The following is a 60,948-nucleotide window of genomic DNA, read 5'->3' as shown; positions in this document are numbered from 1 at the left end:
TTACAGTGAACGTCTGGGAAATGATGAGAAGATGTCCTTAAAGGAAAAGTTCTACATTTTGGGAATTTGGCTTGATTTGATGTCTTGTGTAGAGAGTGATGAAAAGATAGTTTACCACTCTCCTGCTGCGACTAACAATTATTTTCATTATCAATAATTTGTCTGTTGTTTTGTTGATGAATTCATTCATTCTTTGATCTATGAAATGTCAGAAAATGTTAAAAAATGTCAATCATTAATTCCCAAAGCTGAATCATAATAATTGAAGAGCAATGTCTTCAAATGTCTTTTGTCCCAACCAACCAAATATTCATTTTATGATCGTAAAAACATAAAATATTAAGATTTCAGAAGCTGGAACCAGATCATTTTGACATTTTTCTTGAAAATTGACCCAAATTATTCATTTTGTAGCAATTGGCCAATCTACTGTGTATACAACCAAGCAACAGTCAAACAGTTAAACGTTACACAACTCACACAAATGCTTGAATCAGGGGGAAAGAAGAACTAATGTTAGCCTGGCTCCATCTAAGGTACAGAATCTAATAAAAATGACAACTAAACCACATTATTTCTAGAGCTTTAGAGGTGCTGGTATTTTGTTATCTTTGGACAGAGCCATGCAAGCTGTTTGCTTCTGCTTCCAATCTTTGTGCTAAGCTAGTTAGCCAGTAGTGGGTTGTCACTTAGTACAGTAAAACATGAAGAGTTTTCCACCATTAATCGATTTATTGATCAATAGAAAATAAATAGTCAATTTAAGATGAGATAAGATAAGATAGGATATTCCTTTATTAGTCCCACAATGGGGAAATTTGCAGTATTTTTAAGAAAATATAGCTTCTCAAATCTTTATGTAATGTACTTTTGTTTGTGACAACAAAAGACGAACTAAGCTAAACTAAATGGCTGCTTGCAGTATTTTCATATTTACAAGACACACATTACAGTGATATCTATCTGTTTTCAGATTTTTGACTTTTTCTCTAATCTATCTGGTGGAGCTGTTAACAACTCACAGACATCTGCAATGTGACCCTGACTACACACTGATTGTTGTAAGACCTTTAAAGCCCAAAAGGTTGTAAACCACTGGTATAATCTTTGACAATGGGTTGTATATTAAAATTGTGTTATATTATCCATTGTGTCAAATCTTCATCTGAAAAGTAACTAGAGCTGTCAAATAAATGTAGTAGAGAAGAAAGTACAATATTTCCCTCTGAAATGTATTAGAAGTATAAAGTAGCATCAAATGTAAATACTCAAATAAATACCTACAAATTTGTACTTAAGTACAGTAATTGAGTAAATATACTTAGTTACTTCCCACCACTGGTGTTGTCAAGAGTAAATAAGCACATGTACCAAAATGTTGGACTGTTACTTAAATCAGACAAACTAAAGAAAATAATTTTAACAAACAGCAGCCGACAGCAGCTGGTTTCTATCAGATCAGTAGAGTTAAGACTACGCCAGATGTAGCTGCCTGTCAGATTAAAGCTTTGTGAGGATTAAAACTGTCTGACTCTTTACTACCTGCTGCACCAAAACAACAGAGTACAACAACCAGCTGCAGACAGACTCTCTCAGGTATTTCTGTCTGCGTGTTGAGTAAACTCTCTGAATATTCAGGAGTTTGTTCAGTTTGCTCACTGACCTGCACGAAGCTCTGAAGCTGCCAAAACCCAAATGAATTCTGTGACGCAACTGTGTTATGCATCAGATTCCCAGTAATATGGTTGAATAACTGCAATACAGAGAGACAACAGGTGAAGACATGTCCTTGACTCTGGCATTAAGACTTTATCACACTGATGCTGGATCACTGACAGGTGGTTTCTATTTTAAGAGGATGAAACACTCACATTCATCCAGATGTGTTACATTTTTCAGTCCTTGAGGGAAAACTGCAAGATGGAAATTAAGAGGAAATCTCTCTAATATAAATGATTCCTCAGATATGAACTGACAGGTGAATTAATTTACATTCGCCTACAGGATAAAAGCAAAAGTAACAAAAGAGCACCACCTAGTGGCTTTACATGATTACTGTTTCACATATAATTTCCTTCACAAGGGTCTCAAATAACTACAACCTCTATAATTTACTGGAGACATTTCAACCAGATTAAATTAATAATACCTTTCTGTTTAAACAGTTTGTCTGGAAATAAAATACCTTTTTTCACAGATGACATGTAGGACAACCTATTTAAGGGTCTGGATATTGTCCATGTTAGCTCACTCATTGCTAGCATCATTAGTAATACCTGCGTTACCCCCCAAACATTTGCTGTGAAAAGAGCTTGATAATAAGCCAAAAAACAAGTGGTTGCATTGAATACTTTAAAGATCATCGTTAATATAAATTTCAATCAACTGGTGGCAAAATTACAGCATGCACTGTATGTGGCACTGTTTAACATGTACCATGTGAATATTTCATGTACACCAGTAACAGTGAGCAGTACATCCCTTGTTTTGTTTGGCTCATTTGTTTTTCTAGTAAATTAAATTTGATGAACGTCTCTTTATTATGTATTAAAAATTTGTAAAATAAATTTGACAGATTCAATATATAAATAAAATCTAAACACATATGTACTTGTTCCAGTACATTTAGCTGTACAAATATTGACACCACTGATTTCCTTTTAGACAAATTATGTCAAGTTATTAACTTTTAACATGAGTCTGTGAGTTTGCAGACATTTTTCTGCTGAGTTGTAACATTAAGGACAAAGGATTCATCTGAAATAAAGCCTTTAACAGCATGTCTGAACTAAAGCAGTCAGGAGCTGCAACTATTAGTCATGTAAGGTGCCCTTGAGTGCTTTGAACAGCGGTTTGCATCTTGGAATCATTTTCTGACTCATTATAGATCAAATAACTTAAATATTAGTAAATTCAATAGCTGAGATTCAGACTTTCACAGAAAGAAACACAAAAGCATTATGGAAACAACTTGTATCATTTATTTTGGGCTGAATCAATGAATACAAAAACAATTGGGGTTGACTGACAGTGCGACCACAGAAAGTATTTACAAATGCGTATCTACAAGAAGAAACTGGATACTTGAAACCTGCCTTCCCAAAAACGGGCAAAAATAGAGAGCGAGACTCAAAAAAGGTGGAGTGAACAAGTGCTGAAAACTACACTGGGGCTGTTTGGATGAGTCGGCTACTCTGAACACATCTTCAGTCAAAACACTGAAGCGTCGTCATTATTCATGCTCACAATTGACCGTTTATAAAAGTTGACACTGCGCCTCCTGCTGGTGGATATCTCATTTAGACAGGTGGAGATCAGAAACCTCAAAGACCATCGACTCCCCACAATGATATCCCTCCATCCCTTTTTGCACTCGAGACAAGTCCCAGTCACCTGCTTTTTCTCTATTTTCCCTGTTTGGTGTGTTATGAACAAATTAAGAAGCCTCCTCATCGATCTTTGGTGCCAAGTAGTATTTGACGTGTCCCATATCGGCAATCTTGTACTCAACCACTGTGGAAAAGACAAAAAATACAATTCAGGGCCACAACACAAAAGTGTAATAAAGTGTGTTAGAATTTAAAGGACGATGGTGTAGACTGGATGGATGCTCTTACCGAGGGGAATATCAGCAGACATGCTTAGGGTGACTGTCTTGGAAAGTGGTGTGGCCTTGGTGAAGAAGTTCAGGTAGTTTAGGGCAAAGATCAGCTGAACGGGCTCGTTCATCTCAATAGTAACCTGGAAATAAATTTAAAAAGGAACGAAAATGAAAAAATGTTTTTCTTGCCGTCTAAACCAGCATCAAGTATTATAAATAAATCATTTTTGGTTTGCTTGAGCCATTAAACATTTGGGATTTTTGCTTGAAAAATGACTCAATCAATATTCAACCATCATAATAAATGATAATAAAAGTTAATGTCTACAAACTGTAGAGGGAAACGTGCCAGCATTTCTGAAGCTATTACAAGCTGATATTTCCATTTAAAAATAAGTGACCTCAGTCTCTGTTGGGTTATGTTCTGTTTAATAGTAGTAGTGCTAAATTATCCTTGTTCCAACAATTATACTCACAGCCTCATCCTCTTTGTCTACGTTGCTGGTCTGGGACAGCTTGACGTTTCCAGTGCCGAGCTCTCCGGTGGCAGAGAACTTGACTCCATCCTTGGCGCAGGAGATCATGACAGCATCGCCGATCTGGGACAGGTCACGGCAGATACGGGCAAACTCCCCAGAGGGCATCTTCACTACACAGCTGTACTCCTGCTCCTGGAGGGACAGATGGACATCGGACAGTCAGGAACAGCGTTCATAAAAGACCACATCAGACACTGAGGACAAGGAAAGGGCACCAAGTACTCACTGGAATACCGAGCTGCTCCACATCCAGGTCCATCAGTTTCATCTCATAATCGGAGACCTTCTCCTGGTCTGTTGGAGTGAAGAGAAAAGTGGTAAATAGGACATTAATGCTGAAGAAACGATGGACAGCGTATGTCAAGCTGATTATCTTCCACTTTTAACGCCAACGGCAAACTTCAAAACTCACTGAGTGTCTCGAACACAAGGGCGAGTGTGTCTGCATTGTCTTCTGCTCTGAGGGTGATGATGTCTTCGTTTCCGGCACACTTCAGGATCTTTGACATACTGTATGGAAATAAAGAAAAAACAAATGTTAAAAGTGTGTTTTACACTGAGCAAAATATTCAGGCAGCAGAATTTACATCAAGTATTCAAATAAGAAATCACACCACTGTGATATACTTAAGTGATGAAATGATAAATTAATAAATAAAACTAGAAAGACTAAAAACTGAATTAGTGGAATCGGTTTTGAAATCAATTTTGTCAGTTTTCTATACATCAATTTATCAATTATCCACTAATTGTTTCAGCTGGAGTTCAATACCCCCAACGCACACAAATATTTTAATAGAGATGTAAAAAATGTATTCTCATTATCGTTCAGATTGTCTTCTTAAGTAATTAATTGGTCTATTAGAATTTCCCATCATAAAAACAAAGAAAACAAAGTTTTCAACTCTAGTTCAATGCCCCCAATGCACGTTTTTAAACTAGAATTTGTTAAAAAAAAAAAAATATCGTTACAACATCAAGTCGTATTGCTTAGTATTTTTTAAATAATAACACTTAGTTAATACATTCCAATCAAATCACGTTTTATTCAAACTGTGTTCTAACTAATAAACGTTAGTTAAACATCAAAAAGCCGGTCTAATGCGACAAAGAGGGCAAGTGACGCCTAACCGGAAGTGGAAGTTCCCGGGTTCGACACCAATTCCCGCCAAGCTTCCCGGCAGATATTTGGCGCTCAAACAACGTCATCAAAATGCAGCTGAGGTTCCTCAAACTGCGCCAAGTGTCACTTTCACACAATAACGATAAAGTTGAAAGTCAAATACAGCTCGTGTTTGATGGTAAAAAACCTAAAAACGTGATTGATTACAAGTTTAAAACGTGTTCAAACGTTTGTGTTTAGTCCTGAAAGTAAAGAGTTAACTGAGCAGAGACATGCCCGGGCAATGATGAGACTGGCCCATCATGGCGGGCCAGTCTCTTTGTAAGCTTATGATGTTAAAAAAGACAGACTATTAAACCTTTTACGAACAATAAACACACTAAAGCGACTGTTTTAATGCGCATAGCGGCTTCAAATCTACATAAAACCCGCCAACTCAAAACAAACCTACAGCTCCACCTGTCAAACTACCTGCATTAGTCAGCAAGTTTTACATTTCTGTGAGATCTAACGCGCTTAAAATAACCACGAGGGGTGTTCAAGTGAAGTTAAATGTGTTTCTGTGTGTCAGTTGTGAGTTTTTTGCTCCACCTGCTCAGGTTGACCCCCATGGCCAGGTTTCTGTCGCAGCGGTACGAGTCGAAGCCGTCGCTCCTCAGGGTGAGCTGCACCAGGGAGACGTGAGACGAGTCCATGCTCTGCAGTGAGATCCCAGACGAGCTAACATCCCAGCAAGCTTCTGTGATCAGGTCCTTCAGAGCTTCCAGCACCTTCTTCAGGATGGATCCCTGCACCAGGCGAGCCTCAAACATGGTGGCTGTGTTGTTGTTTTCTTACTTCCGAAGGGAAAAATGGAAATAATTCACGTCCTCGAAGCAGACGGTGAAGGTCTCAGTTGATCCGTAATAAAAGGACTCTTTGTGTGTTGTTATGTGCTGGCTGGAGAGCAGCAACACGGATGCAAGTCACTCTGCGGAGGAAGAAAAGGAGTGTGAGCTGAAAGCCCGCGCTATCGTTAGGTTTTAAAGACTCGGCTACTTACGTCACTTCCGTGTCATGTCGTCAGTTCCGCGCCAAAAAACAACTGGTACGAGCAGGCAACCATAGTGGAGAGGACACACAATGGGAATAGTTGTGTTAAAACATTTTTACTAAAAATCTATTTATAGTCTCTCCATTATTTAAATACTATCTGATTATAGTCTGGAAACCTTTAGACAATAAAGCATATGGACCCATTTACGCTGTTGGAGAAGACTATATTACTTGTTTTTAACAAGGAAAGGGAAAAACTTTAATATGCAGAAATTCCTGAGATTATATACATGTGTGCAATGTTCCTGGAAATAATGTAGTAAGGACAGCATTAGTTTTTAGTGGGAGTGGGAGGTAATGGGAGCTGTGCTGTTGTAGTCTGATGGCTGCCTCAGCTCAGCATAGAGAGGATGAGAGGGATTGTCCATGACAGCTTTTAAAGCATCCAATGACACATATATTTTTACTAAAATATATGTATAATCTTTCCATTATTTAAATATATATATGAAATATACATATTAAGCTTTATTACAGTTACTGCCACCTTATATTTCATCACTTTTAACCCTGAAGTCATGTGATATTGGTACTCGATCACAGAATAGGTTGTTGCTTTATACTCCATTAGTCAGAACCGAAATAGGAAAAATGTTATTCCCATTATTATGCACCTTACACTTGGAACAATCTGCTTTAAAAAAGGCCTTAAAATTAGATTCTTTATCACCACTACAGCTGTTTAACTTCACTGTATAATTATGTTTACTTTTATTTATTCATTGTTTTATTCTATTTATTTTTCCTAATATTTTCTTTTATTTCTTTTCTTTTACCTAACATTGTTTTGCATGTTGTTGTGTTGCTGTTTCAACACCATGGTAAATATCGATTCTTCCTCAATGGTCAATACTACAATACTACCTTGTTATAGTCTGAAAGCTTGTAGGGAATAAAACATATTGACCCATTTACACTGTTGGAGTAGACTATATTACTTATTTTTTAACAAGTGAGTGAATATTCAATTATAAATAATAAAATGTCAATAAAATATACTCAGTAACCATTTCCCGAGGGCAGTTGTGGAGGAAGTATTTAGATAATTTGATACTTTAAAAGAGAGCCATAAAACTTGTAAATAAAACTACTCACAGAGAACAAACAAACTCACTGTTTATTTAATTAAATACACAAAAATTTAAAGATTGGGTTGACTTTAGAAAGCTTCAAATTCTGCACAGAGCAAAATCAATTAAAATAAATTATATATAAAATCTATAATTAAAAAAATCAATATGTAAAAGTATCCAATGTGGCTTAAAATGAAAAAAGTTCTGGTATATTATATTATTGACACATTAACATCTAAGCAGGACTTGAATACTGGTTCATGTAGAGCTAATGTTAAGTACCCAAAATCTTTGCTTAAGTTATGCTTTTTGGGAATTTCCTGCAATATTTTCTGCAAGTCTTTAAACTTGTCACTAAATGAATGTGGCAAAAGTGTAAGTTTCATTTTTTACTACCTCTCAGGAAAAAAACCCCATCTGGCTCATCTCCTCTTTTGATCCTAAAATATATACAAACCCTTTGGAGAAGAAGTCATGAAAGGAACACGGTGACCTCTTAAATTTGTTTTATTGTTCAATGAATAATTCTTGGTTTGACTGGCCCACTGCTTCACCACCAATCACACAACTATGCCTCCAGATTATCACACACATACAGACACATAAAAAGGATGTTTTTTAAATTTTATTGTGCCATTTCACCCCTGAGTGTTAACATTGATTCAGGCCACTTAAAAAAACAGGGTCATTTGACACTTGGTGTAGATAGGACGAATCACAAGATCTTAGAAAAAGACAGCAATTCTTTCAGAAAAGCAGTATGAGGTATAAAGGAATGTTAGGCATCAGGACTTGCACATGTTGCACTATGTGTGGTGGCAGGTATTTCACTTGTGTTTGGACGGTTTAACAGTTTGTGTTGGTACAGAGTCTACGGACCATTTTATACTGAGAATATCTGCTTAGAGACTATCAGACATGATGTAGTTGCTTGCCATGGCAAGGATGGGGGCTCCTGTTGGCACACCTGGGAAAGGACCACTGGACCCAGCGATGTCGATGTGGGAGTACGGCAGAGGGGTTTTAGAATCCACGCCATGCTGCGTTAGAGATTCAAACAGAAAGTGAATAATATGTATTAATTACTCTAATTCTGCCATCATACTGTATATTTTTCCAACATCTAGATAAATAATTTTCTTTGTGCACCTTGTGGAGCCCTGAGGCCATGATGAGGAATGCTGCAGGGGCCTGATGTCCTCGAGGAGTAGCGGAGGACGGCAGGTTGTTGGACTGGAGAATATCCTCATACTCAGATTTACCCTTGTGGAAATCATAGTCCTCTCGCCTGATACTGGACACCTCGAACACGTCGCCCAAAACGTCTCCGGCTGTAAGACAGAAGACAAAGGATGTGTGTTAGGTAGTGATGCAGGAAACGCTTATTAAAAAGTTGTATGAAAGGATTAAATCCATAATGAAACAGTGGCTACGTTTACATGCACAAAATAGCGCAATTCTGGCATACTGCAGACATTAGTGTGATTATGCTGTTTACAAGATTACAAAGGAGACAACTCCCTCTAATAATTGTTTACATGTGTCATATAGTTAGCTTGATTATCTAGGAGTTGTCGAGTAGCTTTGTTTACTTCCTGTTATGTTCTATTACTTTTAGGTCAATAATAAACACATGAGAGCTCCAGTTAACCTGACTGACTTGTTTACTCTTAAATTCATGTCATCATGTATAACTATAAATGGATCAATGACAAATAAGGGTTGGCAAGATGAGAAATTCTAAAATATCTATTTAAAAAAATGTCTTAAAAGCAGCATCAGGTTTGTTAAAATGTACATTTTGTATTTTTGTTGGTTTTATGTCATGTGAAATGACATTTGCACCATTTTTTTTAACCAAAAGTAAGACTGGATGCTCCTGAAAATGTCAAATGGTGTAACCACAAAATAATGATAAATATTAAATATTTGATCACCTAAAGTGTATTTAAGTGTACTTATACAAATAATAATCACTTACTACATTTAAAAAAATTGAAATGGTTCCTGATTTAAATGATTCCCCAGATTGAATTTTATATTTAGAACAATTGTATTCCATTTCCTTTATTTAATATAAAAAAGTTATAATCTAAGATCATGCCAAAGTAGTTGATATGGTGTTTTTTTTTTAAAGAATTTAGCATTTTTTAAGCATGTTTAATTATTTGGTACAAAGTTTTTATGGTTACACCACTTAGACATTTTTGCCATAATCCTCTAATATATTCTATCAAAATGGATTAAAAGCAGAAATTTTATGCTGAGTACACAAAAAAAGAATGTGTGCAAGTTATTCATACGTTTATTTTCACATTTTAACCCCTTTAAATTTCACTAAATACATCACAAAATGTCATTTGTTCCATGTTTGGCTTTTCATCACCATGTTTGTCAACACTACACCACATGGCTCATTATTTCACCAGTCGCACATGTGCATCTGTATCAGTTTCAGTAATTTGACTCAAGTGTATAGATGCTCTGACTGTCCCCAAATAATGCGAGTAATCCACATCTCTTAATGCCATCCTGGTTACATGGATTATATTAATATGATTATGCTCATATTAGGTATATGGTGTTTATGAGTTCACATTATTGCTTTAATCCCATTATAATCAAATTAGCGTGCATGCAAATCAGTGGTAAGACTTTAGTGGTGTCACAGCAGTCAGTGTGGTTAAAATAGAAAAACCTTCAGAGCATGTCACATACTCAAAGGTCTGTTTGAGTGTGACACAAAGAAGCCTTGTTTGTGCTGGCCATGTGATTTTTGAAGCCAGGCATTGATACGTCATAAAAAAGTAGATACTGTATTGAGCTTTATATCACTAGTTCAGTTTCCAAATAAGTCTGTGGAGAATTAGGACTGCAATGAATATGTTTCCATTATCAGTTAATCATTTTTAATTAATCACTCAGCTAAAAAATTATGTTAAAAATGGTAATCACAAGGTGCTTAAAACAACATATTTATCTTTAAAAAATGTTCAGTTTATGATAAACACACTAAAAACATGCACATCTTTATATTCAGGAGATTTTACAAACACATTTTATATTTTAATTCAGTAAAAATACTAATCAGAGTAAACTTGCTGACAATCAACAAATTAATTTATTAATTGTTTGAACTGTAGTTTAAATTATTGCTTAACTCTTGAAAACAGGTGCATTCAATTCACACTTTGACACCTGTTTAGATATCTGATCATAACTGAGACAACTCTATTCACTGATGAAGGCAGATGTGATTGAAAACCAGTAAGTGGACCTTGAATTAAGGTTATTTTGTAAAGCTACTATTCCAAAATTCACCTTCCCACTCAGATTTTCCCATATTGTAATGTATTCTCACCTTTCTGCCACTGAGCAGCATTTCCAGAGCGATGGGCTGGTCCGTTATCCATGATGATCTAAAGAAAGATATTCAAAACTGAACCATTTGGATTTTTAATGTTTAAACTTCCAACATGTCTCGGTGAGTCTCATCAGTATTAAATATTTCATTAGTACTCACAGAATAGTTGGGTCCCATGGCTCTAATGGCGTGGCCAGTCAGGGTCGCAATAGTAAACAGCTGAGGTGAAGTCTCGCTTACTGCCTGCAGAGGTCAGATGATACAGTCACAATGAGAAGGGAGAAAGGTGTAAAAATTAATCAAGAGCTTATTAGAAAATATTCTGACCTTTTCTTTCATCTCACACAGCAAGTCAACCATCACCATACGTCCCTCGGCATCAGTGTTTCCCACTCTCACTCTACGACCCGCACGGGAAACCACCAGTTCATCGGCCACATAGCAGTCTGAGAAAACACACAGACACATGAGAGAGGTAGCAACGACACTGATGGTTTGATTCCTTGGAAACAGGAACATGAATGATGTAAAAATCTGAAAGACACTGACCTGCACCCACGCTGTTCCTCACCATGGCCAATGAGCCGTAAACCTTCAGATGTTTTGGCTTCAGCTTGGCTAAGACCTAGACAGTAAGAGGGAGGTTTTAGTAAGTGTTGTAAACAAGCCATTAAAGCTCAAATTTCAATCTCCGTGTGAACATCCCTGTCTCTAAGTGAGATTCATTAAGAACATAAACAAGCTTGCTTCTCAAAAAATATCGTTGCTGTTGGATTTTGTCTACTCATGACTCAGCAACATCCAGTTTGTGTTGAATCCAAGCAAAACGGGGAAAAAAAAACAAAAAAAAACCCACTTTCTTTATGTCCTTGCAGATTTATTATTCATCTGCAGACCTGACCTGGAAGAAGCCGGCGACAGCAGCAGCTCCACACTTGTCTCTGTGCATCCCGGCCATAAAACCACCAGCCTTGATGTCGGCTCCGCCAGTGTCGTAGGTGATGCCCTGGAAACACCACAGAAGGACCAATCTCAGTTTTTTTAAGGAGTCACACACAGATACAGAACAATCTCTGCAAATGTTTTAACCACAACAACCTCAATTTCACGCCTACATTTCTCCCTAAATAGCCTCAAAGTTAAAACGATCATGTGTGCTTTTTTATACGTTTAATTGGGTCAATATGTAATCCAATCTGACACAGTTTTACGGCTACAGCATTACAATCATTATATAATTCTACTGTAGATTTTGTGAATCATTTTACATCACTTAGAAAACGTTGGTACTTGACTGAAATTTTGACCAGTGAGTCTACAGATTAACAATGAACTGACAGTTCAGTCATTAACTCAAACTCCATTCACATTTGCAATTCAACTACCACCCTTCTTCTAAACATTATCACCAACTATAAAGCCATAATTTAACAGCTTAAAAAAAAACCATAAAATCTATCTGTGTCAATCGCTGATCATATCCTAGTCTTAGCCTCAAAATACTTAGCATAGTGCAAGTAATTTGAATACGAAAACACTACCTAATTTTTTACCTCATTATTTCATTATTATAAGACTTTCTCTCTCACCATACCCTGGTTGTGTGAGACCACATCACTGTAGGCAGCTAGTGAAGTTTGTTGAATTATAAATTGATCTTTTGGAGCTAAAAGAAGATTGTTTCCTTAACTTCAGAAGTTTGGGGTTCATATTCATTATGGGATTTCCTTTTCCTTTTAAGGCTTAAGTAGTGAGGTGAAGTGAGTCTGATAGTTTCCACTCACCTTGCCCACCAGCATGAGAGTCTTTTGGATCGGTCCCTCTCCACAATACTGCAGCTTGATAACTCTGGCCTGGTGACGAGGTACACCTGTATTAGGAGGACACAAAGGCAAATGTCTTCATGATACTAATAACACATTTATTTGTATAGCATTTTTTTTAAAACAACTGTTACAAAGTACTTTATGGAGAAGAACCAATAAAAGAAAGCAGGAAAACAATCACATACAAAATAAAACAGTAAAACAGTTCAAAGTAGTGATAAAAATAATGGATAAAAGTAATTAAGTAAAAAATATGCAAAGGCCATAAGGTAGAAGTAAGTTTTGAAAGACAATTTAAAAGAAGGCAGTTAATTTTCTAGTCTAAGTTCAGGTAAGCTCTTCCAAAGGGTTGGAGTCCAAACAGCAAAAGCCTCGTCACAGCTGATTTACAACCTTGACCGGGGAATAGCTAACAGGGCTTATCAGAGGTTCTCAAGCTACGTGCTAATGAGTAATTAGAGGCTCAGACAAATAACTCGGTGCCAAACTGTTTACGGCCTTAAAGGGCAAGAGTAAAATTCAATCAATTAAAATCAATTCTAACACAGACAGGCAGGCAGTGAAGGGAGTCTGGCAGCTGCATTTTGGACACCTTAACGCAGACAGACTGTGGCCATGATTGTGCTCAGGACCTATAATAAGAATTTCTGTTTTTCTGTTTTCTGCCATCCATTCTTTAACTGCAACGAGACAGTTTTGCAGAGAAGATAATTTAATTGATTCAGATAGTTTTCAGGACAGGTACAGCTGAGTATCATCAGCGTAGCAATGAAATAAAACATCATGCTGTTTGATAATATGGCCAAACAGGAGTAAATAAAGAGAAAATTTAAATAAACTTAAAGTCTATACTTATAGACTTCTGTGTCAATGTCAACAATAAAATTGACTAAGATGTTCTCATACTGTGGGCACAGCGGTTGACTGCAGCCAGACAGGGATACTCCTTCTCCATAACCTTCATGTCGCTCAACACCTCCACCTACAGGAGAATAAACACAGGCATGTTCATTAATTTGTGGCCACACAGCTTTGCAATCTAAAATCAAAACATTTAGCTGTCTTTAAAAGGCTGTTTGTAACACTTTATGAGTAAATTACTTTGAACTTATTCCTGATTATTTGGAGTAATGCTAAACAACTCTGTGAAAAATGTAGGATGATATGCTTCTGTTTGGAGACATGACATAATCTTTCTCTTACCTTCACAGGGCTGTCCTTAAAGAGTTCCTGGACGTAATCGGCCACACGAGGAGAAGCCATACGCTCAGGGTCTGAGCCACCGATGTCACGGCACGCCAGTCTAAGGAGGGCAGAGAGGACAGCTGGTGAGTGGGTGAACAACAATAACAAAACATGAGAAATCTCAGCAGGGAATGGGGTGACATATTCGACCAACCTCCCGCTCTCCAGAGCATTAGCCAGTTCCACCAGTCTCTTTCCCAGGGCATCCTGTGCCACCCAGAGCCCCAGGACACACACCTTGTAGTTGGTGGGTTTTATGTTCCCCTCCCTCACTTCCAGGGGCTTTTAGGGGAAACAGATATAAAAAAAGTAAGCAGATGTTTACCAGAGATAAAGGGCTAGTATCTTATATGTAGACATATGCAGGTTTAGAGCTGCATAATTAGATAATTGAATATTCACTTTTAGTTGTTTTTTATGGATAAATGCCCAAGATTTGCTAGTTCTGCTCCTCAAATGTGAGGATTCAGACTCGTTATGAGTCACACAGAGGTTTAGATATCCTGATTTTAGTCCCTTGTGAAGGTCAAGCTCTGAAAACACTGGATCCTGCAACTGACTTGGTGAAACCGATGGCTTCTTTTTTTCCCCCGAATTATAATTTGTTATGATTAGTTATCATAACTTCCAGTTTCTGACTTGTAAATAGTCAGATACCAAGCAGTGATTATGACTGGGAAACTGACATTTATGTAAGCACTTACTTATCTGACCTAGGCTAGTACTTGAAAATGTAGAAAATAAAGATGCCTCACATCAACCAAAGTCTATCTAATGAATATTGTGTGATGTGATTTTTAAATTAGTCGACCAACTCTATAATTATTCAACCATCTTAAGTTGTTTGATGACATGTTTGCAATCTTTACCATCAGTCACCAATGACATGAACACAGCCATAAGACTAAACCTGCAATGACTAGTTGATTAATCGATTATTTGTCATCTATTAAATTAATTGGCAAGTATTTAGTAAATAGTAATTGTAGCCTCCGTATCTTTAGGTTACAAACTGTTGGCTGGGCCAAAACAAGACATTTTAGGTTGAATTTGGGGTTTTGGAAAATGATGATTGACATTTTTCAGCATTTTGTGGACCAAACGACTAATTGGTTAATTAAGAAAATAATTCACAGATTAATTGATAATTAAAATATTATTTTAATATAATTTTAGTTGTAGACCTACGTAAGACATAATTGTAGTCCAGGTGAGATCAATATCATCAATATTTTTGACTTGATAAGCTCCCTCTGGACCCACAAAAGACACTTGACATGTTTTTACAGGCTGATAAGTGATTCTAATGACTCGTAAATTAAAAAAAATAAAAATGGATGAGGTTCTCCTTTAAAAAAACTGTCCACTTGTTGTTATATCACTCTTTGGAGTGAAAAAGTGTTTTTTTTTCTTACCATGTAGAGAGCATGAAGGGCCCCGAGTGCAGCCACCAAGGTGCTGTTCTTATAGTCCTTGTGTGAAGGGCAGACCAGGAGGGGGCGCTGCATGCCTGTTTTCAAGGCCCTGAAAGGAGACACGGATCAGAAACACAGAACACAAACCAGAAACCAGTTGGCATTAATGAGAAAAAAGATAAAACAGCTACAATCAAGTGACAGACCTCTTGATGCCGTTGATGGCTGCATCACTGAAGTTCCTGACATCATCGTAGTCACGGTTTACCGGGCCAGTGGAAGCAAACACCAGGCGGTTACCAGGGAGACCAGGGACCTTCAGGACCACCACCTCTTCCCCTAGACTGCTGTCCACCTAGAAGGAGAGCAGACAGAGACACATAAGTAGATCTCTCAATAATTATCTGAAAACAAGGATGATCTGCCCAGTGGTCGGAGGTGTATATAAATATATTACATCAAACTGAAAACAGCTCCTACAGTAACATCTTACTAGAAAGCAGCATCATATATCATCTCCTGGTGGACATTATACATTGCATTGGTTCTGACCATGTCCTGGTTTAATTGAAAAGTGAACTTGTCCAGTGATCCCCAAGAAAACAGCAAATGATGAGGAGAGTTTGTTTCTTTATCCTGTTAATTGACTTGTGATGTCCCTTCTTAAATACTGACTAGAGGTACTAAAGAGAAATTACGCCTCTTTCGGTGTTACATTATGATTTTCAGCACCATCAATGCAAGTTTGAATGTTAATGGGGTCTGAATGCATTGTTGTAGAAGGAACAGAGACTTACGGAGCTGTAGTCCTGCAGAGGAGCTTTCAGACTTTCGAGTTCAGAGGGCAGCTCCTCATGGCTCTGAGCCACCAAGACAATGCCATCAAAGCTAAGAGAGAGAAGACAACAGCGTAATTTGACACAGCTGTCTGCCAAAGATGCAAACACCAACAAACTTGCAGCTGATGAGGAAGTGGAGCATTTCTCCTGATACTTACTTCTGGTTCTTGAGGTCGGCGGTCCATTCAATGGGCTGGATGCTGCAGAGAGGAACACAGAGTTAATTTCTGCTCAAACAAGCAAAGTCAGCATTGTCTGATTGGTTGAAGCAACTATCTAGGAGTATAATGCAGGCTAGTGATAACAGAGTGTGGAAACCTGTAAAAACTTTGAGTTCTTTGTTAATGTCAGTTGTTTAAAAAGGACAAGTCCACACTTTTTCCAAGTCTGTCTTATAACATTTGTCAGGTATCCAAATGACCTATATTATTACTCCTGTAACATATTGGCCATTAGAAGATCCTTTGTTTTTCTAATTTTGACTGCAATGAAAATAATCCCTGATATTTGTTTAGCACCATGTTTAACTCTGGTCATCTCCCTTTTCAAATAATGACTGAAATGTTTATATCATTTTGTGTTGACAAGGTCACTGATATAAAAGGTTTAACTGATTGCCTTTCTGTAACCCTGGAGTAGACTATCTGACCTGTGTTTGTTTAATGGGCCAGGTTAGCTTGATATCGAAAAGGTGTTTTTACTTCCTTAGGACCCCCTTTCCATTGTAAAAAAGTTCCCTTAGTTCTGTCTGTGTGCCTGATTAGTTTAAGGACGCAACTATTCAGACATTCTTAAAAGATCAAAACCTTAATCCATTGCTTCCCAGTAACTAATTACAGACATACATTCAAACGAAAAAGTAATATATGAACAACTTATACAGGTCCTGGAGAGCAATGAAATATTTGATAAATTCCAGTCTGGTTTTCGTGTGGGATGAAACACTGAAACTGCACTGCTAAAAGTTTCAAATCATATTTTAGATGATCAGTTCTCTCAATTCGGATGTCCTTAGCAAACGCTCCACCCTGCAAGACTGCCTAAAAGCTATCAAGTACTGGATGCCAGACTTCTTCCAACTTAACCCTGATATAACAGAAAACCCAGCAGCGTATTGGTCCTTTAGCAGTGAATGTTAAGCGAGCCTCAAAAACTATTTAGGGTTTTTTTTTTACCAGCACTTAAACATTGAGCGGCACATATAGAAAGTGGTCCATTCCTGTTTCTTCCAAGAAACATTGCGAAAATCAAAGCTATACTATCCTTTCAAGATCTGGAAAAAACAATTAATGTTCTTGTCTTGTCCCGTCTTGATTACTGTAACTCACTGTTCTCTAGTGTCCAAAAGTGAGTAACTTATCTCAAATGTTGAACGTACCTACTCGATTGTATACAAATAGTGCAGGACAAAAATCAGCTACTTGTATTGACCACATCTTTACAAATGCTACAGAAATGTGCTCAAAGGCTGAATCAATCTCAATTGTCTTCATTGATCATAATCTGGTGGCAATTGTTAGGAAATCCAAAGTTCCAAAAGTTGGACCTAAAGTTCTCCTACAGAGATCTTTTAAATCTTTTTGTAAAAATGAATTCATTGGGGACATAAATAAGGTACAATGGGATAAAGTCTGTTCAATAAAAAATGTGGACAAAGCACTTGAACTATTTTAAGAAATGTTCTTAGGAGGTAGCTGATAAACATGCCCCCATTAGGAAATTCACAGTGAGAAATAGAAAAGCACCTTGGATTGATGATCAACTGAAAGTCTTGATGACTCAAAGGGATAAAATGAAAATGTTGTCAATTAAATCTGGCAAACTGACTGGAAGTTATACTGTTCTCTCAGAAACCAAGTCACAAAAGTAAATAGGAAAAAGTAACAGCTAATGGGGATCCAAATAAACTAAACTAAACAACCCTGAGTCACTCTTCTGGTCCAAAAGCTATTACACAACATAGGTCACAAGACACCGTTGGCCAATCGACACTGGTTACTCACAGGATGAACAATTGATTTTTAAATTCTTTTAATTATCTATAAAGCATGACACACCCACTTTATATTTCCGAATTATTGTGTCTCCTGACCTTGGTGAGATTACTGAAATCTACTGATCAAGGTGTCCCGAAAACACTTTGTAAGCACTTTATTGTTTTATTGTTAGTGTATCTGACTTCTGTGTAGTTTTATGGATTTTTTTATATTGATAAAATAAAAATATACAAGCCTCCATGTATTGAAGTTCACCTGAAGCTAATTATGAAGATTCAGCTGTCCAAATGAGTCAAATCAAGTAGATATCTCTGAAAATTTCAGTCTTTTTAGTCCCTTTTTTTGCTACTAAGGGGAACACAAATAGGGAATTTAATGCTAAAAAGACTGTACATGTGGCAGATATCCACTTGATGTGACTAACTCAGGCTGCTGAAGCCTCATATTCTTCACATAAACTTTTTAAATGCATTTTTGCACAAAAAGACTTTCACAGGAAAACCTCTTTCAGTGTTCATATGGGCACCTGACTGGTATCTAAAGACAGACTTGAAACACTGTGGACCTATCCTTAAAGAGTGTGATGGATTTTTTTGTTCTTTTTGTCTCTGAAGCATAGTCAAGACTTTGAACCTACATGTGCACTTTATGGAGACCAATCATCACAGATTACAGTGTTGTGTAACTGTAGTCTAAATTTTACACCGACTAGTGAGACATTTCTGGCATCATATGACATTTGGGAGAAAGGAGAGGGAAGTTACGTAGTACAGAAAGTGAAACCTCAGCAAAAATTATTCCTGATTAATCCAGAAATAAGAAACCCTCCACTGAAACATGAGAGGATCAGATGTTTCCCATTCTCAGCTGCACAGCATACATTTATTAACCAAGATAAACCGGCTGAATAATAGACACAATGATACAATTATTGGAGAAAAATCTGCATGTAAATGATCCTTACAAATCCCCCTTTGTGTGCCTTTGTGTTAAATTAATGCACAAAGCGCCTGAAAGCTGCACCTGAGAAAAGAAGCAAAAAGCAAGCGGGGGAAAAAGAGGCACCCCCCAAAAGCAGCCATTAATCTCACCTGGTGCACATTTTGGTCCTCTTCCTCCGTTGTCTTAAGTGTGAAAGAGACAGCTGACACCCGATGACAGCGGCTCCTTCCCTTTGCGCCTCTCCGGTTGATCACATGATACCATAAATTGAACTCGTGCTGCCTTCGCGGGGCTTCTCGTTGCTCGTAATTGCCCGCATTCAAGTCGTGAAAACGCTACTTTTCAACGATTTAAAGGTTATTGTCTTATTAAAAACGCCAACTGTGACATTAATAAGTTGAATTTAATTTATATAAAAGTCGTCTATTAAAGTGTCTATGGTGCATTAAATGTATGTTTTGATCAATACAATTCATATTTCATTCTTGTTAAGTCTTTCATGTACGTGAAGTAGTTAAAATTCCCACCGCACTGGAAGACGCGTTTAAACTTCCTGCTGGGAATTGTAGTTTCTACAGCGGATTAAAAACGTGAAAATCACCTTTAAGTAGATAATAAGAGTATTGTATTGCTTTTTGTTTTGTAGAATATTATTTAAAAAAAATAATGGCTACACTTTGTAGTTTGTGTTGAGTGATTTATCTCGATTTAAACACGACTGACCTCACGGACTACAAATGCTAACCGGAAGTAGTTAGAAGTGGTGTTTTCGGTTCAGAACCAAAGGTGAGTATTAACCAGAGGCAGTACAAAGGGCAAGAACAAAAGTTACTGTCCCAGGTATTCAGTGGCATGTTATAATTTCCCAGTCTTCTTGAAATTTCACTTTATCTGAGATTTTAAAAAAATATTGAAAAAAAGAGAGGCAATTTGCAGAGCTGCAGCTCGTGCGTCAGGTAGGCAAAAGTTACCAGCTAACTTAACTGAGACTGTGTTCATGCAGGTTTGTGGTTTTCTTATCATGATTTATAGCTCTATTACTTGTGATAACACGCATTGATAATTGAACGTTGGCAGATAAGCTGAAGCGGTTTGCACTTCGCCTAAATACAGCCAGGCAAACCGGTTTAAAGGCAGCAAAGAATTAACCTGTTCACACACTGCTCATGTTGTCCTCACGTGATCAGAGGAGTTTGAGTTCTGTGAGTTTTACTTTACTAAAGGATAGGTTTGCAATTTTTCACGTCTGTCTAAAAAAACAGATGCTCATTTGAACATAAAACGTTTTTTTCTTGCTCTAATCATTCCTCCTGTTCATACTGACCATTAGTAGACCCCCCCATAATGCACTTACAATGCAAGCGATGGGGGACAAAATCTTCTGTGCAAAAATGTATGTAAAAGTTTATCCGAAGCTCAGGGTCCAAATGAGTCAAATCAAGTAGATATCGTTCAACGATAGTTTTTTAGTTACTATACTTCCACTGCAGCTCAACAGGGACATAACGGGACAGAACATTACTCCCTCTGGTGCCGTATTCTTGTAAATGCATGAATATCTAAACCCTAATTTTAGCTTTCTCTCTCTCTCTCTCTCTCTCTCTCTCTCTCTCTCTCTCTCTCTCTCTCTCTCTCTCTCTCTCTCTCTCTCTCTCTCTCTCTCTCTCTCTCTCTCTCTCTCTCTCTCTCTCTCTCTCTCTCTCTCTCTCTCTCTCTCTCTCTCTCTCTCTCTCTCTCTCTCTCTCTCTACTTGTCTGTCACGTTTCCATTCTCTCCTCCTCACAGCACTTTCACTTCTTTTGTTCTCAACAGATGAGACATCCTCTTCGCATCCTCAGGAGTTTATTTCTTCACAGACCGACAGCAAACCCTCAGAGGCGAGGCGTGTGCGGTGCAGGGATGCGCCTGGTGCAGTTTCATCGCCATGGTGAGGGAGGAGGCATCAGAGTCGGAGTGGAGCAAGGCGAGGGGCTCAGCGTGGTGGATCTGAAGGCGTTTGAGCCTTCCATGCCCTCGACCATGAGGGAGCTGCTGGAGCTGGGAGACAAAGGTCTGGAGTGTGCACAGAGGTATCCGACACATATTTTCAGTCACAGTTAGTCATTTTGTAATAATTTCTTTGCCTCTTAATTAGTTTCAAAACCAGAATCATCTTATTAAATTATACTCGTCAGTTATCTTCCTCAGTTACGATTTTTTTTCTCTTCTCAAATAATTATCTTCCTCAATAATTATTTAAGTGGTTATGAACTTTAAAAATCTAAGATCTTCCTATATTAATCAACATATTTCTAAATCATTATCTTTTTTAATTATCTTAATATCATCACCTTCCCATTCAACAAGGTATTTTCATTAAATCTTTATAAAGCATGTTCCTTTTAAAACATCACAATTAATTAAAACTTCTTTGTGAATCAGGAACTTCTTTCAAAAATCCTTTAAATGATCAAATTCTGATGTCACAATATCTTGCTCATTAAACCACTTCCTCCTAGTGAAACATTGTCCAACCATAATCATCTTCCATAAAACATAATCATCCATTTGCTCATTAAACTAAATCTGCTTAAATACCAACTTCATTTTACAGATTATCATCATCATTCCTCCTTCCTCCTCTTCCTCAGAGCGCTGTCGTCCGGTCAGTGTGTGGTGGAGCGTTCAGACATCACGCTGCTGTCTCCTGTGTTGGCTCCGGAGAAGGTGGTGTGTGTGGGGATGAACTACCGCGACCACTGCCTGGAGCAGAACGCCCCGATTCCCAAAGAGCCGATCATCTTCAGCAAGTTCCCCAGTGCCATCACGGGACCCTACGATGACATCATTCTGCCCGCAGAGAGCCAGGTGAGAGACTCGACCCCAAGAAAAGATCTCAGGTGGTCTAGATTTGAGTTGTCTTAAAAACCTCTATAGAGTCTATAGCCTGACTTTTAAATACTGTGAGTGTCTTAGAGTTAAAGTTATTTCTTTTTTTTACTAGATTTGATCCAAAATGTGCAACAAAAAAAGAAGTAAAAGTTGTATTTTCATGATTGTGACAGATCTACTGTATTTTTCTGCATGCTCTTTTAGTCTCAGGTGAGAGCCAGAATCCTAAAAAAACAACCTAAAAACTTGTTAACATGAGTGAAAACGGTATCCAGGATGAGAGGAGTGCACCATTGCACCATTTTTATTCTTCTAGACACAGTATAAAAACAGCACAATAAGACACAATCAGGTTCAGGAGGATCAGGAGGGTTTCTTTAGGTGTTTTGTGATGTGTTATCTTGCTGCTTATCATGCTGTGTCCCAAAGCCACACTACATACTAACTCCACACAGTATGTACCAAAACACATTTTTATGGTGTACTATTTTTTTCTGCAAGTATCCAAGAAATCAACATACTTTTCTTTTATACTAACAGTACATAATTCAATATATGTGCAGTTGGATGTCAAACTGACTTTGGAGCGTGATCATCAATTTAACTTTCACAAAGAGAAAATACTTCTCTAAACATTTGTTTTCCAAATTGTTTCTCCTTTCTGGAGCTGTCTCACCACTATTAATAATGTATTTTAATCTTTTCCACCTGTCTTTAATACCCTCACTTGCTCTGTGCTTTGCATTATGGGACAACAGTGTGCATATACAGAACACTCACATATCAGTGTTTTTTTAGTCTGCTTACTGACTGTTTTCAGTATACGGTCATCTGTCCAAGGTGAACAAACTTCATACCTCAAATCCTCCAATTAGTGTCCAGTATGGAACTGAGATGCAGCTCTGGTGCTTTTTTAACGCCGTATGTTTTGTCTCCTTGTTTCAAGGAGGTGGACTGGGAGGTGGAGTTGGCTTTTGTGATTGGACGAAGAGGAAAACACATCAAGGTGAGCTTCACAACAGCACCAGTGATGTCTATAATAACTCCGAAGCATCTGTCCTGACTTTCATTTCCACCCCACTTCTTCTTCAGGCGGAGGACGCCCTGTCCTATGTGGCTGGGTTCAGTGTAGCCAATGACGTGAGCGCGCGTGACTGGCAGATGAAGCGCAACGGAAAGCAATGGCTGCTGGGAAAAACATTCGACAGCTTCTGTCCTCTCGGCCCCGCCTTAGTTACCACAGACGCTGTGCGAGGTGAAAGTGGACGAGAGGCAGGGAGGGGGCGAGACAGAAAGTGGAAATTAAAGGCAGTCTGGTGAATCACGCAATTATCTGTGATTTTGTACTTCAGTAGCATCGCTTAACAAGCTGTCAACAAGCAGCAATTCTGTGAAAAGTGTCGGCTCTTTATCTGACTGGAGCAGCAGCGCAGCCTCAACTGTATGATAAATATTAGTCAGAAAAGATTTGAGGTATAAACAGTCTGCATGACTGTGTGTTACCATATTTATGATATCCAACATGTAGAGATTGATTACGTTAAATGTAAGGTTAACCACATAATCAAAGGACATGGATCTTCAGCTTATGATAATGTGTTAAAGTTGCCACAATCAATATTTATTTATAACATATTAAATGACAGTGTGAAATGTTGTTCGTAGTTAACCTGCAGAGAGTTATCATCGGACTCTGCAGCTCCCCTCAGCTTTATAGCGACTTTCTGATCATTGTTTAGCTGTAACTTTACTGCTCAGTACGGTGATAGTGTCGTGTTGGGCCACGATGGACAGTTATTTCTGAGATAAAGCTCCAAAATCCCACTGTGTACTCCCTGCTCAGCACCAGACACAGATAGCGACTAACTGGTGAACATAGAGGAGAATTTATCAGCTAAAGAGTCAGATATTTCCCTCAGGAGACCAAAAACAGAGATATAAAAAAGTGAATATTGGACTTAAATTCATCAGGTGGACAGAAAACACCACTCAAAATGAATGATAATGTTTCTCTGTAACTGCTGGAAAGATATATAGGCAACTGTTTGCTAAAAAATGCGACATCAGCTTGAAAGGTGATTGAACTTGTTTCTGCTTCCCCCAAAAGGCCACAAAAATCAGTTAATGCATGTTTAAAATGGATTTTCTTTGCTTGTCCCTGTGTATCAATCTGTTTTCGTTAAGGTGTTGTAGGTATAATTTGCCAATTTAAAAAACAAACGTAAATTTGTTCCAACATCATCTCTGTTTGATAGAAGATCATGGTGATGAGTATCCTTATATATCAAGTTTGTCCTTTAACAGAACACTCACTCTTTCTAAGTTTGTTACAAATATTTATTGTCTACTTTAAAGCAGCTACATTATTTACTCATTATTTTCTTTCTTGTATTGTAGCTGCTCATTACCGGACAACAAGTGTTGTCCTTTACTTTATTTCAGCTTTTTTTGTTTTTTTTAATATAACAACATGTCTATACACTTCCTTGAATAGTTATTGTGTAATACACAAGTCTAAAACAACAAAAAGGAATATTAACTGTGCTGTTCTTTTTTGGTATCATTTCACATTCAGATCCTCACAACCTGGGCGTTCGCTGCCTGGTTAATGGAGACACCGTCCAGAGCAGCAACACTGATCAGATGATCTTCAAGACGGAGGCGCTGGTCGCCTGGGTCTCAAAGTACGTCCACTCAGTAAACACTTATCCCTCATGATAATGGTGTCTCTGCCTCACAGAGAGTTTAAAGTGCAGATTTACATAAAATATACCTCAAACTTTAACATTTTTTGTGCCTCGGTAACTCCAGCAGAGAGTGCGGAGTGTTCATTAAAAAAATTATGCAAATCTAACTGGTAAGAAATAAATGCACAATAGGATCACTGTGCTTGCAAATGGCCCCTGTTCATCAGACTCAAAGCTGAAATTACATGCTTCAGCTGATACTTATCCACCACAGTTGGCACCTGTTGCCCTAAAGCGCCCTGAACAAGCGGTGCGTTCAATGATCTGATTTGAAATTCATAGACAAGCAAAGTGTCCGGCTCCCTTGCCTGACTTACTGGTGACAAAGCCTGTATCGCTCTGTAATGACAGCGGCTCGTGGCACCTTTCACAGGATCCTAAAATACATTAGAATAATTTGGGGAAGTTCTCTATTTCTGCTTACCTTTACCTACGAATAAATACATAAATAAAATGTGATTAAATGAGATAATCTTTGCATGCGGATGAGAAACACGAGCAATATCTTCCACAGTCACTAAAAGGTCAAACTTATGGTAAGAAAAATACTTGAACTAGATTCAGTAAATATTTGTGGTCACACCTCAAAACTTTACTTTCACTTTATCCAAAATAACTTCATGACTGCACATGTATTTATCCCACAGTAGAGTCACTAACGACATTTAGTTAATTGTTTTTGGTGTTATATCACAAAGTAATTTTCTTTCCTCCTAATGAATCTTGGGCCTCCACTCTGTTTATTCTCCTCCTGTCAGGTTTGTGACATTAACTCCCGGAGATGTTTTCCTGACAGGCACCCCTCCAGGTGTGGGTGTGTTCAGGAAGCCGCCCATCTTTCTCAAGGTGATTTTGCACGTCAAACTTCTGATAAGAAAATTCCTTGAACTAGATTCAGTAAATATTTGTGCCTGTGGTCACACCTCAAAACTTTACTTTCACTTCATCCAAAATAACTTAATGAATGCACACGTATTTATCCCACAGTAGAGTCACTAACGAAGTACAGTGAGTGTTCAATTTATAGGGGGTGAAGGTGTGTTTTAACAAAGTGCTTCACTGTTTGTTTTCTTTCAGAAAGGCGACGTGGTGGAGTGCCAAATAGACCAATTAGGCTCTATAATCAACAAAGTGGTCTGAACTCTGAGACAAACTTCTGAAAACAATCTGAAACATCCATAAATGAATGTCAGCTGTTAAATTAAAATGCTGAATTACTGTTTTCAAAAACAGTATAATTTAGAGTTTGCTGTTTGATTGCATGCAAACCATCTGATGGTGTATAAAAAAAGTACATCTCATTCCGATTTTTTTCTTGACCTCAGTTATTTAGTCACATACATCACCAGCAGTAAACAAAAAACTCTTTCATTTGACACCCACTTATGATACAGTATAGAAAAAAGAAACTGAACCAACTGACTTTTTGGATGTAAAAACTAAAATGTTTCTGGTTATGTTTAATATTAAAGTTGAAAAATTGTATATGAAACCTCTTACAGGGTTCAAACGGCCTGTTTCTCATAAAAAAGAAGCACATTCCCACTAACAGCTAGAATTTAATTGCATTAAAAAAAATGCTGTCTTCAAAATGTTCTTTTCACTTCATGGAAACATAACCATATTATTCCAACATATGATGCTAGTACATTGTTTGAGTTGTATTAAAACATCTGAGTTGATTATTCAAGCTTGATCAAATATTCAAGCTAAGCACTTAGCTCAGCGCCCTGTCCAAGGTTGTATGCGCCAGGGTTAATCTTCGAAAAGTAGCACAACCATAGGCATGGACGTCAAAACATTATCCCCTGGTGATGGAAGAACATTTCCTAAGAAGGGACAGACATGTGTTGTTCATTACATAGGTATGTTGCAGAATGTAAAAAAGTTTGAAATTCTTCATAATTACTTCAATCTGGGATTTTATTCATGTACGTGCTCGCTACGTTTTCTTTTCTGCTGAAATCAATTTTTTTTTCTCATTGAAAGAGACGAGCTTCAGAGAAATCCTTACATGAAACGGCCCCCTCTGCACTGTGCAGTAGCGTGATGAGGTGACATGTTGTACCTGTTAATTATGTTTGAGCTGTTTAATTATGTTCAGAACGATTAGATTTGAGAGAAAATCTCAGTTCCATACTGCACACTATTTGGAGGATTTGAGGTATGAAGTTTGTTAACCTTGGACAGAAGACTGTAAACTGAAAAAACAAACATATACATGGTGAGTTATTTGGGGTTCAGTGTCCTAAAAATTAGATAATTAGCTACAAACAGGATGAACTGAGCATCAAACCACCAACCCTACATTATTTAGCCAACCTACTGGCATCTCAGTTTGACACTGGGTGGCAGTAGAGTCTCACAGTCTGAGAGCTGCTCAGCTTTGGAGTTGGCCGAATTGAGGGAAAACAGCCGCTCTTAAATTTTGATTGTACAAACATGCAGCTGTAAACTCGTAATACTAAAATATTACGCCTGCCAGAAAAAGCTCCTGTTCAAAGCGAGGCATTGATTTGTATCTGTGTTTCAGTGTCAAAAGGTCTTTGTTGAACAGACAGACTCTCCAGAGGTCTGACTCAGCAGAGGCACATCTACATTCAACTCAGAACAATGAGAGTCTTGGAAAAAATTATAATAATCTACTACAAGTCTTTGTTGATGCTCCTCAAAATATGCTTCAATTTAAGGGTGAAATAAGCAGATCTGTTTTACTGTCAACTTTATTTAATAAACTTTTGAAAAACTACAACAAAGTTAAACAATATGTTCTGGTTACAACGAGGTCAGACTGAACGAAACAAAACAAAACTGTCGAGGCCTCGGATCACGCGGCTCGGTTAAACTCACTAATTGTACAAATACTGAGAAATGAAGCCGTGCAGCTTCTTCCTGTTTTCTGGCACACCGAACAAAGGGCTGACACTGAGGAAGACTCCTTTCTGCCGCTCCTGCAGAAGGACCTGAAGTGGACATAAACACGGTACTGTTAGGACATAATGCTTTTTATTCAGTAACCTTTATTTGAACAATGTGGGCGACGAGCTTTTCTTATCTTTAGTGGGGTGCTTTTTAGCACAAGGACAAATACACTAAAGTAATAAAAGATTAAAAAACAAGACCTTTCAAAACAGCTCAAAAAGAAAACAAAGCTAAAGAAACATAAGACTGATCCACCTTTTTTCAGTCAGCAAGGCCTGAAATGATAAACCTCAGACTGAACTGTCCTACCTTTATTTAACGGTTGCATAAACACAACGAGCCAATTCTCTCCTTAGATTTGACCTGCAGGACTTAAAAAACCAAGACGTCTTGACAGCAGGGGTAGAATCAGTTGTCAAATCCCGAAGACAAGCAAGATAACCATTTCTGACTGATAACCTCGATAAGAAAGTTAATTATTGCTTTGTGAGATCTTTGCTGATATATATATATATATAGGTCAATGATGCTCTATTTTTAAAAGGCAGCAATTCCCAACTCTCAAACTGATAGAGGAGACTGATGGGTGCAGAGAGTATCTACTTTACCGAGCTGAAAGGCTTGCGTGGTAAATTGTGAGAGGGGAATGTGTGCCGTAACACTGATTTATATATTTATGGATAAAAAGATTGCATTAAAGTTATGAGCAAGTGTCCCTCTCCTCCTTTCTCTTTTCTACCGTGAGCCAAAACCTCACTAGAATAGATGTGTTTCTCTTCAGATTCTTCTGTTTTTTTTTAGGTTGGTAGCGATCGGATAGGTTTCCCTTCTCCTCTTCATTATTCCTTGCAGTTGTTTGCAGAGTCAGTAGAGATGGAGATAACAGAGACTAATATTCCTATCTGCAAGAGAAACCATTTGCTGCCTTCCTTCTAGCACTGTAAGAAAAACAACTTGTAGGAAAGACCTGATAATTGCCACTGCCTGATAATCCATCACAATAAACATGAAGCCTTTATCTGGCCACGGCAAAGTTTCTGTTTAAGCCTCGGTTCATTTTGAAGTTGTTTTTTTATATCACCTCATGACCCACAGGAAGAAATAAAAGTCTGGTACTGAGGAATTCCCAAAAATAAGTTGCTTTACAAACCACCAGTGGGTGAAGCAGAACATGTTTTGTGTCTTGTTCCCTCAGTTGGATGTTTGAGCTTCACTGTGCAGAAAGATGTATGTGCAGAGTTTGACACCAGAGGGCTGTTTTCACATTAATCTGCTGAAAGTGGAAAGTTTCTCTGTGACATTACAACTAGTTTAGGGCCAATTGTGATTCAGTAATCAACTTGAAACTTGAAGCCTCCAGAATGAACTTTACAGTGAAGTAGGAGACATCTTGTGTCCTGCAATTAAACTTTTGAAATTAAAAATATTTGCATATTCGTAGATTCTGGAGTCATCAAGAATTTGAGCTAAAGGTTTATTACAGATCATTTGTACATGTTTTAACAATCAAACTTAACAAAATTGTAAAATGTAAACTATATATAGAGAAATATCTGATTATATAACTATATGACAGCAGTATTCTTCTTTAAAAGGTAGAGTCAGTCATTCTGGAGAAAGACTATATTTGAACTAACCACCCAATTACCCTTATGTGCTCCTTCAGAAGCTCCACCCACCAAATTCAAGGAGGTGCAATGCTAAGGCAGCAACGCTAACACCTGGGCTAGCTGACCAGAAGAGAAATATGAAAGAATCTAGAGTGTGCCAGCTGTAGAGTCACATCTGTTTCTCTTCATTATCTTAAGTGGATAATTATTTTGTATCGTGAGCACAACAGTCCATCCAAACTCTCCGCCTCTCTGCAGCCTCCCCACTTCTCACTCGACCTGTGTTCAGCGTCTGTCCACAGAAGCAGCCGTCTGTCAGCTGCAGTCCTGGAGAGCAGAGAGGACAGCAGCCAACCAAACTGACTGACAGCAGTTTACTGAACCAAAATAGTTAACATGTTGGCTTCATGTGAAGAAATCAACAGTGTTTGTACTGTATTGAAAACAGCAGCCTCCTCAGATTATGCGTCTCTAAATGTGACAGAAACAGACTCAGAGCATAAAAAAAACTCAGTGGTCTATGTGAGACTGTCTCAGATTCAGTGTGGATTCATACATTTAATGAAATGGAAGAAGGGCTGGGCGATATAGCCAGAATCAATATTTTTAACCACATACCTCCATATCTATATTTTGACAATGTTGTAGGGACGACTATCTGTACTTTCACAAAATATTTACGCACTGAGGTTTTTGATAAAAAATAATCAGTAATGTGGATGTAATGACTAAGTGGATAAAGGCAGATAATAGAACAGACTATTAAGATCAGAAAATTACATTTTTACTGTACTGCAGCCTTTAAAAGCAGGAAAAGAACAACACTTATTCCATATCACGATATTCAAAATCTAAGATGATATCTATAAAATATGATCTCAGCCCTAAATGGAAGTGCTGGGAGAAAACACTTTTTATGTGAACTGGTCTCTCCACCACAATGCAAAAGGAGTTGGAGAGGGGAGACTGTCATGTCCTCACACACACAGCTGCTCTGATGACTTCCCCCTGTCCTGTGCACGAACGCCCACTGCTGCTGATTGGAGTATTGTTGTGTGGCTCGCTCTGAGCCACTTTGTTTACATGATCATTAACTGAACCGGTGCTTTGTATGGACACCAGATATTTTTGGATTAGATTAGATTACACGGATTAGAATTTCTGGCTTTACCTTTAAAGACCGGAGTGTGAAATGTAAATTACTTTACCACAGTTGGGGGACCTGCTCTACTTCTTTCCCCAAGTTCTAATTTAAATTACTTGTGTTCTTGGTCCAGTGAATTCTATTGGTAGACGGACATTTCTTCCTCACATGATTGGATATGTCTTACTCAAGTCAGGCTGAATTTCTCAGTGTGATCAGTTTGTATCCCTGTTCAGGCTGAGCTCCGGACTCAGGAAATATTGTCGAAAAACGCTGCTGGCGATTGACGATCATGAGACTCAAGTTGAACTCGGGCTCACCTGGAACCAGATTAATGTAAGAACTGAACTTTTTGGAGTTGGACTGCGCCTAAACTTTCATTCCTGAGTCGAGCTCCAAGTCTCCGCAGACAGATTTAGACAGACACACACACACACACACACACACACACACACACACACACACACACACACACACACACACACACACACACACACACACACACACACACACACACACACACACACACACACACACACACACACACACACAGAGGCTGTCACTCACCCCCAGGTCTATTAGTGTTCTAACTGCAGTGTGTGCAGCCTCCTCTGAGCAGCTCTCTGTGAGATACGGCACAAAGGCACACATGAATCAAAAGAACAGACAGATATCCAATATAGAAAAACCAGGTCGGGATAACAGAACAAAGTCATTACCAGTGGGACTGATGGAATTTTTATACTGTGTATTATTGAGGGGTGTCATTTGTGTGGTTTCTGATGGTCTTATATGTTTTTTAAGAAGAAGAAGAGAGCATGTGATGTGCGTGGGGAAGCTGCTCTGCCTTTCTTCTCTCGTCTCCACTGAATTGTTACAACACACACTGAGTCAGTGGGAAAAAGGCAAGGTGACAAGCTTTTTACATTACGGCTTTTAAGTTACAGCAAAGAACCTGAAGATCTTTCTGTGTGTGTGTATTTTAGGGGATGTCAGGTTGTGCTCACCGTAGTGCTGCTTCTTCTTATTTGCTGTGTCACAGAGATGGAAGTGTATCTGAGCCACGAACTCTGCTTCTGCACGGGGAAAGACGTGAAAATATAGCCGATTATTTCCCTCAAAGAAAAGTGAGGACAGTCTGCCAATATAATACACAGATTATTCATGGTTCAGTGACATCCTAACATAATGTATATTTCTGACTGGTGTGCAGGATAAGACTGAATAACACCGTCATAAATTCACTTTGACTGGCATGCATGCAAGAGATATTCTGGTTCTTTGCTGTGAAAAACAAAATCAATACTAAATGTAACACAAACATTTGACAGTTAAATGTAGTTTAAAGAGGAACACTGTCCCAAAAACATACACACACCTGGTAGAGGTGTGTGCAGGAGGTCCAGGCCTGCAGTGGTCCAGCACAGTGCCCTCAGATGTCCAGCTAGCATACTGCAGAGGAAGAAGAGCATGTCGGGACACTGACTCGGTTGGCTTATCTAGAAAGAAAGAAAGAAACAAACAAGGACAAAGATTGAAGCAGAAGTGGTCAGAAATGGCAGAGTAAGGATGAGGGAAGAATCGAGGGACAAAAGAGAATGTTCTGCTAGTGAACAGATAGTAAAAAGTCACAGTCAGTTCTGTCAAGCCGAAAAAGATACTGCTGCAGTATACAGAAGTACAAACACTTAAAGTTTTTCTTTCAACGTAGCAAAATGCATTTTGTATACTTTGTTTAACATAATTTACTTGATAAGTACCATTGTTTAACTATTTTATATTGTGTTGTGACATTGTTTGATTGGTGGATGTGTACTGTTTTCAGTCTGTGCGTAGTAATTACTTTGTCTACCATGATTTTTTTTGTCATTATAGTCTAATTTTAGGTTGCCTAATAACCTAACAACATCTGGCCAGGGACAACAGATGGAAAAAAGTATTTTAGGCTAATTATGGCTAATTATGGCCCTGTCAAACAAATAAACAAAAAGCTAAATAAAATAGGTTGGTTTCAGGTGAATCATTACATTTTTAGCCATGCTAAAATGGCTCTTGGAATGTCAATGTCAGTCTGTCTCCTCCAGATTAAAATACTTCATCTATTAGATGGATGGTTATTAAACTTTATACAAACATTTATGGCCCTAGAAGATGAAATCTTACAGACTTTGTTGATCCCCTGACATTTCCTCTAGTGGACCACCGTGAAGTTGACAGTTGTGGTTCACAGTGAATGGTCTTGGCAATATCTTCGAGATCCCTTTTCTAATCATCACCAGCAGATCCAAGTTTTCACTTACACTGTAACATATACCATAACTACATGGCGTAACATATCTAAATGTCTAGTGTGGGGGGAAATATTTGTGCTCCATGGGTCATTTTCTGGTCATTTTCTATCAGTAGGTCATGACCTGTCTGTCTCAGGGCGGCTCATCTCTCTTGTTGGCACTGTATCCCAGGTTGGCTGGGATATGCAGCTATCATGATAAGGCTGGCTGTCTCCAATGGAAACCAAGATTAGGTAGAGATATGCTGTGCTTTGTGCAGACAGTCAGACTGGCCTTCTCTTTGAATGGATAACATATGTACAGACTATGTGTCTACTAATCAAACTTTATTCAGTATAATGTTGTGTTTTGTTTATAGTTCAATAACCAACAGAGACATAGGTGTGTGAAGAATAACCTTATTTGGAGGTGGTAAGGATATGGTGAAGGGTTTAATTACTATTGTCCAAAATTAGACGACAGAATTAACTGGCACAGCACAATGTGTACTGTAACTCCTTTCGAGCTTCAATCAATTTCCCTGTGTAAAATGTCCTGAGCTCCAGCAGATTTTATTGACATCTACTGCATTCCCATCAGTTGAGAAATATCTATTTGTGTTGTTGCTAATTATAAAATGCTAGAATCCAACACGGTGAACATAATAAACACACCTGCTAAACTGCATTATCATTGCAAGCATGTTAGCATTGCTGATGTGACCAAGCAAAAAGATCTGGCCCACAGTTTGTGTAATGAATGGGGTAACGGCTCTTTACAGGTCAAGTTCTTCCTCACCAAACCATTTCTTTATGGACCTGGCTTTGTGCATGAGGGCATCGTCATGTATGCACAACAAAGGACCTTCTCCAAACTGCTGGAAGCACAATGTTGTCTAAAATGTATTTGCATACTGTAACATTACAAGATTTTAACTGGAACTAAAGCATCTTGACAAAACAATGACCATACAGCGCACTTATTGGACAATGTTAGGGATTAGGGATTCAGAAGATGGATATCTACTTCTTCTCTGCAATTATGCATTTAAACATTTACCATGAAGACGGAGTTATGGTAACATCTGGTAACTATGGAGGCAAAAGAACTGGGGGTTCATGAAAGCTCTTTATAAATAGTTAAACAGTGTGTATAGGGACCATTATAATCATATAATATGGAAATATATGGGAATTTTTATTATAGAGTGCAGCTGGTCCTGTAACCCTTATTACAGAATCATACAGGACCATTATGAACTCTTATGTTTCTCTCTTAGGATGGACGCTCACACCGGCACAGCATACTGAATAGTCTGCAGCAGATATTATAGGTTGAAGGTTTTACCTCCAAATATCAATGCATCTGAGCATAGGAAACTTCTCAAACCACCCTCATTATGTTTCGTTTTGTATAAGAATGCTTCAAAATGCATCTCAAGATTTCATAACAGCCTGATATTTTGAATGGAGCTCATCCATCTTTTCAATCGGTAGTCACCATTTAGTCAACAAGGCTAATTCAGCCCTATTTAAACAAGCATTACGTGTATGTACAGCACTTAAAAGTTTTAAGTACTGAGAGAAGAGAGTGCAGTCAGAACAATAGATGTTAGTGGATAAAATGTGCTGAGATCCACTTATGGCTGCGGCATGATAGTTAGATAAGACCAATAAGCAGAATTATGAAACAATAAATGGCTCCAAATGAACGTGGTAACAAGATTTTATCAGCCAATTTAGCTCATCATATATATATTGATATTAGTGTACATACCAGCTAATATATGAGAAATGGCAACAGAGAAATGCAAAAGTTAATGTATGTTGAAAGTTTAGAAACATTACATCATTTGTTTTTCAACAACTGATTGTTTTGCTCAGTTATTTTAAACTGCATGTCATGAACTCAAATTTTAATGTATGTATCCAACCTATTACATAAATACATAATTTAATTAATTAATGTGGTAGTTGGTACTGATACTAGTAGAGGATTGCCACTTGAGGAAATTACTGTATGTGAGGTATATAAACAAACGACTTAATGTAAGCAAATAAAACAGACAGACATATAAGCGCCTCTCTACATGTCAGTGAATAAAACGAAGCTGTAAAGTTCAGATGTTTAGGCATCAAACTTCAAGCCTACACAGGACGGGGCTTTTTCTAGAGAATTAGTTACTATGGCAATTTAACCTGGATTACTGACAGCCTGCTTTGTGAGACCAGAGGCCGAATGTAGCCGGACCAACTGGAAAAAAAAGTCAGCAAACGAGGAGGTAGGGGAATATTTTTCATGGTTTGAACGGAGGTGTTCTGCTGATCTTCCACTGCACCTGAGCTGAGGGCGGCAGAGCAGAGGCGGTAGGTGAAGAGGAGTAAGAGCACTGAATGGAGAAGGTGAAAAGAGTAAAGCAGTACACATATTGGTAAAACTCTGTCTTGGTGGATAACTGTAAAGTTGAAGAAAAGAATTTAATCCAATGTGAAGCCTTTTTTTGTCTACTGGATTTGTAAGTCAAATGTACTTGCTTGGGGCACAGATAGCCACATAAACCTATTTAGATGCATTCTGTATATTTCAGCTTTTACAGTGCAGCTTAAATTTTCTGATAAAAACAGGGTCTTGAGTAATGGCTGTATCTTAAACAAGCAGGGAAGATGGATAGTGTGTGGATCCGACCCCCAGTTAGGTACGGGTGAAAGACAATAGTAGCATACTAAATTTTAAAAAAGAGAGGTTGTCCACACACTGAATACTGTAACTCAAGAGCTATTTAATGATGCAGTGTTTCCAACTTTTTTGGTCTTCATCAGACAAACATCTGTATGAAGAAATTGCAGGCTATATATACACACACACAAAAGACAGCTCCACCTAAAACTAGGAGATATGAAATACATCAATCATCCCAAAGCAATCTACTATGTACATACCAACATCAAACTGTAACCTATACACAATATACATGCTGTGGAAACAGGCTTGAGGAATACTTTGAATCATTCATATGTTTCAGGAGCTTACATTATTCAGTACTGTGGACTTCTCTTTTTTCTTTGTAAATCAAGTTAGTACACAAAGGACAACCCCAAAGTGAAATAAACTGAAATGCAACATTTTCACTGCATCGAAGGCAACATAAAAATGTTTTATGAGGCAAGAAATGCTGTTAAACCTTCAGAACAAAACATTTTTTGATGACAAAAATTGACATAAAGAACTGTTACTTTACAGTGACAAGTCCTCAAGGTACCTTTGAAAAATATATTTAGTTTTATTGTAGTTTTATATGTTGAAAAAGAAAAAAAAAGTGCTTGATTCATGATTGATAATAATGAAGATAATATAGGTGAATGCCTTTCTATGTCAGGGTGCTTTGATTTGTGACCACTGTTGCTCTTTTTTGGTGTAATTTGTTTGTTTGAGGCTGTCACCTCTATTTCACATTGCAGAGTTCGTGACTGATGCACCTGCACTGTTTGGCCCCTCTGGAAATTGGTTAGCTGTCTGGTGTTGCTTTGAAAAATCACATGATAGTCATGACAGCTAGGCTTCTTTTAAGCTGACAAATACTGCTAATTGGCATTCAAGTTACATGATTCATCTGTGTTAGGTGCTTTTGTAATGGAGATTAAGTCACTTCAAAGTTCTTTTTCATGTGGTGTTTCTAGTAATTTCGTATGTGCCCTGTAGGCACGTCACTTAGGGTGCCATCTTCTGTAGGCCTGGCCAGCGTTAATCATTTTACCTTCATATAACCTCTGGTGCCTCACTAAGGCATTTGAAGAGGCCAGAGGGGCTCAGTAGTGCTCTTCTGTACCTTGTAGGAACGCAGGTCCTGCTCCTCACAGTCAGAGTCACTGTGATACGGGTCATCGGTGGTGGTCCAGGTGAGGGCGCCTTCCCTCTTCCAGTAATCACAGATAGGAATGTCCCTGGGAATCTACGCAGTGTGGAAGATGAAACCGAAAGCAGTTGTTGGTAACTTGATGAACTGAGTATCTCTGGATGTGCTCATTTTGTGTCCAATGTTAATCATTTTTTTATATAAAATAAAATGTGACATGTTCTTCCACACAATTATTCATAAGACGAAACTCAGATATGTAGAAAAGAAGACACTGCTCACTTTGGTCAAGTGCAGAAATTCAATAAGCTGACCTTAAAAAATGGATGAGGTATCGGCCATGAAATAACGATCCACATTACACAGCTTTCTTTGTCAATTTCATTAAAACACTAAATATTTCAGCCATCGGTCACATTCATTCAGTCACGGTGGACTGCCGACTCAATGTTTAGTCCTACAGCAATCCTTGTCCTAATGTTACCTTGCATAAAAATTAGTTCCACAAAGTGAAACACACAGAAAAGAGAGCATTAGCATCTCATCTCTACTCACTATCAGCAGATGGATGAAATTAGGTAGAACAGGCTGAGTTGGTGCATCCCTACTGCAAGACTTTAATGATAAAGTCAGGTTTTTGTTACTAGAGCGTTATGAGGTAAAAAGTTTGACAAAAGGAAATGCCAAAGTTTATAATGACATCTAATTGTGCTCAACCGTGCTCTGTCATGCAAGTATGTATGAAGTAATAAAACAAAGTTTAAACAAAGTACTGAAAGAAGTTAACTTCAAAAAATATCTACAGATAAAATACCAACCAGAACCTTTAGATAGCTGAATATTTTCAATATATTTGCAATATTCTAAAAACAGTACGATTTTAAATTATGTAGTGTCCGAACATACAACTTTTAGAAATGTTTATCTCACTTCTTCCATGATCAGGATGCCACAGCGCACCAGACTGTCAACTGCATCCAGAGCGAAACTCCGTGACGTCTGACAGGGCTGGAGGGAAAGAGAGACAGACACGGAGATGGTGAATGGGTCAGCTCAACAGTGATGCAAGGTTAGAGGCACAAACAGCGTCACCCCATCACACATCCAAGAAGCGCAAAAAGAGACAGCTGACAGAGAGCATAAGGTGTGTAGTAGAGATGTTGCTGAGATCAGAGGAGGAGAATGAGATGTGGCCGACAGGGTTGTGAGAGCAGGAGCAATATTTTTCGGTGAGGAAAAGGGCGAGAAACATAGCTGCAAGCAGAAGAGACAAGAAAGAGCAGCTGCCGAAATGAAAGTTGGGCAAACAGAGAAAGGACTAGTATTTCTGGCTCAGATTTGGAGCCCTTGAAGTCAGTCTGATGGAGCACGTACACACACAGGCACACACACACTCAGTACACACACACACACACACACACACACACACACACACACACACACACACACACACACACACACACACAAACAAACATTTCAAAACCTCTCTCTGCCTGAGATAGAGGCAGCAGAGCAGGATGAATGGGTGTTCAGCTCCATTAAACATCCATTGAATGAGACACACAATGGGTGTGTGTGTGTGCGGGTGTGATATGAATTCAAACTCACTGGCATAAAGCCCGGAGGCAGAAGATGGCAGAGCTGCAGGGTTCTCTCAGTGAGCTCGGACTGACAGAGGACCACATCAAACTCCATATCACCTTTGACCTCCTCTCCCTCCACGCCGTCACTCCTCACCCTGCTGCTAACGCCACTGCAGGCCACCTCACACAGCATGGCTGACACAGCACACGCTAAGAACAAAAGAAACACACAAACTTAATATCTTTTGTCCCTCTGCTACATGCAATTACTACACTTAATATATGTGCAAAAAACTGACAATTGGAAACATCCAAAACAGGCGACGTTTAGTCTGCTTCTTAACAAATTATTGCAAAATATGTTGGATGCAGTCTTTGGCTAATAGATCAGATCAATTAATGATATCTTCCTGATAAGCAGGATTAGGGATTTCCGCCATTTACATTAGTTTTATCTCTTTATTTGTACTTTTTATCCCTATTTTCCTGCTTTCATGTGCTGGTGGGAAAGTCAAGACCTCAAGATCGGTCATGTTGCCGTCACATTTTCTGTCATATAATCAAGCCTGGAAACAAATTTTAAACATTATAGAGGTTGCAGCTTTGCATTATGAAGAACAGTCAAAAGACAGGTGGAGAATTGAGTTTAATTGTCCGTAAATTAGTCTTTAATACATGGACCATAGATTTACTACATTATTATAACAGCATATCACTACCTTAACAGAGCCGATTTAACTTTAAATTCTTATTTTTATATATATTTATGTATTGATATACTAAAGAAACGCTTACAGCAGTACACAGGCCCCCCCCCCCCCCACTAGCTTCAACCAAAATAAGTCAAACAGGAATGATGAATCATGCGGGCACAAAGACTTTTTTCCACAGGCCAAGCAGCTTCCTGTACTTCAAAACACTTCAATACACCAGATTATTTTTACCTTCACCAACAATGCTAACACAGGGCTGCGGTTTCACCCCAGTGTGCCTTTTAGGATGATAACTAGAAAAATGACAGTACACATTTTAGTAGAATTTAGTTAACAGACAGCTCTTGGCTTCAGTTGATATAAGACTTCCGTGAGGATTAGGATCTGGGAATTCTGCCATCAGATGATTACCATATATTACTCATGTGTACAGTATTATGGGAACCCCATCCCCACACAAGAATGTTGATATTGGCAAAACCCTGCTCATGTTCAATGCCAACGGTATTACATTTTTTGCTTTCTGCAATGTATGCACATGGTGGCTATGGTGTGTTTAAGGCTTGGGGAAGATAGTGGTTATGGTGAATAATTCATGGGTAAGATTAGGTAACAACCTAAAATTATCCTGCCATTCGGTTTTATGACTCCACCAGCAAGTCAAGTTACAGTTTACATCCATGTCTGTCCAGAAACATATATTTGTAGTTAAGACTTTGAAGGAATTTAATAAAAAGGTATTAAGTGTATTTTCCTTGTATGTGCTGATTCTGATCGAACATTGAGAGTTGTAGTCATGACAGCAGACGGTGCTTCAGATGTGGATGTTGCTGCAAAGAAACTACAATTTCTAAAACGTGGACGTTTCACACACATCTTTAACCTGGCAGCACAGAAGATCTAAAAAATCACCACAGTTTCAAGATTAGTGTAAACGATTCAGTATCTGGACAAATGTTAAATATGGTCAAAATCTCCTCTTCCTTAGTTCCTGGGTTATGGCGTTGAATAATGTCCGGAAAAGTATTTTGCAGAAGATTATGTCATCACAGTGAAGCTGACCTTTGACCTTTTCCATCATTTTATCCTAGTAGACATTTGTATGAAACTTCTTCATAATTAGTGTAAGATTTCTCGAATTATGGCCAAAAATGTGACTTATGAGGTTACAGTGACCTTTGACTAGGGCTGGGGGATATGGAAAAAATCAACTATCACAATATATTCGACCAAATACCTCGATATAGTTATTGCAACGATAATGTAGAAATGACTCTTGATGCTTTCACAAAATATTTACACGATGAAATGTTTGATAAATAGTCATCGGTAATGTGGTTATAATGATAAAGTGGGTAAAAGGTAAATAGCTAGAACAGTCTGATAAGTTCAGAAAATTACACATTTTTACAGTACTGCAACATTTAAAAGCAGGAAAAGACAACACTGATGGCATCACGATATTACGATATCCTAAATCTAAGACGATATCTAGTCTCATATCACGATATCGATATAATATCGATATATTGCCCAGCCCTAACTTTGACCACCAAATTCTCATCATGTATCCTTGTGTCCAAGTGGACATTTGTGCCAAATTGGAAGAAATTCCATCAGGGACTTCCTGAGATATCATATTGACAAGAATCCAGCCATGGCTGGGTTAGCCGGCACGGATGCATTATTTTAAGGTTGTCCGTCCCACCACATCGCACCATACCAACATGCATAAATGTCACATGGCTGCTAACTCTTACGCATTGACCGTGAACTCATGTAATTGACACTTTTAACACACTCTCATGCCACACGTCAATTTTTTTACACAGTTAAAAACTAATTCATAACTGACATGATATGTGTGAAAAGACTCCGTCAGCGCACAGACAGACAAGACAGAGCAGCACAGTGCCACTGCAGCGGAGGAAGGCGGAATATATTCACAAATGTATTATATTGTAATGTATTCCCAAGCATGCTGCTCAGAGTAATCTCAGTCAGCGGCTCTTCACGCAGCAGCATGGCATCTCTCCCTCTCCTCTCGCACCATGTGCACGCAGACAGGAGTAATAGCTAGTTACTATGGTTACAAGGACGCTCTGTGTCTCTGTCGCTCTGAAACTTTCTTGTGATTCCAAATAATAGGACAAGTTAGTATACCTATGCAAATCCATAAAAATAAGTACCTCATTTGTAAGTACATGCTGAAATCTAGTAATAAAACATAATTTTACATTGTACAGGGTAACCAACACGTTCTAATCTAATCTGATCTCTCAAATCTCATGCCAAATACGAAACCTTGCTTTACCACAACTGGCTCAAATCAGTGCAACTCTGAGCTCATCACACCAGGTTAGCTACAGCTGTTTCCCAGGTGGAGCAGAGTAAGAAAGATTTTAAATATGAGACAGCCTTTCTAATAATAATTTCCTAACCTGATCCACCTGATTATTTACTGTTCTTGGTTTTCATAGCACCCTACATGGTGTTAGAAATGCAGGAAGTTTGTTTTAAATTGCTTTTTTTTCCAGACTCCCCCACAACTTATATATCTTTCCAAGTTTGCTCCTACATTTTAAAACATAACCAGGTGCCCATACATAGACCTGTCTATACTTCTATTTCAATAGACCTGAGAAACTAAAGTGGCGAGTGTTGTATGATGGGAGAGACTTGGTGATGTGCACTGATCCCTCTTATCCTATGGTTTGAAGAAAAATGTGTGTAATATCCGGACAGTATATCAAAAATGCTACTCATGGATGGATATACACGGATGGCATGGCTATATTAATCTACTACACAAACACTTACAGCACTGCAGAGCCCCCCGCCTACCACCATCACATCCCAGTAAGTCATACAGGAATGATGAATCATGCGGGCACAAAGACTTTTTTTCAACAGGCCAAGCAGCTTCCTGTACTTCAAAGCACTTCAAAACACCACATTATTTTTACCTCCACCAACAATGCTAACACAGGGCTGCGGTTTCACCCCAGTCTACCTTTTAGGATGTTATCTAGAAAAGTGACAGTAAACATTTCAGTAAAATTCAGTTAACAGATAGCTCTTGGCTTCAGTTGGTATAAGACTTTAGTGAGGATTAGGATCTGGGCATTACGCCATCATATGATTACCATATATTACTCATATGTACAGTATTATGGAAACCCTATCCCTAGACAAGAAAGCTAATATTGGCAAAACTTTGCATAACTTTCAATGCCAATGGCTTTAAAATGTTTGCTTTCCACAATATATGCACATGGCAGCTGTGGTGTGTCTAAGGCTTGGGACAGATAATTGTTATGGTGAATAGTGCATGGGTACGGTTAGGTTATGCAATGACACATGGATGATTTTAGCATCTTCCCTTCATGATTTCTTTGAATAAAATGAAAGTGCAAGGAAGTGCATCTGACTGTGCCTTGTCTGTTGATTGAGTCTTTCAGTCAAAGGCTCATAAAATACTGCTGCTAGAGTTTCATGGATGACTCACCTGTTTCAGGTACATTAACTGTTTTACGTACATGCTGACATGAGTGGATATAGGAAGGTGCTTGCTGACGAAATATAAGTCTGCTGTTGCGTGTAAGTACACTGACACTGCTTGGTACGCCTTAAAAACACTTTGAATGTTAATTACTAAAACTTTAAAATGTCACGTTTCAAACTGATTTTCAAAGCTGCCATGCCAACAGTAAGAGCCACAGCCAAGCCCACCCACGGATAACAAGAAGCCGGAAGAACACAGGGTCTCAAGATGATATTTAGGCTTAAATGTTATGGGAAATTTTTGTCAGCTAACCAAAATACATGCATGCAAATTCACTCACCAGCAACAGCTTCCAATATAAAGGTATGTGTGACAATCTGGGCCTGGAGAGAAAGGTGAAGTGTGGCAGCAAAAGAAGGACGTGGCACAATAATAGGGTCTTTCCTAGAGGAAGGGAGACACGAACCAAATGGAATAAAGGACAGTAATGAAGACAGAGGTTTCACTAAAAGGGAAATTCGTTTTTTGATAAGCAACATAATTTTCCAGTATCATACTATCAGTATTTTTTCTTCACCTTTTGACAGACAGAAAAACCAACCTGGATGGCGCTGTAGCAATGATGAGGCAAGGGGCGAGCAAAGAGAGTGAATGGTGGACCACCTCTGCTAAACTTCCCCCAAAGCCGACGTCTTTGTTCCTGAACAAGAGTTCATCTGTGAGCCAGGCCACATCACGACACAGAACAGATGTACTCACACCCTGCGGAGGAGAATGATGGAAAAGTTTTGTTCCAAAATCAGAGGTGAGCATTAACCATCTGGTGACATTAGTTAGAGACTGATGGGTATGACTCAGAAAATCACTGTCACGCACGAATAAACTACCATGAAAACCAATTCTGTTTATGAGCCTCTTGGAGTATTGATGGATCCTGAGAGGGGTAGAGGCGGATTTTGAACATTGACAGCATCAAGGGGAAAATGGCTCAACAAACACTAACACACAAATACAGCAGATAAGACATGATGTACCTTGCGGCGCCTGTACAACAGAAGACTGGACACAAGAGTGGTGGACATCACGGCCATGCAGGAGGTGGCAGCTGGAAACAGTTAACACACACACATGCACGCATAGATAAGCCAGCACAATTTGCATACTATTAAAACAACAGCTTATACAGATTCATTTACGATGCAGCAGAGGAACATAATCCTGGACCTACAGAAGATGAGGTGGAGGATGATGGCAATGCTGAGGTCTCTCTCCGGATGAGTTTGTTCAGATGCATAATGAGGAGGCAGGAGCCATGACATCCTCCTCTGCCCAAAAACACTCTCAGTTCTTAAGAAAAGAGGAAAAAGTGAGCAGAAGAGAGGATGTGAGGGTGAATTTATGCTAATTTTAATTTACAGTAGGTTATCTCAACCGATACTTGTTAAAAAAGGACAACACAGATAGTGAACTGAAAAGATAAACTATTGGCTTTACCATTAAAATGCATTACAGTAAACTGCATTCATTATCAAGAGAGTTGAATTACAAATCTTGTGAGTTCCAGTATAAGAAGCATTTCAATTATTAAATGAGATTTTTCAAAGATGATCAATCTCTCTTATTACATTTTAATAGCTATTATAGCAGGACGTGGTTGACTTAACAGCATATTTCTGAAAATGAAGGAACGTATGTCTGAGTTAAAAAACACTGTAGACTCAGGCGTTTGAGGTGCATACAAGCGTATAAAATGGCAGCTATATCGTTTAAAAAAGGTGTGTTTGATACATTTTTATGAGCTACTTATCCGAGGCTATGCTGGGGTGATATGAGTGCAAGTATTATTTATGCATCTTAGCTGTGCATGTGTGTGAGATATACAGTGGCATATGAGAGAGAGCATGTCGTAACTGGCCCTGTTAACACACAAGTCCTACACACAGTGACATTTTTCACCTCGAGCGAGAATAAATAAACGGTATGTGCAGCTCTGTGACATAAGTGTTTGTATGTGAAGATTTATGGCAGCTCATACATCCCCTGCAATTTTTTATACATGGGAACAAAAAAAAGGCTTCAAAAGCTGAAATCTCAGCAGCAGGAGCCAAAAAAGAATGAAGCAAGCATGACAGAGACAGTGTTAATGATGTATACATGCAAAATAGAGCTAAAACAGCTCACATGCTGATAACACACCACTCTGAACAATCCCTCTCTACCTTTTTTCATCTATTATTTGCCATCTCTCTCACTCGTGCCATTTCCTCTGCTTCGTGCTCTCTCAGAAGAATTAAACATATGAAGGGTAAAACCACTTTGCTTGTCAGAAGCCAAACAGAGACTGAACGAGTATGTTATTTTCTTTCTGTTATCTTTTTCACTGGCAGACTGCGTAATATTGATGGTAATTGGACCAAGTCTAAGAAGATGCAGACTCTCATCAGAGCTTGCATCATTATATTTGTGCCAGATTTATGGTTTAGAGGAAAGCTTATCCTCAAAGTTTAAGAGAAAGTAACTTTTCAATTTCACAGATGCAAGATAAAACACAATCCCAGCCCAAATCCCATTTTGGAATATCTGCATACAGTATAAAAACACCCTTTCATGCGTACAGGTACACACTGGTGGTTCGATTACCTGTTGTTGAGGATAACAGGCAGCAACAGGTCCTGTAGAGGGAGCCATTCATCTACTCTGCACCTCCCAGACTCGCACATCTCCTACACAAACACACACATATACACACACACACAAATAATGGATAATATATGCCCATATACACACTCAAAGAGCTGCAAAGTAGTATCCCTATTAAATTATTCAGTAGTGGTTCTCTTGTAGACGGAGTTCAGAAAATTTGACAAAGTTTGTGTTGAAACATTTCACTCAATCTATTATTGCAGCGGCCCATTCTGTTGTTGTTATCGCCACATGTTTACCTTCAGCTTTAACTCAATTGACAGTTTATTAGGCACATCTAGCTAAAACTAATGCAGTCTAATATAAAAGCTCTGTGATAAATTCCACCTTCATGAAGGTTATAATGTTTAGTTTTATTGAAAAAGTTTAAGAGGGGTTTGGTTGATTCAGCTTCATGGTCATTTTAGGGACTGTACTTTGTGGTGCTGTTCAATTATACTGCATAATTTTGAGAATTTTTGATATGCATAATATGAAATGCCTCCTTTCATCATTCAAGTAAAGACACGTTTATTCCTGTGGCCCAAAACAAAACATTTCCAGTAAGGAAAAAGAAAGAAAAAGACTAATTTTGACAAATTTGCAGCAGCTAATATAGTGAGTCCACTTTGAAAGGTCAGTGTGATTTATGTCCTACAGTGATTCTTTGCCTGTTCAACAGCCTGTAAATTAGTGATGTATCCCAATCTGGGAGCCAGGAACCCACAATGGGTCACAAGATAGCGGTCTAATTTAACACTCCATGAGGATCTTGCTGTCCTCCATTTCTTCTCACAGCAGCACTTCATGCTGTAATGACATACAGCTGTGGTCAAGTATACTGTGAGGTCACTGTTGGATGTGGTGACATATGCAACAAAGCACAATTCTGACCATGACCAAACACAACAATCGGTGATGTTGGGTGTGGTGAGAGTTAAAACGTGCTTTTTCTATTTTTTCTTCTTTTTTTCTTGTGAAATATTGGGCACTTACACCTCTTGAAAGTTTTGAAAAATCCTTCAAATAAAACAATCTGGAAACATAAATCACCGTTTAGGTTGAGCTGCTAACAACTAATGTTTTCACTGTGGCTATAACCTGTGATAAGAGGTTACAAATAGATGCTGCATCATTTTCAAGGGTCACAACCCATAAAGGATGGAAACCACTGCAGTAAATGATGAGCAGGTCTTTGATGATATGCTCTTTCAGTTGTGCACCTTGAGAGAAAAGGGCTGGGCAAGGTGGATTCTCACACTTCCTCCTGGTCTCCTCCAGAGAAGTGACCACAGCAACCGCAGCACAGAACTTAAGCCGACCTGTGAAGATATATAACACACACACACACACACACACACACACACACACACACACACACACACACACACACACACACACACACACACACACACACACACACACACACACACACACACACACACACACACACACACACACACACACACACACACACACACACACACATTCATAGGAGTGCTATATGCAGCGAGTCGGCAATAATATCATAATGAGGTCTTGCCTTTAGGAGGGACATTATAACAGCAATACCACTAATGAGCAGAATCTATGATGTGCACTAAGATAAATAGCCAGCCTGAAAGTGTGGGTATCAGTACGGGAACTGTGTGTACAGTACTGTTTGAGCAACTTGTCTGAATGACAGAACAAAATGATGAGGTGAGGACCTTATTATGGCAATTAACCGAAAGTAACACCCACTCTCCGGTTACCGTCTCAAAGTGCAAATAACAGAGGGCAAGACTAATGGATATAATAGCAATCAACATTGCTTGCGAAATGAAACACAAAACCTCACTTAATCAACACACGATGGCTGGCAGGAACAAAGTTATGAGACAAAACTCTCAAAGCTGTGCCCAGGATCATCATCATCATGGTCATTTTTACTTCTCTCTTTACACCTCTAAGCCTAACCTGCTTACTTGCTCCCAAGGACATTACAGTTACAGATGGCTCTTATTAAGTGGTGTTCGTGTGTGCGCTTGCAACTGTGTTTGTGTCCACCTGTGCATCGTTCTGAGGCACATAGTCGTAGGAGATGCCCACAGGGACCAGACTGACATCGGGGAAAGATTCCTCTTTGATGAGCTGTCTGATGCAAGCCAGCCACTGGCCACCTTGGCCAGACTCTGCTGACACACCAACACTTATCGCCTGGCCCTCCTGTAGGAGCTCACGTACCAGCTGAGGAGGGAGGAGAGAGGAAGATGACAGAGACAAAGGTCTGAGAAGTCCTGGCAGTAGGGGAGTCATTAACATAAAACGCTGTCATGCATTTTTTAAACAAACATAAGTGATACAGTAAAGCTGGCCCTTGGAGGGAATACAAAGAGGCAAAAACACAAAAGTGTGTGGGGCAGTTTAGGGAGGAGAAGTCCAAATGCGAAAAGCAGGCATGATGAAAAGCAGACATAAAAAGGGACTGTGGGGGACACTTCATGACATTCAGAGATACTTCCATTGCCCCAAGTACTGTTTTCCCTTTACAGACAAGGAAAATTCAATTACCATTGAACAGCAGCTAAGCAGGCCTACACTCAATAAACAATAAAGGTCTATTAACATTGAAATACAACCAATAAACAACCCTGCTTTCTCACGCAAAGCCAATATGCTTACTCACATAAATGCTCAATGAGAAAAAAAGAAAAGAAAAAAAAACTCACTGCGTCACTCATAAACAACCTGTTTATGTTCCACTGTGGCTGTAGTGTTGTAGATTAATGTCAGACAGACGTTTTTTCGCGCGGTATAGCACAATATTGATCTTAATAAAGCCAGTAAGTCCTCCAAATGAAATACGTAGTTAGGCAGACTGATACAAACCACAAAGAGCTCCCTTGCAAGATACAAAGACAGGAAGATATAAACAGGTGTTGATCATTGATAAAAATCAATTAAACAGCATTGGACAAATAGTTCAAAGAAGATACTTGGGGAAAACTTAATGAAGTCATTAAACCAAACCATGAAAATTGCAAAATAAGGGGGAAAAAAATAACAAATACCCATAAAAATAGAAACAACCTGCTACATATGCACAATGAAACTAACCACTATTCTTCTCCTTTTCTCCTCCCCCTCCTCATTGCACTGTCACTCCAGCCAACTCTATTCATTCTTTAAATTACCAAGGGACTCGAGTTTTGCTACAGAGACTGCAGCTTTAGAGAGTGGGATGAGGCTGGGGAATGACAGAGAGGGGAAAAAGACAGGTTGTATTCTGATTGAGGAGCTGAATGTGATAACACACCAAGGAGTACAAAAAAAAGAAAAAAGAAAAGTGTGTAGTGTGTATGTGAGTCCGTATGAATAGAGCTGAATGCATATACACTGTAAACGGACAAATTACAAGACGGGTATCTTTTGCTTACCCTGCAATTTTGTATAATTACCTGCTGTCCATGAAGGTGTCCTTTTTTTAGCAACACACATTAGCAACTTCTTTTTTTTCTGATTAATGGCTGAGTGCTTCGTTCCCATCGACTAGAGAACAGACTGTTTGTGGTTTCAGATATGCAGCTAATGAGGAACAGCTCCAATAGTCAGGCAGGAATGACTTGTACCAAGAGGCTGTTTTTAAGGTTAGCGAGTCAGAGAAAAGGCTACATGAAACCTGAATTAGCTTTTGACTGTTAAAGGAGATGTTTGCATATGTGAAACCCCAGTAGAAAGTCTTCTGTGGCTCGTGAGTGACCTTTGCAAAATCTGTGAATGTTGCTTAGGTGACCTTATTTAAGTACATTTTAATTCGGTTGAGAAACTACTAATTTGAAACAGAAAGTCTATGTTTAGGTGGATGGAAGATGGGGGCATTGCTAACTACCATACACAATCAACTGGCACTGATAACAAATAAGATTTAAGATTTTTAGCCCTGTGAGTGCCCTGGCTTTAGGGATTGCAATTTTGGTCTATTGGTTGGTTAGTATCCACTGACTTTTCCTCTAGCACCACGAGCAGGTCTAAATCAGACCTGGATTTATGTTAAAATACCTGCAAAACTAATGACATCACCGTCAACTGTAGTTTGTATTTAGTTCTGATTACTAAATAGTATCAGTCTAACATGGTAAATATCACATCAGTTAAATATCAGCATTTTGATGGTAGCATTAAGCGCAAAGCACAGCTGGGCATATATGCAATCACAGAACTGCTACCGTGACTATAGACTCTTGGTATAAAATCTATAATCGCTACCTATTGTCCCAGAGTCCCTGGCGCAGAAGTTACTCCCCACTTTACACCTCAAAGTGCTACAATCAGTAGAAATATTAAATAACTGCCACATCTGACACAGCAACATGTCTGACTTACAGAGGTCATGACAGGTGAGTACAGACCGTCCGTCTCTGCATCTTGCTCAGTCGGCGCACATGGCGGCAGGAGGATGACGCCTACTTTCTGCAGGATTGATCTGCAAGAAAAAAAGCAACATCTGTCAAACATAATTTCACAGATGACACTGTATCTCAGGCATCACTAGTTTAATTTAGAGGCTTGATATTATGATGCATCTTCAAGCTGCGTTTAAAATTAAATTGACTGGACTAAATACAGTGCTGTGAATCAAAGTGGAAATTCTGCCTCATATCAGGCAAAAGGAGCGTCTGCATCACTTGTGAGGGAAAATACTGTGTGTTTACTTGTTATCTCAATGAGACTTGCATAGCAGCTTCATTGTGGGTTTGTGTGTGAATGCACAGACCGTAGGAAGGAGTTGTTAATCCGGACTGGACAAATGGTATATGGGACTCTCAGGTTGTGACAGAGCAGAACCAGAGGGATGAGAGCGACGTCCATGATGCTCTGACGCACGTACACATAGACCAGCAGAGATCCCTGAAGTGCAGAACAGAAACAGCTTCAGATAAACAAGATTCCTCACATTGTCATTCATTAAGGCAAACAATGGTGGACTATGTAGAGGTGGCGCTCAGATTAGGAAAGTGTTTCTGTGGCCTTTTATTTAATCAATATTATAATCAAGCCCCACGAGCTCAAGATAGTACGAGCAGAATGAAGTGTCGAGTAAATATGTTTATAGTTTCAAAACAAGCAGAGATACAAAATCGGACAAACTTATTTTTACACTGAAACAGTGAAGAAAGATGTAGGCAAAAATTGTGTGGTCGTGGTTGGTGTGTGTCAGTGACTGTACTTACAAGCTGCCAGCATACCATGAGTGTTTTTCCAAGGTCAACAACAGCTCTATTATTCTGTATTTCCCACTCTATCTTTTGAGTAGCATCAGATTTTTTTTTTCATTAGAGATATGAAAATAAAGAGCTGCTATCTCAGACTCAATTATATAGCGACTGAAGTCAAAGCAGAGATAAAGCATGATTGTACTTCTGTGGATATGATAGTGTTACTACAGTATAAAAGGTAATAAATTCTGCAGTAAAAGGGCTGCAATATTAAAACTGTATGAGTAGTCAGAATACTGCTGGGTGCCTTTAATCCCACGGTGAAAATGTGTTCATTTTCTGTTGCTGTATTATTATCTTTATTTTCCATTTTGGAAAGCTGGTAAAAACTGTCACTGACATATTAATTACAATCATGTTATATCAAACTACTGAGGTTGACTGTAATTAGTTAACTTATTTTATCTGTGATCAGCGAAGTTAATTGTTAAGAGTGAATAATACTCAAATGATTAGATGAAAATATGTAAGTAATAATTTGTGTCACAGGTATTTTTACAATACGTCCATAGTTATACAATTTTTTTTTTTTACAGGGTCCCTCTATTTCCAGATTTAAAAAATACAATAATAAAAATATAAAATAATAATATAAAATAAAAATATAATATATTTGGACAAATTAAGAATAAATCCAGACGAGTAGACACTATTCACACAATGAAAGAAACCCTGAAAATACACTGGCAACAAACCGACAACTACTTAAAAGCATCAGCATCACTGGAATAACTTCCTGGTGGTTTTGTCCTCATTTATGCAATAGACTACATTTCAGTGAGATCTCAGCTAAAGACATAGTTCACTGAATTCATTCATGCCCATCTTGAACCTCTGTGACAGCAGCCCGACTCAGACTTATTTACTTGTATTTATTTAGTCAACCATGTAATTAGAATTGTGTAAATAGTAAAAAGTCATGAAAATAATTAAGTATAACAAGGCAAGTAAAGGAAGTTTTTAGGTTTTCGATATTTTTCAGACTTTCAAAAGTAATCAGACATTTAAATGTTGTAAAACTTTACTAAAAATGGCTGAGCACAGCTTTTCCTTACACCCTTAGCGTGGATGTGTGTGGAACCAAAAACATAATAGTATGCCGTAACTTTCCATGTTTTGCAGGAAAGGTTGACACCATTTGAGTTAGCTATTATGGGCGCACTTAATCATCTGGAAATAAAAATGTTAGGACATTTTGTCTGCATATGTATGAGTGTGTGGACACTTGTACCTCTTGTGAGGCTCTGTGCAAAGGCGGCAGATGGTTGAGGTTAATTTGAATACTGTCAAACATGGAAGAGAACAGCTTCAGCATCAACCAGCCGACGAATCTGGGCAGCAGCGGAGAGTGGGTGGGGAGATGTATAGAAAGAAGAGGAGAAAAAATTAATCACTGGAGATAAGGTGGAGAGGAGGACAATGTACAAAAGGGAATAATGGACAGATAGTGGTGAAGCTAAGAGGAAATAGCTGCCAATAACTTGGTGTCCAGTGAAAGGGAATTAAAGCAAAGAAAGTGAAGCTGGAGTTCAGCGTGACAAAATGTAAATGAGAAAGATGGGAGTGACACAAAGTGAGGAGAAGAGCAATGGGAATGAGAAAGAAACTGATGACATAGGGAAGAAGCAAAACAGAAAGCGATAAAGAGGGGTGTGTGTGAGAGTGACGGCTGAAGATAGGGACGAAGGCTGAGGCAGTAAATGAGAAAAGAGAGAAACAGAGGAGAAAGAAGAAATAAAAGAACAGGGTAGATTCTCAATTGAGATTCCTGAGACTAAAAGACAGGAAAAAAGGTTTCTCAAAAAAAAGAAAAAGAAAAAAGAAGCCAGTCATTTCCACTCAATTTCACCAGACATTCACAAATATCACCGTCTACACGAACAGGCTCTTAAGACTTGACACAGCCACAACACCCGATTTCAATTTAAAATACAACACAACTCATCTTTTTTGCCGGGAACGATCGAACTGTGTTGCATGTCATCCACTGCCGACCGACAAGTTTATGCATCAACAACTGTCAGTCATCTTGAAGAGCGCATTGACTGTCAGTCATCTTGAAGAGCACGTTGACTGATTGATGGACGGTCATGTATTAGTAAGTAGTCACATACTGAGCATAGAAATCTGAGTAAAATCCTACATGTCTGGTAATACTGTATATATGACTGATTTTCGTGTTTGTCTGGTTCAGATGGCACCAGGTTTGGAAAGCAGAGCCTAATATCTGTGCTTTTGTTTTCAATTCTACTACTACAAGTATTATTATTATTATTATTATTATTATTATTATTATTACATTGTTTTTGTTCTGCTGAGAGCGAGAGTTGTTATTTCGGGCATCTGTGTTTCAGAAGTCAGTCATTTTCTGCAGAGACGACGTAAGATGATTGACAGTCAAATGAGAATTTACTTATGTCAAATCACACGACAGCTATATTGTTGCTTCCATTAGACTGATAAATTAAGATATATTCTATTTATTTCTTGTAACTTCTCAGTGAAAAGGTTGGATTTTGCAGCTTTAAATCGATACTATCTCTAAAATATGCAGCTTGATGAAATTATACAACAAAAATCAGATATGGACCTCACCCTTTCCCCATTGGCTTATACACAGAAACACACACACGCACACACACACCCACACCCACACCCACACACCGTAATAGGCCAGGGGAGATGCAGGTGTTAATAAGGGGAAGGAATGTTGAGAGGCGGTTGAGCTGCCCTTGGCTGTCTCCCCCCTCAGGTGCTTTATGCTCTGCTGTGAGAGCCTCCCTCACCCTGAAACAAATGGTCACAGGACAGCAGGGTTAACACACCACAAAGCCTCTTTTATGCTGCACACAGACAAACACTCGCCTTCTAGTAAGACAACAACAACAACCTCGTCCTTGAGTAAAGAGGTTACATAAAGGTTAAACTCAATTACAGCGGAGGAGGGAAAACAACAGATAAGAACTGAAGAGTCTGTAACAGAGATAGAGAAAGTGTGACGACAGTCCCAAGCTATCCCATTTCTCTTCATTCACTCTGCCTAGACCCAATGATAGCTTTCATTTTCTGTATCTCTGTTTGTGTCTCTTATCTCCTTTCATCCTTTCTCTTTACCTCTATCCAAAACTGCAGGAGCCCATTTCATTTTCTGTATCTCTGTCTATAAATTTATTTACTCTCCTCTAGCATGTCTACTCCTCTCCACCTCCTTCTCTTTCCCCTCAGGTACCTGTTGCTCTGACAGACTCTCTCCAGTCTGCCGCTAACAGGACTCGGGTAAACCTTGCACCCATTCACAAACAGCACAAAGCACACCCTTCGCACAAGCCAGCCTCGATACCTATGATAGAAAACACACAATGCAGAGGCAGAACATTTACATGGTGAGTGTGGCGGTAAAGAGCATTTCTGTACATATTTGGCTGAATGCTGTAGATACCACTGATACCTCGTGTGCGTCTCGTTGACGCTCAGGAGGTTGTGGAAGCCAAGGGAAGAGCTTTGTCCGAGATTCTTACGCTGTCGGACAGAAAACCATTCATCTTGTAAAAAGGCACAGCTGAAAGAGAACATCTATAAAAGCATTCTCAACTTCACCAAACAAGAACTGTGTGTCACGTAAGGTCATCGTCTTCTAAGTCACTAAAATGCTCTGTTTAATTGTAATTTGGGCTTGGCAGTAAATCGACAGCACTAGATTATAGAACTTAATTCTGTTGGATGGCATCAAGATACAGTCTCGCTCTCTCATTTCATTAGTCTCATTTTCTACCTTCACTTTTCTGCCTCTACCCTTCTTTGACCTCCACACTCACCAGGCTGTCTGGAGTGCACTGGTGGCAGCACTGGCCCACAAGTGGTCTGAACTTTCCCAGACAGGGAAGCGAAATCTTCAGCTTTTTCTTGATCTTTAATTCCCATGACAGCTGCAGGGGGAAAAAAACACAAATATACAAACAAGAAGTAACATACGTTGGATGGGATCCAGTCGTCATGAATTGTAGCCATGCCCACTTTAATAAATGATGTAGAGATTCATTAGGACTGGACCTGCCTTCACTATTGGCAGGAATTTAGAAGAGCATACGTCTGAGGTGCCTAATTGGATGTGCGACAAACTTACTCAAGATTTGCCCCCAGAAAATGTTGAGCCAAGGTAAGCTGCCAAAATCTTGACACATCTGGGTGACCACACTTATCAGATATTGAACAAAGTTAAAGTTCAAATGCATATTCAATGTATTATTTGTCCCAAGATTGGCAATCTGTGGTGTAGCAAGCATAAAAAACACATAATACACCCAACAGAAAACAGAAACACACAACAGCTGACATGAATACAAGCGCATTTTGACTTACACACATGCACAATGTACTCTTTAAGCTCCACTGGAGCAGACTAACTAAGTGTCCACTGTAACTCCACAGGGCACGCAAATAGCATAACGGACAATAAATACTGGCAATAAATCAATGTCAAAATCAATACACTACACCTCAAGTTGAAGCATTGTCAATTGAACATGTACTTTTCACTACATATATTAAAAATGAAACATGTATTTGCTATATTTATTTGATATTTGAATTCATCAAAAGTATTCATTTTCAGCCATGTTAAAGGCATAGTTCAACAGATATCTGTCTATGTGTTGGTCCATCACTGACGACATCTAATAGATAAGATTGGCACAAATGTTTCACAGACATTCATGGCTCCTTTACCTAATTGACATGGTGTGGTTTTGAGTGAAATATCGCTACAATTATTGGATGGGTCAGTCATGTTGAACCACCTCTGTTATAAAATAATGCAGGAAACTGGTGCTGTGTGACATTTGAACATATGTACCTAGAATATACATGGAAAGATGTTTTAATACAGAGTGAATGAATTTATTTGGGGAAGTAAATTAATCAAATTAAACGTTAAACGAACAACAACTTGCCAGTTATTAAATCTTTGCATCGTTGAGCTTGTTTGTATTTCTATTTTAAGTTACGATTCCTGTGTTGCGGTAACTTGTCCAATTCACAGTAGCAAGCAGTAACTTGCAGTGGAGTAAATATTAATACATGGCCATATTAGACTCAGTATCAGGCAATCAGTGTACATCAGGCATAAACAACTCGCACACTGAAGCACAGGCCACACTGTGGACTGTATACTAATCAACCAGACTTAAGGTCTCCTACAAGCAAATCGACTGCTGGTCAGTCCTACAAATATCTGTGTTATTATTATTAGTAGCAGCAACGACACCATTAATTATCATGCGGTATGTGTGTGTGAGCTGTTGCTGTGACTGAAATAAAGTGTTCGTTAGTATGCAGACTGACTTGTCCGTTTAGACATAAGGGGCTAATGAATCTCCTAAAATCAATGACACTTTACCTGACTGAGTGATGATGATGGATTCCAGCAAACAGACCAGCTGACTGAATTAGTCTCTTTCCAAGAAAGCTTGTTTTAAAGAGCCAACATTGGTTTAATGACAAAACCTGATCAAACTATCAATAATTTAAATGACCATGCTGGTTTAAGGGAAAAATAGAAAGACAGCAGGGAGGACTACACAAGATTATACTATATAATACTATACCAGACTGAAGCCCACATGTTAAAGGAATAGTTCAACTTTTTTGGAAATATGATTGTGTGACAAAGTGGGTGAGAGCACACCATTTGTCCCCAAACACATTTGTACCATAACTTATTAATTTAACTATACTTGTTTGTTTGTTTGTTTGTTTGGACCATAAGTTAGTTAGTAATCAAACTTTGCAGATACTTACTATCCCGGGTTTGTTTGTGTTTGCATATTTGGTTATAAGTTACATCTCAGCAGACTTTTGGTTAAAATAAAACACACACTGGTATTAAGTTTAGTTAGAGTTTATTGGTTTAGTTTAGTATTTTCTTTCTTTGTTACTCACCATACTTACATGTGCTCATGAGACAAAGGGAGGAGGCGGCCTACCTTTCCTGAATTTATAGATTGGTGACTGGTATCATTAGTGATGTCACTAGGGAAGAACCATGTGGAGGGGTGGTCTTAGGATTATTGTATACATTAATAAGGGGTTTTGATTTGATTAAGTTTGGTTGCAGATAGAATATAGGGACGCTCTATAAAAGTGATGCCATTTGACTGTTATTTAAATGTTAATCTTGTTGGTACTTACCTGTTTCAGGAGGGGATCAGGACTTACCTGATGAGTGGTATAGTCCACCTTCATTCAGAGTCCAGGTTGATGAGGGCGCTATATAAGCAGTAGCTTTGAGACTGCTTTGGTAGAGTGTACGCGGTCCTTAACTTGATTTCAGTTATGCTTATGAGTTAAGTTAATTGTTTAATTTGTTTTTCGTTTTGTTTTGTTTATCTTTTTTGGTTAAACATGTAACACTTTTTATTATAATAAATGACCGTTGGACAACTGATCAAGCCTTCTGTGTCTGCCTCCTACTAAAGATCGTACCACTTTGGTCAGCCTGTACCACGGATTGTTTGGCTCCTTGGCGAGAGTAAGATGTGAAAATCACTTTCACTCTCATATCTGTGTGTTAAGTATTAAGCCGAGGTCTGGAGGATTAGCTTAGCTTAGCATGAATACTTAACATAAGGGGGAATTGTATCTCACTGGTTTAACCCAAACACAAACAGAAATGTTTACAATTTTTGTGGCTTCACAGGGACTTCCGAGCTGTAAATATTTCTTGACAACCCATAGTTTATTCATCCCCCTGGGCACGTCTATGCTGCATCTCCGCTGGTTGTCTGACAAACTCACAGCGATGACAAGAAGTCATATCATCTGACTGTTTGTTGACAATAAAGTACAGCGCTTAACTCCCTGTAAAAACTACGAATTGGCTTTTTGTGTACAGATTAAACATATAAGATACTGTTTCAATCAGCGAGCTTTAAAGCTGCTGGTAGATTTCGATAGAGTGATTCTAGTTGTTTCCCCCTGTTATTATCCAACTCTCTGCCAGTAAACAAATAATCATATTTTCACAAATTTTGACCTATTCCTTTGACAATTTTGTCCATTTCCTGATGAATCAGTGCAATTCTCTCTGATACAAATCCTGTGTGCTGAGAGACATCAAACAGAATTAAACACATGGGGCCGCGTATGTTCTCTTGTGATTGTGAAGAACAAAGAGTTTGAGATTAGTGCACAAGGATAAAGAGGGAGATGACAGTGGAGAGAGTCACACATGCAGCGTTCTTACAGCAGGTCTGTTCTGTTGAATTGGTGGAAGAACCATGTCTTTGTTTATCCCGTCATTCTTCTCCAGCACCATGGTGGGGCCCCCTGCAGACTTCTACCCAAAGACCTACCAAAGTAAATATCGGGGGGGGAAAATAGTTTATTAAAAAGAATTATTTTAAAATCATTCTCGCATTGTGTTAGGTACTAAGGATTGTTTGTTAAGACCGATACAAAAACAATTTTGTGAATTTTCAGAGAGAAAACACTTTCTGAAAAGGTTTTATTTCTCTAATCACAACCCCCTCCCACCAAAAACAAAAATGCAAACCCACATCTACTGAAATACACACACACACACACACACACACACACACACACACACACACACACACACACACACACACACACACACACACACACACACACACACACACACACACACACACACACACACACACACACACACACACACACACACACACACACACACACACACACACACACACACACCCAATCTCAGTGTGACAAAAATTTTCATTTTGTGCTCTGGCCCTTGGCAGGAGAGTGTTGGCAGCACACACCGATCTATCACTCTGTGCCCATAGCTACAATTTCACCCACCAACCAGCACTTCTATCCCGCCACCATCACAAATCCTCTCAAATTCTTTACCTTCCTTACATTGTTTTCAAGTTAAGGGAAAGTAGCTTTTTGCTGACGGTTTTTCACAGTTTCCTTTTATGGACCCGTGACAAATTTAGTTTAAAGGTTTGTGCTTGTTTCTGTATGCAGGCAGGAATAAAACAAGGACGAAACTACCAGGTTACTAAGAGGTTTGAGGTTGAAAAAATCTCAAGGCTCTCTGTGCTCAGTAATGTATAGGTATAACAGGGCTGACCTTCACTAGTGGGTTTATTAATCATTAAAAGCAGTGTACATAGCCATCAGCTGAACAACAGCTGTTATGTAACAGATGCCGGTCCCTTGCCCACTCAGAAACCAGAGTAATGAAAGTTGGCAATAAAGGTCACATTGTAATACGATCTAGCTTAAACAGGTTACCTAATTGATACTGTTGGCTGTGTTGGTGCTTAAATGAGTAATCATCTCAGATTAAGGTAGATTTAATGCAGATCAAGAGCTGGGGCACACTCTCCAAAGAGAGGGCTAAGCTAATATAAAAGTCACAATCCTGACAGAGCTCCCCTTTAGATTGTGTAAGGATTTACTTCAACTACAAAAGGAAGATGTAGATGTCATGACCAACTGTCATCCTGTGGCACACGCCATGTCCTAATAAATCTTCCTGTGGTTATACCAATCAGATTCAAGACTCTCATTAGGTTCAGTGGGTGACTTTTCCTTTGCATGTGTGTCTCCCACTCTGCTGATCCCACTCAGCCCCATTAACTTTGCTAATTAAAAGGTAAGCCTTCCCCATGGGGAGGTGCTCCATTTCAACTGGCTCAAGTTCCCACATTCATTACCAGCATTGATAAGAAGTTCCCAGGGCTGGGAGATGCTTTTCAGGTACAGAGGGTGATGGAGGAGACAAGGCAACAAAATGGTAGTGAAAACAGTGAAAACAGCCGGGGAATCAGCAAAGGCTCTAATAGGGTTATATAAGCCTCTCCAGAGGGAATACAAGACCACATAGAAACAGCTATAGAAAGCACTATGCCAAGGCCAGACCTGTGTAACACTTCAAAGAAAGAGAAGCTTACCTGTCAACACACAACATAAAAATGTACACACTGATACCTGAAAACATGACAGGAATTCAGATTTGGGCTGCAGCTTCCTCCTCAGACATTTATGCTCCCTTAGTTCTTCCTCTCCTCAGAAGTGAATCGATCAATTATAGTCTTTAATTAATATGCTGTAGTCCGCTAATTTGATAGCACAGACGAGAAAGGACTAAAAATCAGAAGCTATTATGAGCTGCCAGGTCAGATTAGATTGAAGATCATTTTAGAGCAGCAGCTGAAGCGATGTTGGTTGGTGTGCTAAGTCTATTCCCAAAAACACCCACTGATTAGTGAGGGCTTTCAATACCCCTGGGGTTTATTTGAAAAGAAGACAGAAGCATGTCAGTCCATCCACACAAATGCAGAATTAACGGGTGCAGGAAAATTCATTTAGAATTGGGTTTTTTTCCCTAAATTTATAGTCAAAAATCACTGCAAAAATTCTGACTTTTCTCAAACACAAACACCAAGATGGCGCAGTAAAGCCAGTACTATTAAATACAAGGAAAATGGAAAATAGTGGACGATAGAGCAACCTCAAGGCCACACATGACCACAAAAGCCACATAGCTGAGGTTACTATAGCAATACAAACATGGCACACAGTGAAAATGTAGAAAACAGAAGAATCTCACAGCTATAAACTGTATGTTTGAGCCACATGAGCTTTAAACAACCTGAACTGAAGATACTGAATAGCAGCATTGTCATTGTTGACCTGACAAGAAATCGAATGTGAAGTTTGAATGAATGACAAGATCCGCACTGTGTTTTTACTGTGTGTATTTAATTCACACAGTAAAATGTTAGTCAAATGTTAGAGAGCTACAGCTTATAGTAAAATATATCAAATTAATTAGTATAGCATGACTGCCAATTCACATTCATTTAGAAAATCTCACCTGCTGATTACCTTTACAAAATTCCCACATTGGAGCTGTTGCATCATAAACTGACACGCCAGATGGTTTGTTACACAGAACCATCCGAGAAGTTGTAAACAGTTTGAAAAAGAGGCGACACAAAAATACTTGGCCGTTGATTGGATGAACCATCTGTCTATCACCATCTATCATGAGCTGTCGTCACGCCTAACCACACTCGTAGCTACCAGTCGCTCCTCAGAGGATGTTAATTGGTCCAAACGGCTAGTTCGGACACAGGCACATAACTTGAAGCGTGATAAGATGGATTCTCATTTGATCTTGTGTTATCTGGCGATCTGCCTCGCAAGGTAATGCTGCACCCGCCAACCGCAATAAATCTTGTTTGCTAAATCAGTTGGTGTTGTACCCAGGTCCGATTGAATTTCACACTGTGTGCAAATATTCTCTTTCCTCCTCACTTGGATTTAGTTATTTTGACAGTTTTATCGTGAGAAGTTAATAGTCCTTGCACTGTTTGACTCAACAGAGAAGCCAAAAAGCTTCCATATTTCCATAGTATTCCATATTTGGACATTTCTTCTTTGCAACTTTTTAAAACCAGCATCAGCATAAATGAGAAAAGATTAAAATATATATATATTTTTTGAAAACAGTACTCGATGGCATCTTTATGACCCCGTGGCAAACCCAGCTATACAATTAACATTTAATAAATTCACAATTTTAAGACAGTCTCTAACCGTAATGGGGTCACATGATGAAAAGTAAATTATACTCATCTCCATCTCTCAGAGTGTTTACAAATTTATGAAGAGTGGAGTGTAAATCAAGCCAGGATTAATAAAACAGTGTCATTAAGATGTCTGTTTCTGCAG

General features: G+C 38.7%; 4 protein-coding genes across 6 annotated transcripts; 1 reads left to right on the top strand and 3 right to left on the bottom strand.

Moving 5' to 3' along the window:
• Window positions 1–2,966: 2,966 nt before the first annotated feature.
• On the bottom strand, window positions 2,967–6,267 carry pcna (proliferating cell nuclear antigen). Its single transcript, XM_062417302.1, has 6 exons — window positions 5,855–6,267; window positions 4,553–4,650; window positions 4,367–4,434; window positions 4,078–4,272; window positions 3,618–3,741; window positions 2,967–3,513 (listed from the first exon to the last, which is right to left on the bottom strand). The coding sequence occupies exons 1-6, from the start codon at window positions 6,073–6,075 to the stop codon at window positions 3,437–3,439; spliced, it is 783 nt and encodes a 260-aa protein (XP_062273286.1). The 5' UTR covers window positions 6,076–6,267; the 3' UTR covers window positions 2,967–3,436.
• Window positions 6,268–7,922: 1,655 nt separating this feature from the next.
• Window positions 7,923–19,307, bottom strand: zgc:152830 (uncharacterized protein LOC767682 homolog). Its single transcript, XM_062418132.1, has 16 exons — window positions 19,209–19,307; window positions 16,279–16,320; window positions 16,079–16,169; window positions 15,488–15,636; window positions 15,282–15,390; window positions 14,021–14,148; window positions 13,825–13,924; window positions 13,528–13,603; window positions 12,580–12,665; window positions 11,697–11,801; window positions 11,345–11,420; window positions 11,123–11,241; window positions 10,955–11,038; window positions 10,793–10,850; window positions 8,581–8,762; window positions 7,923–8,471 (listed from the first exon to the last, which is right to left on the bottom strand). Exons 1-16 carry the CDS (start codon window positions 19,217–19,219, stop codon window positions 8,334–8,336), a joined length of 1,554 nt encoding a protein of 517 aa, XP_062274116.1. The 5' UTR covers window positions 19,220–19,307; the 3' UTR covers window positions 7,923–8,333.
• A 556-nt stretch (window positions 19,308–19,863) lies between these two features.
• fahd2a (fumarylacetoacetate hydrolase domain containing 2A) lies at window positions 19,864–25,984 on the top strand. 3 transcript variants are annotated; one of them, XM_062418197.1, is made up of 8 exons: window positions 19,864–20,015; window positions 20,872–21,128; window positions 21,690–21,906; window positions 22,877–22,936; window positions 23,023–23,185; window positions 24,506–24,614; window positions 25,436–25,523; window positions 25,755–25,984. In XM_062418197.1, the coding sequence occupies exons 2-8, from the start codon at window positions 20,872–20,874 to the stop codon at window positions 25,815–25,817; spliced, it is 957 nt and encodes a 318-aa protein (XP_062274181.1). In that variant the 5' UTR covers window positions 19,864–20,015; the 3' UTR covers window positions 25,818–25,984. The 3 variants fall into 3 exon arrangements, with proteins under 3 accessions (XP_062274181.1, XP_062274180.1, XP_062274182.1); XM_062418196.1 differs by having other exon boundaries at window positions 19,869–20,062; XM_062418198.1 differs by having other exon boundaries at window positions 19,872–19,899.
• A 1,542-nt stretch (window positions 25,985–27,526) lies between these two features.
• gpat2 (glycerol-3-phosphate acyltransferase 2, mitochondrial) lies at window positions 27,527–57,529 on the bottom strand. The gene is made up of 22 exons (XM_062417881.1): window positions 57,458–57,529; window positions 54,033–54,143; window positions 53,666–53,736; window positions 53,447–53,557; window positions 52,882–53,004; window positions 51,449–51,548; window positions 49,716–49,849; window positions 49,325–49,424; window positions 47,009–47,188; window positions 46,183–46,281; window positions 44,918–45,000; window positions 43,506–43,624; window positions 43,312–43,382; window positions 42,879–43,039; window positions 42,618–42,721; window positions 38,085–38,269; window positions 37,407–37,484; window positions 36,450–36,572; window positions 31,732–31,852; window positions 31,361–31,429; window positions 30,921–30,976; window positions 27,527–27,640 (listed from the first exon to the last, which is right to left on the bottom strand). Exons 1-22 carry the CDS (start codon window positions 57,527–57,529, stop codon window positions 27,527–27,529), a joined length of 2,385 nt encoding a protein of 794 aa, XP_062273865.1.
• Between the last annotated feature and the right edge of the window lie 3,419 nt (window positions 57,530–60,948).

The sequence above is a fragment of the Scomber scombrus genome, chromosome 4, assembly GCF_963691925.1.
Source record: "Scomber scombrus chromosome 4, fScoSco1.1, whole genome shotgun sequence".
Lineage (NCBI taxonomy): Eukaryota > Metazoa > Chordata > Actinopteri > Scombriformes > Scombridae > Scomber > Scomber scombrus.
The sequence above is the reverse complement of the archived record's forward strand: the minus strand, read 5'-3'. Positions and strand labels throughout refer to the sequence as shown.

Coding starts and splice junctions, on each gene's coding strand:
- pcna (XM_062417302.1), bottom strand. CDS start 6,075: ATGTTTGAGGCTCGCCTGGTGCAGGGATCCATCCTGAAGAAGGTGCTG. Junction 4,651..5,854: donor ATGGGGGTCAACCTGAGCAG/GTGGAGCAAAAA, acceptor ATTTCCATACAG/TATGTCAAAGATCCTGAAGT. Junction 3,742..4,077: donor TAGACAAAGAGGATGAGGCT/GTGAGTATAATT, acceptor ATTTATTTCCAG/GTTACTATTGAGATGAACGA.
- zgc:152830 (XM_062418132.1), bottom strand. Junction 13,604..13,824: donor TTAAGGACAGCCCTGTGAAG/GTAAGAGAAAGA, acceptor ATTCTCCTGTAG/GTGGAGGTGTTGAGCGACAT. Junction 10,851..10,954: donor CCATGGGACCCAACTATTCT/GTGAGTACTAAT, acceptor ATCTTTCTTTAG/ATCATCATGGATAACGGACC.
- fahd2a (XM_062418196.1), top strand. Junction 22,937..23,022: donor GAAGAGGAAAACACATCAAG/GTGAGCTTCACA, acceptor CTTCTTCTTCAG/GCGGAGGACGCCCTGTCCTA. Junction 24,615..25,435: donor CTGGTCGCCTGGGTCTCAAA/GTACGTCCACTC, acceptor TCCTCCTGTCAG/GTTTGTGACATTAACTCCCG.
- gpat2 (XM_062417881.1), bottom strand. CDS start 57,529: ATGGTGCTGGAGAAGAATGACGGGATAAACAAAGACATGGTTCTTCCA. Junction 53,005..53,446: donor AGAGTCTGTCAGAGCAACAG/GTACCTGAGGGG, acceptor CATTTGTTTCAG/GGTGAGGGAGGCTCTCACAG. Junction 27,641..30,920: donor GAACACTAATAGACCTGGGG/GTGAGTGACAGC, acceptor TGTCCACTTCAG/GTCCTTCTGCAGGAGCGGCA.